Source organism: Coregonus clupeaformis, chromosome 13 (assembly GCF_020615455.1).
Source record: "Coregonus clupeaformis isolate EN_2021a chromosome 13, ASM2061545v1, whole genome shotgun sequence".
In the NCBI taxonomy this organism is placed as follows: Eukaryota; Metazoa; Chordata; class Actinopteri; order Salmoniformes; family Salmonidae; genus Coregonus; species Coregonus clupeaformis.
In genome coordinates this window covers 7,373,266-7,434,213 of record NC_059204.1, presented here as the reverse complement: position 1 = coordinate 7,434,213, position 60,948 = coordinate 7,373,266, and the positions used below count along the sequence as shown (strand labels likewise).

The following is a 60,948-nucleotide window of genomic DNA, read 5'->3' as shown; positions in this document are numbered from 1 at the left end:
ACAGAATGTTCTGCCTCAGCCTGAAAAGCAGACAGAACACAACAAAACGTTCTGCCTCAGCCTGAAACCAGACAGAACACAACAGAATGTTCTGCCTACTGTAGTCATTCATTTATCTGAATATGGAGCTCTGTGTACTCACTACTCAAGATTGGTAGGCTACAAGTTTCCCCAGGATACCTCCCAAACACTAACCATCACAGGGTAAAATTAGAAAATTACCAGACCCAGTGTCTTAGGAGCAACTTCAACAACTCTGATTCTTCACCTTTGACCTTGGCACTCACCGTCACCATAACAGTGGAGGCTCTGAGGCGGGTGGAGGATTGTCTCTGGAAGCTGTCTGGTGATGCCCTGGTGGTGGCACTGTTCTCTCCTCTCAGACGCACAACAAACTCCCCGCTGGGATTCTGTCCATGGTAACCAGGAAGTCCCCGCTTCCGACTGATTCAAGGTTCCATTGACCTCCCCTGACCCCTCAGCCTCGACCAGGGCCACCTCCCTCAGCCTCACAGAGTCACTCCCCGTCACCGACACCAGCAGGGTGGCGTTGCCACCTGTGGCGGAGAAATGTGGAGGTTAGGAGGCAGCCAATGTATAAGTAGCAAATCACATTATACTTAAATGCTGGGCTAGAAAACTGTCAGTAAAGAACCAAAAAAAAGTTACGAATGTTAAATCAATGTCAGTGTTAGGAACCACGATGGAGGAACTGACAGACATAGACAGCATTTTGGTGCCCCCTGTAAATATCCACCCTGTATCACTGTGCTCAAACTGTTTATTTAAATCCTGTCTCACCAGCTTGAGGACGGGACTGTAAAACAGCGAAGCCTGGATGAGGACCCTGGGACACCTCCACAAAGTCAAACAGGAAGTCGATGGCGCTCTGACCTGGAAAGAGTCATCACACTTGTGTTTATTAGCATAATCTCTGAAATTGTGTAAACCGCAAACAGTTGTAAGTACTCTGTAACAATGTGTTACCCACACACTTAACCTGCCAAGCAACCGAAACACCACGTTAACACGCTATTACAAATGATTGCTAACATGCTTAATTTCTATGTAATATACCCTCCAGAAAAGGCAATGTCGTCGCACTCACCTACGACCTTCAGAGAGTAGGGCGCAGTTGATTTCACACTGATTTTCCATAATCCCACTTGGCTGTCCAGCCTCAGCGTGAGGAAGTTCCCCACGGTTCGAATCGTTCCCAGAGACCCATTTACCTCCGCACTACTCTGGGACAAACCTGTGGGAAGACATCTTTATTTTATTTTTTAATTTATTTTACTAGACAAGTCAGTTATGAACAAATTCTTATTTACAATGACGGCCTACACCGGCCAAACTCCAGGACAGAGTTCGGGAAACCCTGATCTAGCGCACCTGAGTAGCTGGTTGATAGGCTGAATCAGGTTTGTTACAACTGGGGTTGGAGTAAAAACCTACAGGAGGGTGTCTCTCCAGGAACAGGGTTGGAGAGACCTGGTTTATATATATCCAGGAAGTCCTATTTGAATTGATGTGGTTCTGAGGGATTGTTACAACACCTGTGGTATATGTGTGGCAGTGGCAGAATAACATTAAAAACGTGTTAACTATGATTGGTGGTGATGGTCGTCTTTGCTCGCTGTAACCCACAAAGTCATACCAGGAAATCGTGTTTTTTCTGTGAATGTTGGAGTTTATGGAAGTGCAATGGATGTTATCAAGCCACCAGAGGCTTTGAGCCTGGATGGGAATGTGGACGCGAATTGGAAAAACATTTAGGCAGCGTTTTTTTTTGCTGTATATGTCTGCCATTGGAGTTACAAAGGAACCGGATGAATGTAAGGTTGCTCTCTTTCTTACTGTAGCGGGACCACAGGCAATCGATATATTCAATACCTTCACATTTGCAAATGAGGAGGGTAAAGACGAGTTGGTGGAGGTACTGGATCAGTTTGATGCATATTGTTCACCAAAGAAGAACGAGACATATGAATGTTATGTGTTTCGCTGTCATATACAACAGCAAGGTGAAAAGTTTGACATGTAATTTTGTAGCTCTAACCTCATCTATGCTTCAAGATCAGATTGTGTTTGGTATAAATAACTCCAGAGTTAGAGAAAGATTGCTGCAGGAAAGTGAGTTACATTTGGACATTGCAGTAAAAATATGTCAGGCGAATGAGCTGGCACAATTGCATATTAAAACCTTTAGCTCCACACCAGCAAACACCGCTATGGAGGAGGAAAAAAGGGGGCATTTTCAGATTCCTAAGAGTGAGGAGATAGTGTGTGAAATGGCTGGCGCACACTATTTCTCCAAATTGGATGCTTCAAATGGATTATGGCAAGTGAGGTTGGATGCAGCCAGCACCAAACGGTGTACAGTCAATACTCCCTTTGGAAGATATTCCTTTAAGAGGTACCTTTTGGCATTAGTTCTGCCCCTGAGCTCTTTCACAAGGCCATGAAAAGTGTCATTGAGGGGTTAGAGGGGGTTAGAGGGGGTTAGAGGGGGTTAGAGGGAGTTAGAGGGGGTTAGAGGGGGGTTAGAAGGGGTTAGAGGGAGTTAGAGGGGGTTAGAGGGGGTTAGAGGGGGTTAGAAGGAGTTAGAGGGGGTTAGAGGGGGGTTAGAGGGAGTTAGAGGGGGTTAGAGGGAGTTAGAGGGGAGTTAGAGGGGGTTAGAGGGGGGTTAGAGGGAGTTAGAGGGGGGTTAGAGGGGGTTAGAGGGGGTTAGAGGGAGTTAGAGGGGGTTAGGGGGGTTAGAGGGGAGTTAGAGGGGGTTAGAGGGGGTTAGAGGGAGTTAGAAGGGGGTTAGAGGGGGTTAGAGGGGGTTAGAGGGAGTTAGAGGGGAGTTAGGGGGGTTAGAGGGGGTTAGAGGGGGTTAGGAGGGAGTTAGAGGGGGTTAGGAGGGAGTTAGAGGGGGTTAGAGGGAGTTAGAGGGGGTTAGAGGGGGTTAGAGGGGTTAGAGGGGAGTTAGAGGGGGTTAGAGGGGGGTTAGAGGGGGTTAGAGGGAGTTAGAGGGGGTTAGGAGGGAGTTAGAGGGAGTTAGAGGGGGTTAGAGGTTAGAGGCGGGAGTTAGAGGGGGTTAGGGAGGGAGTTAGGAGGGGAGTTAGAGGGGGTTAGAGGGGGTTAGAGGGGAGTTAGAGGGGGTTAGAGGGGGTTAGAGGGAGTTAGAGGGGGTTAGAGGGAGTTAGAGGGGGTTAGAGGGGGGTTAGAGGGGGTTAGAGGGAGTTAGAGGGGGGTTAGAGGGGGGTTAGAGGGGTTAGGAGGGAGTTAGAGGGAGTTAGAGGGAGTTAGAGGGGGTTAGAGGGGGTTAGAGGGAGTTAGAGGGAGTTAAGAATGTATGTGGATGATTTTGTGGTCTGGGGTCCACTATTCAGGAACACAATGAGCAGCTGGAAAAGACTCTGCAGAGGGTTCAGAAGCATTGTTTGAAGCTAAATCGAGCTAAATGTCAGTTCTGTGTGAAGGAAATCACATTTCTGGGGGATAAGCTGTCCTCGGAGGATGTGCAGCCTGATCATGCCAAGGTCAAAGCAGTGAGGGGAGATGGAAAATCCCACTGATAGGAAAGGCATTCAGCGTGTTTTGGGTATGGTCAATTATTTGGGGAAGTTTGTACCAAACCTGTCAGCTAAAACACTCCTTCAGTACGAGACAGAGTTCTCATGGAACAGAGAACATGGAATAGAATTTTGTCTGAAGAGCCAGTGCTAACTTGTTTCAACCTGACTGGCCTACTAAGGTGTCCACTGACGCCTCCAAAGATGGCATTGGAGCAGTGCTGCTTCAGCAGTGTCAAGGGATGTGGAAGCCTGTGGCTTATGAGGCCCGTTCTTTGACTGAATAGAAAAGGAGTGCCTAGGGTTGGTCGTTGGCTATGAAAAGTTTCTGTCACACCCTGATCTGTTTCACCTGTCTTTGTGATTGTCTCCACCCCCCTCCATGTGTCGCCCATCTTCCCCAGTGTATTTACACCTGTGTTCTCTGTCTGTCTGTTGCCAGTTTGTTTTGTTTTGTCAAGCCTACCAGCGGTTTCCCCCTTGCTCCTGTCTTTCTCAAGTTCCTGTTTTTTAGTTTTCAAATTTTTGACCATTCTGCCTGCCCTGACCCTGAGCCTGCCTGCCGTTCTGTACCTTGTCACACCACCCTGGATTATTGACCTCTGTCTGCCCTTGACCCGTTGTTTGCCTGCCCCCTGTTTTTGTAATAAACTTTTGTTACTTCGACACTGTCTGCATCTGGGTCTTCTCCTGAAACGTGTAGTACAAACTGGCCATGACTGACCCAGCAGACTCGGACCAGCTCCGCAACGCAATCTCCTCCCAAGGAGCCACCATTGGAAGGCACAAGGAGTTGCTTCGTGGTCTCATGGAAGGGTTCCAGACCTTGGCCGAACGCCATGACCGAGCGTTTAACACATTGCTGGAGCAATACCGCGGATTGTCTGTTAGGCAGCCTACCACGACGTTAACCTCCCAGCCCCTCAGTAACCCAGCTGTTAACAGCCTGGCCTCCCCGGCCACCCCGGTTTCCTGAGAACCCGGCTTACCTCCCCCAGAACGCTTCGTTGGAGAGTCGGGAACCTGTCATGCATTTCTCGTTCAGTGTTCTCTCATCATCGAGCTGCAGCCCTCCTCCTTCCCCTTGGACCTCTCTAAGATAGCGTACCTCATCACGCTGATGTCCGGGAGGGCTTTCGCCTGGGCTACGGCAGTCTGGGAACAACAGTCGGCCGTATGCTTCAGTCTGGAGGAGTTCATGCAGGAGGTAAAGAAGGTTTTCGATGCTCCATTGTCCGAGAGTGAGGCTGCCTGGAAGTTACTCCAGCTTCGGCAAGAATCCCGCAGTGTGGCAGACTATATAGTGGATTTCCGCACGTTGGGCTGAGTGTGCCTGGAACCCGGAGCGCTATTCGACACGTTCCTGCACGGAGTATCGGAGGAAGTAAAGGATGAGCTTGCAGCCCAGAACTACCGACGGATCTCGACTCGCTTATCACCTTAACCATTCGGATCGATGGGTGACTACGGGAATGAAGGAAGGAGAGGAAGTCCGATTCCACTCGCCCGCCCAAGGATTCCACCTCGCCTCCGAGACATCCTGGAAGTCCCCGACGGCTCCGTTGCTGAGAGAACCCGAGGCTACCATAGTTCCTCCGAGAGTCTCCGAAGTCTGCCGATTCACCTCTTCTCGAGCCGATGCAACTAGGCAGAGATAGGCTGTCTTCAGCTGAACGGCAATACAGGCTTCACACGAAGAGTTGCCTGTATGGCGGGACTACTGGTCATTTTGTGTCCACCTGTCCACTAAAAGACCAGGCTCACCGGTAGGAGCGAGTACTCTGGTGGGCCATATGGAGAACTTTTCCTCTCCCCTTACTCGCATCCCCTTTCATGCCATCTTGCTGTGGGGGAACCTGTCGAAATCTCTCCAGGTATTAATTGACTCTGGGGCCGATGAGAGCTTTATGGACGCATCCCCACTCAGCCCCTCTCCATTCCCATGGACGTTAGAGCGCTGGATGGGCGCTCTACAGGCCGGGTCACCCACAATACCACCCCCATCAACCTAAAAGTATCAGGGAACTACAGCGAGACGATCCAATTCCTGCTAATTAAGTCTCCTCAGGTTCCCGTGGTATTTGGTTTCTCTTGGCTCCAGCGACACAATCCCTTTATTGACTGGTCTACTGGTACCATCATGGGCTGGAGCCCGTTCTGCCATGCTCATTGCCTGAAGTCAGCGCAGCCTGCCCCTGGGACGTCTTCCTGGGGGCTCTGAAGTTGCCTCGGACCTCTCTGGTTTCCCGCGAAGTACCAGGACCTCCGGGAGGTGTTCAGTAAGGCCCGGGCCACTTTGCTTCCGCAGCACCGACCCTATGACTACACCACTCCGCCCCGGGGACGACTGTACTCGCTGTCGGGTCCGGAGACCAAGGCTATGGAGTCCTACATTGAGGACTCCCTAGCTGCCGGGTTAATCCGTCCTTCTGCCTCCCCCGCTGGCGCAGGGTTCTTCTTTGTGGAGAAGAAGGACAAAACCCTGCACCCGTGCATCGACTACCGGGGACTCAACAACATCACGGTGAAGAACCGCTACCCGCTACCACTCATCTCCTCGGCCTTCGAGCTGCTCCAGGGGCCAACGTGTTCTCCAAGCTGGACCTACGGAACGCCTACCACCTGGTGCGGATATGGGAGGGGGTCGAGTGGAAGACTGCCTTCAACACGGCCAGCGGTCACTACAGTATCTGGTCATGCCATTTGGCTTTACCAATGCTCCAGATGTGTTCCAGGCCCTGGTTAATAATGTTCTCTGCGACATGTTGAACCGGTACGTCTTCGTCTACCTCGACGACATCCTCGTCTTCTCCCACTCCACCCAAGAATAATAATAATAATAATAATAATAATATGCCATTTAGCAGACGCTTTTATCCAAAGTGACTTACAGTCATGTGTGCATACATTTTTACGTATGGGTGGTCCCGGGGATCGAACCCACTACCCTGGCGTTACAAGCGCCATGCTCTACCAATTGAGCTACAAGAACACGTGCTCCACGTCCGACAGGTCCTCCAACGCCTCCTGGAGAACCAGCTTTTTGTGAAAGCGGAGATATGTGAATTCCATCGCTCCACCATCCCCTTCCTGGGCTACATCATCACTGCAGGGACTGTACAGATGGATCCCGGGAAGGTGAGAGCGGTGGTGGATTGGCCCCAGCCTACGTCCAGAGTGCAGATGCAACGTTTCCTGGGATTCGCCGACTTTTATCTCCACTTTATCCGGGGTTACAGAACCCTGGCTTCCCCCCTGTCTGCACTCACCTCTCCCACGGTTCTGTTCACATGGTCCCCAGCTGCTGACCGGCGTTCCGGGACCTCAAACACCGTTTCACCACTGCTCCCATCTTGGTTCATCCTGACTCGTCTCGCCAGTTCGTGGTGGAGGCCGATGCTTCTAATGTCGGAGTGGGGGCGGTCCTGTCCCAGCGTTTGGCCCTGGACCTCAAGTTACATCCCTGCGCCTTCTCCTCCCATCGCCTCAACCCCACAGAGAGGAATTACGATGTGGGGAATTGTGAGCTTCTCGCGGTGAAGATGGCGTTGGAGGAGTGGAGGCACTGGCTGGAGGGGGCAGAACATCCGTTCATTGTGTGGACAGACCACAAGAACTTGGAATACCTCCGCACCACCAAGCGTCTCAATTCCAGGCAAGCTAGGTGGGCCCTGCTTTTCACCAGGTTCCACTTTTCCCTCTCATTTGGACCAAGATCCAAGAATGTCAAGCCAGAAGCGCTGTCACGGCGCTATAGCCCCGTGGCTACACCCCCGAATCGAGACCATCCTTCCCACCTCATGCTTGGCGACGCCACTCAGTTGGGAAATATGTAAGCAGGTCCGGGAGGCGCAGCGTTCTCAGCAGAACCCGGGGGCCCCAGATAACAGGATGTTTGTTCCTGACGCTTGTCCGCTCCTCAGTCCTGGGTGGGCCCACTCCTCCGGGCTTGCCTGCCACCCGGGCTCCCATCGGACCCTGGCCTTTCTGCGACAACGCTTTTGGTGGCTTACCATGGTTCCTATTGTCTCTGCGTTTGTCACCGCCTGCATGATCTGTGCGCAGAACAAGACTCTTCGGCAAGCTCCGGCTGGTCTCCTCCAACCTCTGCCTGTTCCTCACCATCCCTGGTCTCACATATCTCTGGACTTTGTCACGGGTCTTTCCCGTCTGATGGCAACACCACCATCCTGACAGTTGTGGACCGGTTTTCCAAAGCCGCCCACTTCATTCCTCTCCCCCAAGCTGCCCTCCGCCAAAGAGACAGCCAAGCTCATGGTGCAGCACGTCTTCCCGGATCCATGGACTCCCAGTGGACATGGTCTCAGACCGGGGTCCTCAGTTTCGTCCCGGTTCTGGAGGCGTTCTGCACACTCATTGGGTCGTCGGCCAGCCTGTCCTCCGGTTTCCACCCTGTCCAACGGCCAGTCGGAGTGAGCCAACCAAGACCTGGAGACGACTCTGTGCTTCCTGGTCTTCGCCAATCCCAGCACCTGGAGCCAGCAACTAGTGTGGGTCGAATACGCCAGCAACACCCTTCCCTGCTCGGCCACGGGTCTTTCGCCCTTTGAGTGTTCCCTGGGTTATCAGCCCCCGCTCTGAGAAGAGGTCAGCATACCCTTGGCCCAGATGTTTGTCCGCCGCTGTCGTCGTACCTGGAGGAGAGCCCGGTCAGCTCTTCTCAAGACCACCTCCAGGTATTGAAGACAAGAGGACCGCCAACGGACCCCGGCTCCCGGTATCATCTCGGGCAGAAAGTACAGTGAGGGAAAAAAGTATTTGATCTCCTGCTTGCTGATTTTGTACGTTTGCCCACTGACAAAGAAATGATCAGTCTACAATTTTAATGGTAGGTTTATTTGAACAGTGAGAGACAGAATAACAACAAAAAATCCAGAAAAAACGCTGTATGGCTGTCCACCCGGGATCTGCCCCTCCGGGTGGAGTCCCGCAAACTTTCCCTCTGGTTTATTGGCCCTTTCCCCATCTCCCCTCTGCTGTTCATCTTATGTTGCCCCCGCACCCTCCGTATACACTACCAGTCAAAAGTTTGGACACACCTACTCATTCAAGGGGTTTTTCTTAATTTTTTTAAAAATTTTTACATTGTAGAATAATAGTGAAGACATCAAAACTATGAAATAACACATATGAAATCATGTAGTAACCAAACAAGTGTTAAACAAATGAAAAATATATATTATAATTGTAATTCTTCAAATAGCCACCCTTTGCCACAACAATGACATTTTAAGAAAGAATACAAAAAAATACAAAAAAAACATTACATGAAAAACTAATAAGAAATAAAAGTAACAAATAATTAAAGAGCAGCAGTAAAAATAACAATAGCGAGGCTGTATACAGGGGGTACCGGTACCGAGTCAATGTGCGGGGGCACCAGTCAGTTGAGGTAATTAAGGTCATATGTACATGTAGGTAGAGGTATTAAAGTGAATATGCATAAATAATTAGATAATAAAAAGAGAGTAACAGCAGCGTAAAAGAGGGGGGGCAATGCAAATAGTCTGGGTAGCCATTTGATTAGATGTTCAGGAGTCTTATGGCTTGGGGGTAGAAGCTGTTTAGAAGCCTCCTGGACCTAGACTTGGTGTCCGGTACTGCTTGCCATGTGGTAGCAGAGATAACAGTATGACTAGGGTGGCTGGAGTCTTTGACAATTTTTAGGGCCTTCCTCTGACACCGCCTGGTATAGAGGTCCTGGATGGCAGGGAAGCTTGGCCCCAGTGATGTACTGGGCCATACGCACTACCCTCTGTAGTGCCTTGCGGTCGGAGGCCGAGCAGTTGCCATACCAGGCAGTAATGCAACCAGTCAGGATGCTCTCGATGGTGCAGCTGTAGAACCTTTTGAGGATCTGAGGACCCATGCCAAATCTTTTCAGTCTCCTGAGGGGGAATAGGTTTTGTCGTGCCCTCTTCACTTCTGTCTTGGTGTGCTTGGACCATGTTAGTTTGTTGGTGATGTGGACACCAAGGAACTTGAAGCTCTCAACCTGCTCCACTACAGCCCCGTCGATGAGAATGGGGGCGTGCACGGCCCTCTTCTTTTTCCTGTAGTCCACAGTCATCTCCTTTGTCTTGATCACGTTGAGGGAGAGGTTATTTTCCTGGCACCACACTCCCAGAGTCCTCACCTCCTCCCTGTAGGCGATCTCGTCATTGTTGGTAATCAAGCCTAATACTGTTGTGTCGTCTGCAAACTTGATGATTGAGTTGGAGGCGTGCGTGGCCACGCATTCATGGGTGAACAGGGAGTACAGGAGGGGGCTGAGCACACACCCTTGTGGGGCCCCAGTGTTGAGGATCAGCAAAGTGGAGATGTTGTTTCCTACCTTCACTACCTGGGGGCGGCCCGTCAGGAAATCCAGGACCCAGTTGCACAGGGCGGGGTTCAGACCCAGGGCCTCAAGCTTAATGATGAGCTTGGAGTGTACTAAGGTATTGAATGCTGAGCTATAGTCAATGAACAGCATTCTTACATAGGTATTCCTCTTGTCCAGATGGGATAGGGCAGTGTGCAGTGTGATGGCGATTGCATCGTCTGTGGTTCTATTGGGGTGGTAAGCAAATTGGAGTGGGTCTAGGGTGACAGATAAGGTAGAGGTGATATGATCCTTGACTAGTCTCTCAAAGCACTTCATGATGACAGAGGTGAGTGCTACAGGGCGATAGTCATTTAGTTCAGTTACCTTTGCTTTCTTGGGTACAGGAACAATGGTGGCCATCTTGAAGCATGTGGGAACAGCAGACTGGGAAAGGGAGAGATTGAATATGTCCGTAAACACACCAGCCAGCTGGTCTGCGCATGCTTTGAGGACGCGGCTAGGGATGCCGTCTGGGCCGGCAGCCTTGCCAGGGTTAACGTGCTTAAATGTCTTACTCATGTCGGCCACGGAGAAGGAGAGGCCACAGTCCTTGGTTGTGGGCCTCGTCAGTGGCACTGTGTTATCCTCAAAGCGGGTGAAGAATGTGTTTAGCTTGCCTGGAAGCAAGACTTCGGTGTCGGCGACGTGGCTGGTTTTCCTTTTGTCGTCCGTGATTGTCTGTAGACCCTGCCACATACGTCTCGTGTCTGAGCCGTTGAATTGCGACTCCACTTTGTCTCTATACTGATGTTTTGCCAGTTTAATTGCCTTGCGGAGTGAGTAGCTACACTGTTTGTATTCTGTCATATTCCGGTCACCTTGCCATGGTTGAATGCGGTGGTTCGCGCTTTCAGATTAGGCGAATGCTGCCATCTATCCATGGTTTCTGGTTAGGGAAGGTTTTAATAGTCACAGTGGGCACAACATCACCTGTACACTTCCTGATAAACTCACTCACAGTTTCAGTGTATTCGTTTAAATTATTTCCAGAAGCTACCCGGAACATATCCCAGTCCCCGTGATCAAAACAATCTTGAAGCGTGGATTCCGATTGGTCAGACCAGCGTTGAATAGTCCTCAGCACGGGTACTTCCTGTTTGAGTTTCTGCCTATAGGAAGGGAGAAGCAAAATGGAGTCGTAGTCAGATTTGCCGAAAGGAGGGTGGGGGAGGGCCTTATAACCATCCCGGAAGTTCGAATAGCAATGGTCAAGGATTTTGGCAGCGCGAGTACAACAGTCGAAATATTGATAGAACTTCGGCAGCCTAGTCCTCAAATTTGCTTTGTTAAAATCCCCGGCTACAATAAATGTAGCCTCAGGATATGTGGTTTTCAGTTTGCGTAAGGTCCAGTGAAGTTCTTTGAGGGCCGTCGTGGTATCGGCTTGAGGGGGGATATCCATGGCTGTGACTATAACCAAATAAAATTCTCTTGTGAGATAATACGGTCGGCATTTGATTGTGAGGTATTCTAGGTCGGGTGAACAAAAGGATGTGAGTTCCTGTATGTTACTACAATTACACCATGAGTCGTTAATCATGAAACACACACCTCCTTCTGCTTCCCAGAGAGATATTTATTCCTGTCTGCGCGATGAACTGAGAACCCCTCAGGCTGGACCGATTCCGACAGAATATCCCAAGAGAGCCATGTTTCCGTGAACCAGAGTATGTTACAGGCCTTGATGTCTCTCTGGAAAGAAATCCTTGCCCGGAGTTCATCGAGCTTGTTAACCAAAGATTGAACATTAGCGAGTAATATACTCGGAAGTGGTGGGTGGTGTGCGCACCTCCTAAGTCGAACCAGCAGGCCGCTCAGAGTGCCTCTCCTCCGCCGGCGATGTTTTGGGTCAGCCGCTGGAATCAGTTCAGTTGCCCTGGGGAGAGCAAACAAAGGATCTACTTCGGGAAAGCCGTATTCCTGGTCGTAATGCTGGTGAGTTACCGCCGCTCTGATGTCCAATAGTTTTTCCCGGCTGTATGTAATGATGCAAAACACTTTCTGAGCTAATATTGTAAAAAAGAGTGCATAAAAAACACACAGTTATGCTGCCACTGGACACACAGTCATACTGCCACTGGACACACAGTCATACTGCCACTGGACACACAGTCATACTGCCACTGGACACACAGTCATACTGCCACTGGACACACAGTCATACTGCCACTGGACACATAGTCATACTGCCACTGGACACACAGTCATACTGCCACTGGACACACAGTCATACTGCCACTGGACACACAGTCATACTGCCACTGGACACACAGTCATACTGCCACTGGACACACAGTCATACTGCCACTGGACACATAGTCATACTGCCACTGGACACACAGTCATACTGCCACTGGACACACAGTCATACTGCCACTGGACTAGGGGTGTAACGATTCGTTTTAACAACGATTCGATTTGTATCCACGATTCAGTGGTTGTCGATACGTTTCAAGGACGATATTGGTTCATTTAGAACGATACGATCCGAAACGATTCATTGACTTGAAATCGATTAAGTAACCTTTTAGCCAAAAATTCAACCAGTGTGACTGAAATAAATACCTGGATACTGGACAGTGCAGGTGAAGTTTCCTAGATTCCTGTTTCTTGTAAGGACCGCAATGGTGGCTTGATAATTTCTCGCTCGTCGGCTTCTCCTCTGTCGTCCGCCATGCTATGTTTTGTTGTCTTTGCGCCTTTGCGCTTCTGCTGGCGCGGGGCGATGACGTCACGGATAGGCAGACTGAATCGAGTAATGTTTAAAGCCTTTATCATTAAAAATGCTAAGAAAAAACATCCATATAAAGTCTGACGTGCTTAAATCCAATGGGTTATTTCCTAGTATCGATACAATCGTTTTATTACATTTTAAAACGATGTTAGATTGATATATGTTGTCCAAAAGGCCAACTCGCCGAGCACAGATCGATGTAGTTGGATCATAGGAATATAAATCGATACATCGATGTAGTAGATGGATCGTTACACCCCTACACTGGACACATAGTCATACTGAGTTGTTGGGGTTTGTTTTGATATTTTCACTATTTACTATTTTGAAACAGGGATGAATTGGTATTTGTGAATTGACATTGCTTGTTGATGAAATGTGCATGTTTGTAAAAAAAAAACAACAGGAAGATGTATTGATGTGGTTCTGAGTGATTGTTACAACACTCTTTTTACAACACCTGTGGTATATGTGTGGCAGTGGCAGAATAACATTTAAAAACGTGTTAACTATGATTGGTGGTGATGGTCGTCTTTGCTCGCTGTAACCCACAAAGTCATACACTGTTGAGATCAGAAGACCTCTTTTACAACAGAGACCTGACTTTGTGATGAGAGATTAAATAAAAAGGATACATGAAAATGTATGCACTCACTAACTGTTAGTCGCTCTGGATAGGAGCGTCTGCTAAATTACGTAAATGTAATGTAAATAAAAAGGATTAATGAAAAATCTGTGGAATATCTCTGGAATACCTGAGGGGCTGGTGAGAGTGAAGGAAAGGGAGCTTCCTGTTACATAAGCAGTCAGGTTTCTCACAGACTCATCTACTGTGAAGGAGAAATTATCAGCCCTTCCTGGACTCCTCACAGCCTGTAGAATGGTCACCTGAAAGAATGAAGGGAGAGGAGAGAGAGAGAAAGGGGGTGGGAGAGAAGGGGGGGGTCTTAATAAATGAGTGCAAGCTTTTTGAAAATAAATAAGATAGAGCTGATCCCTTGTATAGAATTCTTCCACATTTATGCAAAGAGTTATGGGATATTAGAATTATCTTCTCCCAAACTTCACATTTTGGACCTAGGGTTACCCTAATGTTTACTATTGGAGTCAAAGGCTACCAAGGAAGAGCTGGAGGATTCCACAAGGATGCTGGTGGCCTTGGGCAGCTCTGTCTTGGTGACCTGTATTGCCTGGCCACCTGAGGACTGGGCCAGGTTCCTGTAGAGCTGGGCGTCTGACACTGCCATCCGACTGTGCTGGACCTGTCCTTGGCCCTGGTCACTACCCCTCCTACGACGGAGACCCAAAGAGCCAGTTAGGAAGAATGTCACCTAGAGAGAGAGAGAGCGAGAGAGAATACATAGTGAATTGAGGGGCAGAGAAAGGAGAGAAAAGTCAAGGAATTTGATGTTTTTCTCTCTACGATTGTGAAGGTCTCTACAATTGTGAAGGTCTCTACGATTGTGAAAGTCTCTGCGATTGTGAAGTTCTCTACGATTGTGAAAATCAATAAATCCAAAGGCAATGAAAAAGCTAGAGGAAGATAGAAACGTTACTGGTTAATGTTGCTCGTCACAGAGCGAAACAAGGCCCAGCTACTCACCACTGACTTAGTGCGTTCTATGAGGGCGTTCACCGTGCCTGTTAGATACAAGTCTTTTGCGGGGGCATCAGTGAAAAGGAAGATCTCTGAAGAGGGGGGTGCACCAGTTAAAGCCAGCTGTAGAAAGCACAGGGGACACGGTCACACTAGCATACCACTAGAATGTATTGGGAATGCATTCTATGTTGAACTGGCAGCTGGAAGGCAAATTCACAATACAAATTCATAACAGTTATATTTGTATTTATTAGGGATCCCCATTAGCTGCTGCCAAGGCAGCAGCTACTCTTCCTGGGGTCCAAACATATTAAAGCACTTACATTACATATTAAACAGAATATAAAACAGTACATCATATAACGTTATTACACCACTACATATCTACAATACAAAATGTTTAATACCACCATACAACAATATCACAATGTGCGAATGAATGTGTAAATACCCTTGTGTGTGTCTCTTCACAGTCCCCGTTGTTCCATAAGGTATACAGTCTTATATTGGTTGTACATGTCTGTCCTACACTACAGGTTCGTCAGCCACTGTCAATGTACCTGAAGTCCTGATAGACTCATCTCCGGGAAATCCCCCTCCTCCATTAGCATTCAGTGCATTGATCTGGGCCTTAAAGACGTCTGGTTCCGTGGTCCGCATCAGGGGCCCAAAGTCTTGTGGCACAAAATAATAGGATTGGACAAGGTCCATCTCATACACATTATCCATCTCATACACGTTATCCATCTCATACACGTTATCCATGTCATACGCATTATCCATGTCATACGCGTTAGGATTGGACAGGGTCCATCTCATACACATTATCCATCTCATACACGTTATCCATGTCATACACATTATCCATCTCATACACATTATCCATCTCATACATGTTATCCATGTCATACACATTATCCATCTCATACACATTATCCATCTCATACACGTTATCCATCTCATACACATTATCCATCTCATACACGTTATCCATCTCATACACGTTATCCATGTCATACGCATTATACATGTCATACACGTTAGGATTGGACAGGGTCCATCTCATACACATTATCCATCTCATACACGTTATCCATGTCATACACATTATCCATCTCATACACATTATCCATCTCATACATGTTATCCATGTCATACACATTATCCATCTCATACACATTATCCATCTCATACACGTTATCCATGTCATACACATTATCCATCTCATACACATTATCCATGTCATACACATTATCCATCTCATACACGTTAGGATTGGACAGGGTCCATCTCATACACATTATCCATCTCATACACGTTATCCATCTCATACACGTTATCCATGTCATTCGCATTATCCATGTCATACACGTTAGGATTGGACAGGGTCCATCTCATACACATTATCCATCTCATACACGTTATCCATCTCATACACATTATCCATCTCATACACATTATCCATCTCATACACGTTATCCATCTCATACACATTATCCATCTCATACACGGTATCCATCTCATACACATTATCCATCTCATACACATTATCCATCTCATACACATTATCCATCTCATACACATTATCCATCTCATACACATTATCCATCTCATACACGGTATCCATCTCATACACATTATCCATCTCATACACGGTATCCATGTCATACACATTATCCATGTCACACACATTATCCATCTCATACACATTATCCATCTCATACACATTATCCATCTCATACTCGGTATCCATCTCATACACATTATCCATCTCATACACATTATCCATCTCATACACATTATCCATCTCATACACATTATCCATCTCATACACATTATCCATCTCATACACATTATCCATCTCATACACGTTATCCATCTCATACGCATTATCCATCTCATACACATTATCCATCTCATACACGTTATCCATCTCATACACATTATCCATCTCATACACATTATCCATCTCATACACGGTATCCATGTCATACACATTATCCATCTCATACACGGTATCCATGTCATACACATTGATCAGATTGTGTGGACTGTCACACTAAGTACAGAGATATTACGGTATAAGATTACATTTCTTTTTCTCTCCCTGAAAATGCTGTTAGCTACACACAGTAGTAGTCTATGCAGAGTTCTTTTAGGAATCCATGTTATGTAGTATGTTAGGTAATTTATCTTAAAAGCTACAATCTGAGATTTGGTGGGTTTGTTTTGTGCAAAATACCAGCCCTGGTGCTTGTTTTGGTATACAGCTGAGAGTATGCTGGTTTGTTTAAAACCAGTTGAGCTGACAGCCGCTTTTGCACTGTTTCGCAATGGTTTAAATCATCAGTCTAGCAAGAGGGCAATATTATATTGATGTAGTAGTGTCCCCTGTCACATTTGTGAACATCTAAATCAACATTTGGGGCCATTTAAACAGCGTGCCTCCCTCCTATAGACAAAGGGAGAAAGGGCTATCTAAAGGGCTCCATTTTGTCCTTCTGAACATATGCAATGTTTCTGCCTCTGATGTAAAACAAATGTTTGACTTCCACACCAAATTACTTCTTTACCTATTTTAGGTTTAAGGAAGTGTGTAGGTCGATTCTTTATCATAGAGGTACGAAAGTCATGTATTTAGATCCACCTGCTTCGAGACAAAATCAGCGATTGCTTTGCCATGTCTGTGCCGTGAAGCAGTCCAGCTGGATAAATGTTTTTCAAAGGACCTTCCCTTTGACGTGACGTTTGCAGTGAAGTGATATAAATGGATGTAAAGATGCAGCCGACCACCAGAGGGAGGCAAATACACGTCAAATTCGACAGGGGACATTTACATGGTCCTAGGAAGGTCTAGATGGCTGTCTTCTGATTTATAAAACGGTGGGAAATCAATAAAATAAGTCATGTAAACATACACATCTTTTTGGGGATTATTCGAGTGCCCGATTCCGGGTCTGTCAGACAGGTTGCATCACGGCTGCGTCCCAAATGACACCCTATTCTCTGCATAGAGCACTACTTTGGACCAGGGCCCGTAGGGGTGAGGATGCCATCTCTCACCTGGGTCGTTGAAGGGGACCAAGATGTAGGCTGAGGGCTCGTTTGGCGTTCCTCTCTTGCTGTCGATGATGAACGCTGTGGTCTTCTTTACCGTTGCGATGTCGTCCGACATGCTGCCGGTGGTGTCGATCACAAAACACAGAACTCTAGATCCATTCTTAGAGATCCCCATCATCCTGAGAGAGTAAGAGGGAGAGGGAGAGCGAGAAAGAGAGAGAGTGAGAGAGATAGAAAGATAGTGAGAGAGAGAGTGAGAGAGCGAGAGAGAGATGGAGAGAGAGAAAGAGAAGGCATCTCATGTGTTATGCAGTGCAAAAGTTGTTGCACATGTGCAGCAGGGTCAGAGGCAGATAAATGTGCTTGAAGAAAAGGACTAGGGCTTCGATGGACTGTAAGTTAGGTTCAGGACTTGTTGGTCGATTGGCCCTGGCTGTCTCATGGCGGAAGGCGGCACGCTCCAAAGGCCACAGAAGGAGGAAGGCAAAGCTCATCATACCTCTGGACAGTTGGAGGGTTTGGGTTTGTCTTGCCAGCCGGAAGGCCTGGGGTTGGAATTCTGTCCACCAGGGGGTGTCTTGGAGGTTGCACACTTGCCACAGGAGAGGTACCCGAAGGCGTGGCATGCTGGTCACTGGAGAGGAAAGGCCTGGAGGTGGCACGCTAACCACTGGTGAGGGAAGGCCCTGGGGTGGAAGCTGACCTGTATTGTCTGGTTGGTTGTTGATGTCTGTTAACATCGTCTAGGAGGAGCTGTATTGAAAAGGGGCTGAAGAGTTCTTTGTGTGTTCTGTGTGTGTTTTGAAGGCGTTTGGGGATGACCCCTGCGCCTCCTTCAGGTAGGTTGTCTGGTTCCATGGCAGCAGTCTTATCCGGCTCGAAGGGCCATGAAGAAACGCTCTAGCCCAGGGTGGACTGTGAAGTTCGGTTCAGGACTGTTGCTACCGCTATGGTACATCGATCATGTTAGAGGAATGAGCAGGAATCCAATTCTTGATTTTATTTCACAGAGCACAATGGGTTGTTTATGGAATCATTGTGTATTATGTTGCCTTTAACCCTTAGTCATATTTATCCTGGCAGTGTCCTTAGTTTATACATGTTATATGTTAAGCCTATTCCCCATAGTCACCTGGCACTACTTTGTCATGTCTGCACTGTGTTTTAATGTTTTCCTTAATGTTTTCCTTTTGTATCTTCATGACCACCATATCCTAAACCCTTGTTATCCACATCAATCCTACACTACATGGCAAAAGCATGTGGACACCCCTTCAAGTTGGTGGATTCGGCTATTTCAACCACACCCGTTGCTGACAGTTGTATAGAATCGAGCACACAGCCATGCAATCTCCATAGACAAACATTTGGAAGTAGAATGGCCCGTACTGAAGAGCTCAGTGACTTTCAACGTGGCACTGTCATAGGATTCCACCTTTCCAACAAGTCAATTAGTCACATTTCTGCCCTGCTAGAGCTGCCCTGGTCAACTGTAAGTGCTGTTATTGTGAAGTGGAAACATCTATAAGCAACACTCACTAGTTCCAAACTGCCTCTGGAAGCAACAAGAACTGTTCATCGGGAGCTTCATGAAATGTGTTTCCATGGTCGAGCAGCCACACACAAGCCTAAGATGCGCAATGCCAAGCGTCTGCTAGTGGTGTAAAGCTCGCCGCCAATGGACTCTGGAGCAGTGGAAATGCGTTCTCTGGAGTTATGAATCACTCTTCACCATCTGGCAGTCCGACGGACGAATCTGGGTTTGGCAGATGCCAGGAGAACCCTACCTGCCCGAATGCATAGTGCCAACTGTAAAGTTTGGTGGAGGAGGAATAATGGTCTGGGGCTGTTTTTTATGGTTCGGGCCCCTTAGTTCCAGTGAATGAAAATCATAACGCTACAGCATACAATGACATTCCGAAATGGATTGTCGAGATCAGTGTGGAAGAACTTTACTGGCCTGCACAGAGCCCTGACCTCAACCCCATCGAACACCTTTGGGATGAATTGGAACGCAGACTGCGAGCCAGGCCTAATCGCCCAACATCAGTGCCCAACCTCACTAATGCTCTCGTGGCTGAATGGAAGCAAGTCCCAGCAGCAATGTTCCAACATCTAGAGGAAAGCCTTCCCAGAGGAGGGAGGCTGTTATAGCAGCAAAGGGGGACCAACTCCATATTAATGCCCATGATTTTGGAATCAGATGTTTGACGAGGAAGTGTCCACATACACTACATGGCCAAAAGTATCTCCAAGGCCTTACAAGCCACAACTCAACACATCCATCCTACAAGTGCATTCGGAAAGTATTCCAGACCCCTTCCCTTTTTCCACATTTTGTTACGTTACAGCCTTAATCTAAAATTGATGAAATTAATTTTTTCCCTCATCAATCTACACACAATACCCCATAATGACATAGTGAAAACAGGTTTTTAGATTTTTTTGCAAACGTATAACAAATAAAACATAAATACCTTATTTACGTAAGTATTCAGACCCTTTGCTATGAGCCTCGAAATTGAGCTCAGGTGCATCCGGTTTCCATTGATCATCCATTAGATGTTTCTACATCTTGATTGGAGTCCACCTGTGGTAAATTCAATTGATTGAACATGATTTGGAAAGGCACAAAACTGTCTACAACCATCTCTGCAGCAGTCCACCTAACAGGCCTTTAAGGTAGAGTGGCCAGACGGAAGCCACTCCTCAGTAAAAGGCACATGACAGCCCGCTTGAGTTTGCCAAAAGAGACCTAAAGGACTCTCAGACCATGAGAAAAGATTCTCTGGTCTGATGAAACCAAGATTGAACTCTTTGGCCTGAATGCCAAGTGTCACGTCTGGAGGAAACCTGGCACAATCCCTATGGTGAAGCATGGTGGTGGCAGCATCATGCTGTGGGGATGTTTTTCAGCGGCAGGGGACTGGGAGACTAGTCAGGATTGAGGAAAGATGAACGGAGCAAAGTTTTCTTTGATGAAAACCTGTCCCAGAGCGCTCAGGACCTCAGACTGGGCGAAGGTTCACCTTCCAACAGGACAATGACACTAAGCACACAGCCAAGACAATGCAGGAGTGGCTTCGGGACAAGTCTCTGAATGTCCTTGAGTGGCCCAACCAGAGCCCGGATTTGAACCCGATCTAACATCTCTGGAGAGACCTGAAAATAGCTGTGCAGCGACGCTCCCCATCCAACCTGACAGAGATTGAGAGGATCTGCAGAGAAGAATGGGAGAAACTCCCCAAATGCAGGTGTGCCAAGCTTGTAGCGTCATACCCAAGAAGACTCAAGGCTGTAATCGCTGCCAAGGGTGCCTCAACAAAGTACTGAGTAAAGGGTCTGAATATTTCAGTTTTAAATTTTTAATACATTTGCAAAAGTTTCTAAAAACCTGTTTTTGCTTTGTATTGTGGGGTATTGTGTGTATATTGATGAGGGGAAAAACGATTTAATCAATTTCAGAATAAAGCTGTAACGTAACAAAATGTGGAAAAAGTAAATGGGTCTGAATACTTTCCGAATGCACTGTAGAGACCTTAAAAGCCTCCTTCCAACCCTAGTCCTTTTCTTTGTGGTCCTTCGAGCCGGTTGCCATTACCCTTCACAACAGTGCTTATATGATTAAGTACAATTCCCCACCGTAGGAAGCCTGTGTCCCCGGCAGCCCCTCTGATGTCCTCCAGCAGCTGCCTGGTTGCAACCACGGCCACCTCTGCAGCTGCAGTGTGCAAGTTGCCATGGTTGGACTCAAGCGAGTCTTTGTTGATCCCACCCGTAGGCTCCCGCCCGCTTGTCTGGTCCAATGAGCCCCCATGGCTGCACTTCCCTGCCAACAGATAGAGATTATCAGGACAATACGATGGTCACTTACAACTGCCGTCAGGATCTTGTTATTACATCGATATTTCTTCTCTGCCAGTCAGCTACTAGCCTGGTCCTACAGATGCAGTATCTTAATTTGATCATCTTGTTGTTGCAGGAATTTTCCTGCATAGCAGCAAATGCAAACATGTAGAGTTTTCAAGATAAAAAAAGCTTCTAAAGTTTGTAATTTTGAATTTAAAATGTCAGATTGATTTACCCTAACATAACCCATACAAAAAAATGTCAATTAATTATAATACACATAATAATTTAGCTAACTTCTCCCTTTGCTTTTGAGGAGCTGTATAAAGCACATACGACCAAAGTGTAAGGGTTGGTGTGAGGTGTGACCCAGGTGCGGTGCAGGATAGACAGTAGGCAGTAGGATCTCCTGTAACAACAAGGATATCCTGTAACAGTGCCAGGGGTACCAGAGGACGAGGGGACACTCCGGAGAGTCCACAATGAAAAACTGGATATACTCCCATAGCCTCCCCCGCCACCCGGACACACACGATAACAGCCGGCCGTCCAGGCCCATGATTGGAACCGGCTCAGAGAGAGAGTAATGGAACGCTCCACCCTGGGGCCATCAGGTTTCCCGCGGCCCCGAGAATCCACCAGTGCATGCACCCGACGCCGGCAGCGCTGGCCCACTGAACCCTGACGGGAGAAAAGTCTGGTCATCTCTGGAGTTGGGGTTTACGGTTCCGGCTCACTAGCACCCCTCCCGATACCAGCGAGCCCACCCGTTTTCCCGGCTTCTCCGGGCATGAGTCGCCGTGGTGACCTGCGTGGCCATAGTACCGGCAAAGTACCTGGGGCAGACGCCTCTGCCTCTCCATCCGGGACAAGCGCGCCGCACCCAAGCACTCCTCCTGAAGCGTCTCCTCCCTGAATCGGCGGAAGGCCTCCGGGCTGATAGGGAGACGCGGAGGCGAGCCTTGCGTCATGCCTCTCTCATAAGCCCTCTCACAACGCCAATCGTCCACGCGCACCGAGAGGTCGACGAGGCCGTCCAGTTGCTCAGGCAGCTCCCTGAAGGAGAGTTCGTCCTTCATCCCCTCCGATAGCCCCTGCGCGTACAGGACAACCAGGGCGGTCTCCTTCCATCCTGCCTCTCAAGCCCGGGTCCGGAACTCCACGGAGTAGTCCGCCACCGAGCGGACACCCTGCCGACAAGCCGTGAGCCGCCTCCCGGTCGTATGCCCCGACACCACCCGAGAGGTGTCGAACAACTTGCGTAACTCCCGGGTGAATTGGTAGGAGTCGGAGCACGCCGGAGTTTGGCTCTCCCACTCCGCGGTAGCCAAAGAAAGGGCCCGATCTGTCAACAGAGTGATAATGTAGGCCACCCGGCCCTGCTCCATCGGAAAGGAGGAGGGTTGTAGGCTGAACATCAGGGAACACTGGGTGAGGAATTCCCTGCAGCCCTCTGGATGTCCATCGTACCTCTCCGGAGGTGGTAGGCGGGGTTCCCACGATGTCTCAGGCGGCTGCCGGGACCGGTCGGGTGTCCACTCGGCTCTGCACGGCGATCGTCAGCTGGCAGAGATTCTCAATGATCTGCTGCAGGCTGCGGTCGTGCTGATCCAGCATGGCTCCCTGCGCTGCCAATGCGCTATGATACTGTGCTGCCTCCGCTGGGTCCATATTGGCTCAGTTTTCTGGGGTTGGTGTGAGGTGTGACCCAGGTGCGGTGCAGGATAGACAGTAGGCAGTAGGCAGAGATGGTGAAACAAGGATCTTTACTGGTGGTCCAAAAGCCAGGATACAAAACAACGGACTATACATGATAACAAATGAGGAGCACAAAGGTCTCCAAAAAACAGGCTGACAGCAAACAATACGAAATACTAACTCTGACTGGAAAAACACAATGACCGAGGGAGAACACTTCTCGAGTACCTGTAACTCCGTCACGTGATCCGACACTGATACGTACTGCTTGACATCAAGGAACTAGCACAGAAAACTGAGCAAGGGAACACAGGGAAGTGAGGGCATAAATAGACACAGGTGAGCCCAATAGGCAGATAATTAGTCCCGACTGTGAGTGAGGAGGTGCCTATGGTTGTCGGAGGATGACACCTAGTGGGTCGCTCCGGAACTGCGACCCCACTCCTTTAACACCAAAGCACATAGAGACATGCAACTAGTTTGGTATGCTATTGTTATGCTACCTCCGGTCATTTCACGGTGTAAATCAGATTAAAATCAGATTAGAGGCTGACTCTACCTTTTGGTTTGGTGGAAAAAAAAGGTACAAGGCCAAAATATCCAGAGGTCAGCTTCTTGTCTCTGATGATGTTTTCTAGGATGTTGTTCTGGCAGTCTTTCCCGACACAGCTCCGACATGTGGGCGTGTTCTTATCTGGTGGATAGAGGTTTCACAATATAAACTACATCATGGTACTACAACACTACGTGCTCTAAAAGACTATTGATGTAAAACACCATTACATGACCTTTACTAAGGCAGCATGTTGTGACTGCATAAGCCAATATTTGACCCACATCCTGTTGTCTCTGTATAATGAGCAATAGACATGTCAATTTTCCTTACAGCATCACAAGACCTCTATTTTGGCAACCACCAATTCAGGACAAAGAAACTATGACAATTGGCATGTGGCTGCACTTTCAGCTGCATCGTGCACTGGTCCGTATCAGTTTGTTGTTGTGAGTCGAAGTAAACACTTTTTCTGCATCTATCTTGTCATCCTCTTGGCATCTCTTTGGCAATCACCAATTGACAAAAACCCCCATTGTGTTGAATGTGTAAGGAATGTTGTCAAACATGAATGTTACACCCCCTGGTCTCTTCAGAGGAACATCAAACTGCCTGTTTCAGATGGCAATTAGCCATCTCCAAACTCTTTCACTTTCAATATTACTCCCCCTCTTTAACACACACCCAGACGCACGCCCTCGCAATACCTGCAACTGGGCGATGTCCGACACGTCTGATCTGATGAGATTGGGATGGGGGAAATCTGTTGCCCAGTTCTATCCAGTTACTGTGACTGTAGAAGTCCTGAAAATATAAGAATGATAAGTTGTTTAAAATAGTGCTATGCCAAATGCCATGTGATTTAAATGCTTTTAGCGAAACTAATATTTCAGCAAAAGCAATGTCTCTCTCTTGTCTTGTGGAGATCATGTAAATCATGTAAATGACCTGTAAGGTGTGTAAAATGTCTCCCAGCGTCTGTCTTGCTGCCTCAAAGTTCCCTCGCTTGACGCTGGCTTTGACAGAGGTCAAGCCATCTGTGATGAGTTTCCGCCCCTCCACGAACCTCTCCCCATCAAAGTGGTACTCTTCATTGAACAGGTGACGGAAGTCAACTCTGGCATTTCTCCGGGTGACGTCTGATATGGCACTCTGGAAACTCTTAGCAGACCCCGATGAGGAGCAGGCTAGAGCCAGAGCATCTGCAGTCAGGGTCCGGGCTACACACACACACACACACACACTCACACAAACACACACTCACACACACAAACAAACAAACACGCACACAAACACACACTCAAACACACACACAAACACACACACAAACAAACACACACATTTTAATACACATTGGTGTAAATAAAATGTATTCTACTATATACTGTACTGCATTAGAAAACATAACACCAATACTTTATTTACTATGAATAAACAGTGACTGATGAGTCTGATGTAGTCCATAATTTTGTGGCTTTAGTTTACTTACCGGCAGAGTGAAGTCTCTTCCCTCAACAGAGGCCAGTTGGTTGCACACCTGTGCCGTGGTCTGTAAGATGGCTTCCCTAGTGATCTTCTGGTGGTCCATGGATCTGCCTGCGAAGAGAACCATGAACCCTTGGACCCCAGTCTGCAGGAGGAGGAGAGAGACTACGGCCAGGACTGATGACATCATCAACCTGTCTGTGGGAGGGAGAGGCCAGTCAACGTGACTTATCATAATTTTATAGTTTGATCATACTTCAGAAAGTATTCACACCCCTTAACTTTTTTCCACATTTTGCTGTGTCACAGCCTGAACTTAAAAGGGATTAAATAGAGATTTTGTGTCACTGGCCTACACACAATAACCCATAATGTCAAAGTGGAATTATGTTTTTCCAAATTGTTACTAATTAATTAAAAATGAACATCTAAAATGTCTTAAGTCAATAAGTATTCAACCCCTTTGTTATGGCAAGCCTAAATAAGTTCAGGAGTAAAAATGTGCTTAACAAGTCACATAATAAGTTGCATGGAGTCTGTGCAATAATAGTGTTTAACATTATTTTTCATGACTACCTCATCTCTGTACGTACAATTATCTGTAAGGTCCCTCAAGCAGTGAATTTCAAACACAGATTCAAACACATCCACAAAGAACCAGGGAGGTTTTCCAATGCCTCGCAGAGAAGGTCATCTATTGGTAGATGGGTATAAATAAAAAAGAAGACATTGAATATCCCTTTGAGCATGGTGAAGTTATTAATTACACATTAGATGGTGTATCAATACACCCAGTCACTACAAAGATACAGACGTCCTTCCTAACTCAGTTGCCGGAGAGGAAGGAAACTGCTCAGGGATTTCACCATGAGGCCAATGGTGTCTTTAAAACAGTTACAGTGTTTAATGGCTGAGATGGAAAATGGAGGATGGATAAACAACATTGTAGTTACTTTAGTTACTTGCTCAAGGGCACATCGAACGATTTTTCACCTAGTCGGCTTGGGGATTAGAACCAGCGACCTTTCGGTTACTGGCACAACACTCTTAACATTTTTTACATTTTTACATTTTAGTAAACGCTCTTATCCAGAGCGACTTACAGTTAGTGAATACATATTTTTTTATACTGGCCCCCGTGGGAAACGAACTCCACAACCCTGGCATTGCAAACGCCATGCTCTATCAACTGATCTACATCCCTGCCGGCCATTCCTTCCCCTACCCTGGGACGACGCTGGGCCAATTGTGCGCCGCCCATGAGTCTCCCGGTCGCGGCCCGGCTGCAACAGAGCCTGGATTCGAACCAGGATCTCTAGTGGCACAGTTAGCACTGCGATGCAGTGCCTTAGACCACTGCGCCACTAGCTACCTGCCGCAACATTGTAGTTACTCCACAATACTAACCTAATTGGCAGAGTGAAAAGAAGGAAGCCTGTGCAGAATAAAATGTTATGGGGATGCTTGTAATCATGAAGGACTGGGGAGTTTTTCAGGATAAAAAAGAAACAGAATGGAGCTAAGCACAGGCAAAATCCTAGAGGAAAACCTGGTTCAGTCTGCTTTCCACCAGATACTGGGAGATGAATTCACCTTTCAGCAAGACAATAACTTTAAACACAAGGCCAAATCTACACTGGAGTTTCTTACCAAGAAGAAGGTGAATGTTCCTGATTGGTCAAGTTACAGTTTTGACTTAAATCTGCTTGGAAATCTATTGCAAGACCTGAAAACGGTTGTCTAGCAATGATCAACAACCAATTTGACAGAACTTGAAGAATTTTTTTAAGGAAATGGGCAAATGTTGCACAATCCAGGTGTGGAAAGCTCTTAGACACTTACCCAGAAAGACTCTCAGCTGTAGTCACTGCCAAAAGGTGATTCTAACACGTATTGACTCAGGGGGTTGAATACTTATCTAATCAATATATATATTAGTGTTTTATTTACCATTCATTTAAAACAAATGTTAGAATTTTTCTTCCACTCTGACATTGCAGAGTATTTTGTGTAGATTGTTGACCAAAAATGACACAAATCCATTTTAATGCCCCTTTGTAACACAACAAAATGTGGAAAAAGTCAAGGGGTGTAAATACTTTCTGAAGGCACTGTATGTATAATATGAATATTATAATAGAAAGTTCTGTACATTCATCCAAAAAAAGAACAATGTCAGACTTATCCAGAAAGCATAAAACATATTTCTGCAAATAAGGTCTTTGGTTTTAGATCACTAAATTGCAAAACAAATAATATGTTATGCCTTGTTAGGTAACTGTCACGCTCGTCATACATAGAGGAGGACCAAGGCGCAGCGTTGAAGGCGAACATATTTATTAATAGAATGATCACACGATCAAAACAACAAAACGATGACGTGACAGTCAATGGTAATACACAAACCAAATACGAACAAGAAACCACAATGAATGAGTGCCAAACGGCTACCTAAGTATGAGTCCCAATCAGAGACAACGAGCTACAGCCGTCTCTGATTGGGAGCCACCTGGCCAACATAGATCTACAAAACCAGAAAGTGAAACCTAGAACACACATAGACTATACACACCCTGGCTCAACATATTAGAGTCCCCAGAGCCAGGGCGTGACAGTAACCCTTCACCATCACATCTTCAGCGGTTTTTGTGTAGTGATTTAGAAGAAAAAAACATTTGTGATATCAACTGCATCAAGATAGAACTTTCACAACAAATAACTGTCTGACAACTTCTAATGATTTTCTACATTTCTTTCCATAACTACTACCTACGCCCTTATCAACCAATAGCACATTTGAAAGATTAACAAACAGACCAGTGCCTACCTTGTAATGCCACAGGATCAGAAGCGTGTCTCCAATGAAGTGATCTGTATCACACAGATGATGGGTCTCTTTATACAATACAACCAGGAAGTGCCATGCCACCGTCATTTACATTAAACCTTTCATTGTTGTCACCTTTTGCTTTGGCAACTGTTTATAGTGGAACTATTTTTGGTTTCAATGTTCTGGTTAATCAGAAGAGTGACTTACATCTGCCATCAGGATCTTGTATGCTATTACATAGATTTTTTAAAAGTATTATTATTATTATTATTATATATTTTTTAGGGGGTAGATCAGCTTTAATATTGCAGATAGATTGTGGCTTCCATCAATGTAATTGTCTGCATCATTTCCAATCCCCCATATTATTTTAGTAAATATATAAAATACATGTATATATATTTTTAAATATATTTTCCTTTATTATTTTCCCCTAATGCTACCATCCCTCCCCTAATTGGAGTAAACTAATGGACAACAACACTTAAGTTTCTACTTCCAGCTTATACAAACTATATACATTTTACGGACACAGTATATTCTACATTAGTTATCTTTTGTTTGTTTTTAGTCCCATCCTTCAGCTCCACTCAAACCCTCCCATCTATCTCTGAACACCATCCAGTTTTGATTTCTATTTGCCATATTTTTTTTACAGTGCTGTGATGTTTCACAAAAGTTTTGAACATTTCTATTCTCATAGATTCTACATATTGTAAATTAAAGATACCATTTTTTTGCTTAGAGTATTATTATATTATTGATCGATTGACTATGACTTTTAAATCACCCAGCAGTGCGATTTGCAGAGTTAGATGCAGGAAAATGTTGCAATTCTTCAGCCAATGTATACATTGTAATGTATTCCTGTACGTCCTGTGCTAGCACCACGCACGTGTCGTGCTAAGGTGGGCATGCAGCCAGGACGGAGTGTGCCGGCTCAACGCTCGTGGCCTCCAGTACCCCTCCTCGGTCCCGGATATCCTGCGCCAGTGCCACGTGCTGTAGTGTCAGTATGAGTGCACAGCCCTGTACGTCCTGTGCTGATGCCTCACACAGAGTGTGTGAAAATAGGCATTCAGCCAGGGCGGGTTGTGTCAGCTCTCCGTTCCAGACCTCCAGTCCGTCTCCACAGTCCAGCCCGGCCTGTTCCTGTCCCTCGCACCAAGCCTGTGGTGCGCGTCGTCAACCGGTCCGGCCTGTTCCTGCTCCCCGCTCCAAGCCAGTGGTGCACGTCGCCAGCCCGGTCCGGCCTGTTCCTGTCCCTCGCACCAAGCCTGTGGTGCGCGTCGCCAGCCCGGTCCGGCCTGTTCCTGTCCCTCGCACCAAGCCAGTGGTGCGCGTCGTCAGCCCGGTCTTGTTCGGAAGGTTTGTGTTCAACCCAGGACTGCACGTATCGTTTGTTTTGTTGTTTTGTTTCGTGTTGTGTACTGCAATAAAAGAATGTACGCATATCACGCTGCGCCTTGGTCCGCTTCATCTAACGACGATCGTGACATGTTCTGATATAACAATACTTGCACTAAAAGACTATTAATGTAAAACACCATTACATCACCTTTACTAAGGCAGCATGTTGTGACTGCATAAGGCAATATTTGACCCACATCCTGTTGTCTCTGTATAATGAGCAACAGACATGTTAATTTTCCTTACAGCATCACATGACCTCTATTTTGGCAACCACCAATTCAGGACAAAGGAACTATAACAATTGGCATGTGGCTGCACTTTCAGCAGCATCGTGCACTGGTCCATTGTGTTGAATGTGTAAGGAATGTTGCCAAACATGAATGTTACACCCCTGGTCTCTTCAGAGGAACATCAACCTGCATGTTACAGATGGCAATTAGCCAACTCCAAACTCTTTCACTTTCAATATTACTCCCCCTCTTTAACACACACCCAGACGCACGCCCTCGCAATACCTGCAACTGGGCCGATGTCCAACACGTCTGATCTGATGAGATCGGGGATGGGGAAATCTGTTGCCCAGTTCTATCCAGCTACTGTGACTGTAGAAAGTCCTGAAAATATAAGAATGATAAGTTGTTAAAAATAGTGCTATGCCAAATGCCATGTGATTTAAATGCTTTTAGCTAATCTAATATTTCAGCAAAAGCAATGTCTCTCTCTTGTCTTGTGGAGTAAGGAGATAATGTAAATCATGTAAATGACCTGTAAGGTGTGTAAAATGTCTCCCAGCGTCTGTCTTGCTGCCTCAAAGTTCCCTCGCTTGACGCTGGCTTTGACAGAGGTCAAGCCATCTGTGATGAGTTTCCGCCCCTCCACGAACCTCTCCCCATCAAAGTGGTACTCTTCATTGAACAGGTGACGGTAGTCAACTCCGGCATTTCTCCAGGTGACGTCTGATATGGCACTCTGGAAACTCTTAGCAGACCCCGATGAGGAGCAGGCTAGAGCCAGAGCATCTGCAGTCAGGGGTCCGGGCTACACACACACACACACACACACACACACACACACACACACACACACACACACACACACACACACACACACACACACACACACACACACACACACACACACACACACACACACACACACACACACACACACACACACACACACACACACACACACACACACACACACACACACACAACACACAAACAAACAAACACGCACACAAACACACACTCAAACAAACACACAAACAAACACACAAACACAAACACGCACACGCACACAAACACACACACAAACACAAACACGCACACAAACACAAACACACACACACACACACACACACATACACACACACACACACACAAACACGCACACAAACACACACACACATTTTAATACACATTGGTGTAAATAAAATGTATTCTACTATATTCTGTACTACATTAGAAAACACAACACCAATACTTTCTTTACTATGACAAAAGTATAAATAAAATACAGTGACTGATGAGTCTGATGTAGTACTTTGTTTCGTGGCTTTAGTTTACTTACCGGCAGAGTGAAGTCTCTTCCCTCAACAGAGGCCAGTTGGTTGCACACCTGTGCCGTGGTCTGTAAGATGGCTTCCCTAGTGATCTCCAGGTGGTCCATGGAGCTGCCTGCGAAGAGAACCAGGAACCCTTGGACCCCAGTCTGCAGGAGGAGGAGAGAGACTACGGCCAGGACTGATGACATCATCAACCTGTCTGTGGGAGGGGGAGAGGTCAGTCAACGTGACTTATCATAATATTATAGTTTGATCATACAGTGCCTTCAGAAAGTATTCACGCCCCTTAACTTATTCCACATTTTGCTGTGTCACAGCCTGAATTTAAAATGGATTAAATAGAGATTTTGTGTCACTGGCCTACACACAATAACCCATAATGTCAAAGTGGAATTATGTTTTTCAAAATTGTTACTAAGTAATTAAAAATGAACATCTAAAATGTCTTAAGTCAATAAGTATTCAACCCCTTTGTTATGGCAAGCCTAAATAAGTTCAGGAGTAAACATGTGCTTAACAAGTCACATAATAAGTTGCATGGAGTCTGTGCAATAATAGTGTTTAACATTATTTTTTCATGACTACCTCATCTCTGTACGTACAATTATCTGTAAGGTCCCTCAAGCAGTGAATTTCAAACACAGATTCAAACACATCCACAAAGAACCAGGGAGGTTTTCCAATGCCTCGCAGAGAAGGGCATCTATTGGTAGAAGAAAGCAGACATTGAATATCCCTTTGAGCATGGTGAAGTTATTAATTACACATTAGATGGTGTATCAATACACCCAGTCACTACAAAGATACAGACGTCCTTCCTAACTCAGTTGCCGGAGAGGAAGGAAACCGCTCAAGGATTTCACCATGAGGCCAATGGTGTCTTTAAAACAGTTACAGTGTTTAATGGCTGAGATGGAAAATGGAGGATGGATAAACAACATTGTAGTTACTTCACAATACTAACCTAATTGGCAGAATGAAAAGAAGGAAGCCTGTGCATAATAACATGTTATGGGGATGCTTGTAATCATGTATCTTCCATGTAAAAAACCTGTCTGATTAGAATGAATAATATCCGACAATACCTTTTTAATTCTATGCGCTATACATTTTGCTAGGATTTTTGCATCACAACACTGAAGTGTAAGGGGCCTCCAATTTTGTAAATGGACTGGATCTTTATATTTTCCACTTGTATCCTGTTTCAGTAATAATGAGATCAGACCTTCTTCTTGAGTGTCTGATAATCTACCATTTACATAGGAGTGGTTAAAACATGCTAATAACGGTCCGCTTAGTATATCAAAAAAGGTTTGGTATACCTCGACTGGTATGCCATCCAACCCTGGAGTTTTCCCGGACTTAAAGTCTTTAATTGCATCCAGAAGTTCCTCCTCTGTAATTTCACCTTCACATGAGTATTTCTGTGTGGCTGTTAATTTGACATTATCAATAGAAAAAAATATCTACAATTAGCTTCAGTTAGAGGAGATGGAGGCGACTGAAAAGAAAACATATGCTTAAAGTACTTTGTTTCTTCCTTCAAAATATCATTTGGTGAATTATGGGTGACTCCGTCCAATTGTAACCAGTTTCATTAAGTTATTTTTGGTAGCATTCCTATGTTGAAGATTAAAAAATAATTTTGTGCATTTTTTTCCCATATTCCATCCAGTTTGCTTTATTTATATAATATATTACACTTGATCTTTCTTGAATAAGTTTCTCCATTTCTTTTGTTTTTCCTCTAATTTATTCTGAGCCTCTATGTTACAGTTTTTATTGCCATCTATCTGTTCTGTTAGATTTTCTATTTCCTTTCTTAGTATAAACTCTTTTGACCTAAATTGCTTTTGTTTTCGAGATGAGTACTGAATTGCATGGCCTCTAAAGGCACATTTAAAGGTGTCCCATAAAATAAGGGGATTCGCTGTACCTATGTTATGTTGGAAAAAGTCAGTTATAAATTCCTTTGTTCTAATTATGAATAAATTATCATCAATGGGCTTTGATTAAATTTCCAATATCCTCGCCCACGTGGAAATTCAGTAAGAGTATTGTATATGCCTATTATATGATGGTCTGACCGCATTCTGTCCCCTATCAACACTTTTTTTTACTTTTGGTGCCAACGAGAATGAGATAAGAAAGAAGTCAAGACGACTAGCTTGATTCAGTCTCCGCCATGTATATCTCACTAGATCAGTATATTTAAGCCTCCATACATCTACTAGTTCTAATGTATCCATGACATTCACAATTTCCTTAAGAGCATGTGGGTGATTGTTTGTGGTGTGATTTCCTTTACGGTCCATTGAGCTATTTAAAACAGTATTATAATCCCCCACTATAATAATATTGTCTTGAGTTGCTTGCAGGCTTGATAATTTATTATATATATTGTCAAAGAATTGTGGATCATCATTATTTGGTCCGTAAAGGTTAATGAGCCATATGTGTTTATGGTCCAATAACATATTTAAAATAATCCATCTGCCTTGCGTATCTATTTGGACAATTTGCACATTCGGATCGAAATTACTATTAATTAATATCATCACCCCTTTTGAATTTCTTTTGCCCAATGGGAGAAGTATATTCCCCCCATTCTTTTTTCCACGCTACTTCATCTCGAATTGTTGAATGAGTTTCCTGTATACAATAGATATTATATTCCTTCTCTTTGAGCCATGTAAATATTGTTCTTCTTTTGTTATTATCAGCTAAGCCATTACAATTATAACTGGCTATACTTATTTCACCATACACCATAATGAGATACAAGTTTCAAGTCTATTTATCATTATATATGTTTGTAAATTTACCAATAAAAATAGCGTAATGATTGAGTGTCCATATAGCTGTACCGTGATATTTGCATTGCTACGGAGTAACCCTTCAATTGTTCTCCACTAATTCCCCCGCTAAAGCCCCTCCCCATCCCAAGTTGAGCCGTCATCCCCAGTGATCAGCATCCCACCCACGTCCCTCCGTATCCCTAAGGCCCCGAGAGGCCAGGACCCATCCATCGAAAAACAGCACACAGTGGCACCCACAAAACAGAAGCAGATTAACCCCAAAAGCATTTCCAATATTATAATAGAGTATATATATATATATTTTTTATTATGCATATCCTATTTTCCATCATTATCAATTAATATGCGTAATAATGTACGGCAGTTCACGCGTAGGATTCCAACATATAACCCGGATTGCCATTTGTATTACACTTAATTCATTGACAAGCAATTATTATCCTAGCAAATAATCCCCGCGGTCCATCTCATACCCTCCCTCCCAGAGCCCAACTCGAGAAATAACTTGATTTACGAGTGCACATACAGTTAAAGCTGATTGAGAATGCATGCAGATTGAGCGAAATTGATAACAATGTGAGATTTGATTAATATACTTAATCTATGTCAAGTCCTAGGTGATGGAGATCAGATCCACCCTCTTCACCTGAGACACAAACACTCTGATCCCCTGTTGTAACCATTTTCCCAAGCATCTCCATGCGGTCAGACCTTTGATTATTTTGTGCCACCTGGGCCACAATGATAAACCCCCTCTCTGATTGTCCGAGTGTGACCCCCTCCCCCATGGGTTACTGCAGCCAGTGTTGCCAGCACTGCCACTACCTGGGTGGGTGTACCCACCGGAATCCCCACCGGCTAGGTAAAAGGTCGTAAAGGTTCTCATTAGCAGCTTTGAGAATTTCCTTGTATATTATGCTCTCCCATCAGGGGCTCATCAAACACACCCTGTTACAAACACACCCTGTTACAAACGCAGCCTGTTACAAACGCACCCTGTTACAAACGCACCCTGTTACAAACGCAGCCTGTTACAAACGCAGCCTGTTACAAACACACCCTGTTACAAACACACCCTGTTACAAACACACCCTGTTACAAACGCAGCCTTTTACAAACACACCCTGTTACAAACACACCCTGTTACAAACACACCCTGTTACAAACGCAGCCTGTTACAAACACACCCCTGTTACAAACGCAGCCTGTTACAAACACACCCTGTTACAAATGCACCCTGTTACAAACACACCCTGTTACAAACACACCCTGTTACAAAGAAAAAAGCCTGTTACAATCGCACCCTGTTACAAACACACCCTGTTACAAACGCAGACTATTACAAATGCAGCCTGTTACAAACGCAGCCTGTTACAAACACACCCTGTTACAAACGCACCCTGTTACAAACACACCCTGTTACAAACGCAGCCTATTACAAACACACCCTGTTACAAACGCAGCCTATTACAAACGCACCCCTGTTACAAACGCACCCTGTTACAAACGCACCCTGTTACAAAACGCAGCCTGTTACAAACACACCCTGTTACAAACGCAGCCCTGTTGCAAACGCAGACTATTACAAATGCAGCCTGTTACAAACGCAGCCTGTTAAAAACACACCCTGTTACAAACGCACCCTGTTACAAACGCAGCCTGTTACAAACACACCCTGTTACAAACGCACCCTGTTACAAACGCGCCTGTTACAAACGCACCCTGTTACAAACGCAGCCTGTTACAAACGCACCCTGTTACAAACGCACCCTGTTACAAATGCCAGCATGGAAAGAAAAAAGACGGTAGTGACGTTCTATTGCTTTGATGCAATACATTTATTATTTAGCGTTTCTGCTTATATTTAGCAGCTTTATTGAGGAAGAATTTTACTTACTATGACGGTGACATGTGGATTTCCTACCTAGCTACCTTGAGATGAATGCACCAACTGTAAGTCGCTCTGGATAAGAGCGTCTACTAAATGACAAAAAAATGTTTTCACAGCAAGATGGCCTTCATCAATGTTTTGCGATAAAGCTAAAGCTAAAATAAACGGCTAATTACGCCTCGAATGAATGGCAGCTCTTATCTCGCCAGTCTAGAACTAAATCCTCCGAGAATCTGATCTCTAAGGAAATGTCTTGGCAGGTTTTACTAAACAGGTGGTTAGTTAGTCTGAGCCTTGCGTTGGTTGTAGGAACAATCCTCTCCAGTCAGTGAGTGTAACCGGAGAGAGAGAGAGCAGTTTACGTAAGATCAGACTAAGCGTTCGGTTTCGCACCAGGTGCAAAGTTACCAGCTGTTATGTTTTAGAGGGGATATCTATACTTATCTATCTATACTTATTAAGCTATACTAATCTATCTATACTTATCTATCTATACTTATTAAGCTATACTAATCTATCTATACTTATCTATCTATACTTATCTATCTATACTTATCTATCTATACTTATTAAGCTATACTAATCTATCTATACTTATCTATCTATACTTATCTATCTATACTTATCTATCTATACTTATCTATCTATACTTGTCCTCCCGAGTGGCGCAGTGGTCTAAGGTAGCTCAGTTGGTAGAGCATGGCATTTGCAACGCCATGGGGTTGTGGGTTCGATTCCAGTATATAAAAATGTATGCACTCACTAACTGTATGTCGCTCTGGATAAGAGCGTCTGCTAAATGACTAAAATGTAATGTAAAATCTATCTGTACTTATCTATATATTCTTATCTAGCTATACATATTTCCTGTTAACATATTTGTTCTTCCGGTAGTTCTATTGTTTCTGTGTTCCCTGTGGAAAGAAACAGGTGCAGTTCTATTGTTTCTGTGTTCCCTTTGGAAAGAAACAGGTGCAGTTCTATTGTTTCTGTGTTCCCTGTGGAAAGAAACAGGTGCAGTTCTATTGTTTCTGTGTTCCCTGTGGAAAGAAACAGGTGCAGTTCTATTGTTTATGTGTTCTCTGTGGAAAGAAACAGGTGCAGTTCTATTGTTTCTGTGTCCTTGTGGGAAGAAACAGGTGCAGTTCTATTGTTTCTGTGTTCCCTGTGGAAAGAAACAGGTGCAGTTCTATTGTTTCTGTTTTCCCTGTGGGAAGAAACAGGTGCAGTTCTATTGTTTCTGTGTTCCCTGTGGGAAAGAAACAGGCGCAGTTCTATTGTTTCTGTGTTCCCTGTGGAAAGAAACAGGTGCAGTTCTATTGTTTCCGTGTCCCTGTGGAAAGAAACAGGTGCAGTTATATTGTTTCTGTGTTCCCTGTGGGAAGAAACAGGTGCAGTTATATTGTTTCTGTGTTCCCTGTGGAAAGAAACAGGTGCAATTATGTTGTTTCTGTGTTCCCTGTGGAAAGAAACAGGTGCAGTTCTATTGTTTCTGTGTTCCCTGTGGAAAGAAACAGGTGCAGTTCTATTGTTTCTGTGTTCCCTGTGGGAAGAAACAGGTGCAGTTCTATTGTTTCTGTGTCCCTGTGGAAAGAAACAGGTGAGTTCTATTGTTTCTGTGTTCCCTGTGGAAAGAAACAGGTGCAGTTCTATTGTTTTTGTGTCCCTGTGGGAAGAAACAGGTGCAGTTCTATTGTTTTTGTGTCCCTGTGGGAAGAAACAGGTGCAGTTCTATTGTTTCTGTGTTCCCTGTGGAAAGAAACAGGTGCAGTTCTATTGTTTCTGTGTTCCTGTGGAAAGAAACAGGTGCAGTTCTATTGTTTCTGTGTTCCCTGTGGAAAGAAACAGGTGCAGTTCTATTGTTTATGTGTTCCCTGTGGAAAGCAACAGGTGCAGTTCTATTGTTTCTGTGTTCCTGTGGGAAGAAACAGGTGCAGTTCTATTGTTTCTGTATTCCCTGTGGAAAGAAACAGGTGCAGTTCTATTGTTTCTGTGTTCCCTGTGGGAAGAAACAGGTGCAGTTCTATTGTTTCTGTGTCCCTGTGGAAAGAAACAGGTGCAGTTATATTGTTTCTGTGTTCCCTGTGGGAAGAAACAGAGTGCAGTTCTATTGTTTCTGTATTCCCTGTGGAAGGTGTGCAGTTCTATTGTTTCTGTGTCCCTGTGGAAGGTGCAGAACTTTGCTCTGGTGCACGAAGCAAACACTTCTGGCCCAAGAGAGAAGACCCTATAGGGGTGAAAGGTGAGGCTCAGGGGGTAGAGCTTACTGTACACACTCACACACACAGACATTAGAGTGGGTGTACTCTCACACATAATCACAACATTGACTGAATATATCTTTTGAATTGACCTAAATCGTGTCCACAGTATCAACTCTGTTTCCTTCAGGCAGATCAGCTGGACCAGGGAAAGGTAACACACCACTCTGACATTCTCAACATAAACCCACTGAGGCCTCAGACCCAGCTAGGACCATAGAAGTCCACTGTAGATCAGCTACCTAAAGTATGTATAGTTTTTACCTGTCAACTGTCAAACTCAACTGTCCAACCCTTAACACAGAAAGCTTATCATGTTCAAAATATTGGGTTAAATCATCTCTAAGTAACTTCAAACCAAGGCTGGGATTCAAACAAACCTACATACGGTGCATCGCACTGCACTTGACCACTACAGGCAATTTCCATGACTTTAGCAGAGATCACATTCGCTGTAAATGACACGGATATCGGTTAAAACATCGATTACCTTTAAAAGTCAAGTGCAGTGCGATGTTACGAACATTCTGTTCTGGTTGAATCATGACCCCTGTCATTGAGTTGATTTCAATGGGTCACACATTTTTTGAATATTGTGAGTTTGCCCTATCACTCCCATTTGGTTAGCAGTGGCAATAGAGGTAAGATAGTATTAGTAGTGGCTTTTGAAACAAATCGAACCATGGATGACTGTCTTTCAGCCAATAGAATGCTTTCAGGATAAGTTAAGAAAATACAGGTAAAGGTCAAAAACAGATACCCCCGACCTCCAGACCCATCCCTCAGCTGTTTACCAAAAGAAGTGGCAGGGTTACTGCTTTGTTATTGTTTCAACTGCCGGATTGCTCCTTTTAAGGGCTGACCGACCTTAGAGAGGGGCAGGACGAGCAAGGCTCCGCCCCCACTGGACTCCACGATGACGGCCAGGAACTTTGGGTTGACGGCACAGAACGAGCTGTCCCACGTCACCTTGGAAACGCGTATGTCATCGTAGCCCTGCTCCGTCTTCACCGCCTGGCCGAAGACGTGCCGGAACTTACTCTGTCAGTACGATGCTGCGACTCATCGCTATAGAAACAAGGGAGGGAGGGGTCGGGGGGGAGAGATAAAGTTGAGTGAGAGAGGGTAAGAGAGAAAGAGGAATGAGAGAGAGAGAAAGAGGGAGTGAGAGATTGACAATCTCAGATATATACAATTTCCATCAATCAATCATTTAATCAATCATTCAATAATTTTTGGAAATACTTATTGACCAAGAGAAGTGGTATGAATCCATACAAAATACAAATACAACTTGAATCATGTGACTGATCTCACCTCCTCCATTGAGAAGCTACACTCTAAAAAGACATGATGGGTTGTTTGGTTGACCCAACTGCTGGGTTGCAGGCGTTGGGTCACTTAGTTGGATTGTTCTTTAAAAACTGCTGGGTTATTGATGCTGGGTGCTGGGTTATTGATGCCGGGTTATTGAGATATGACCCAGCGGGTCAGATCAGAAGACTAGTTGCGTGGCTTTCAGATAGTTATTTTTGGTCACCTGTGAGAGGAAATGTCATCATCTGTTCTGTTGTATTGTCATCACATGTTAAGGTTGAACAGCGTTAATGAGGCTTACACAAGTGTATGAGTTCCTAAAGTGCTTATGCATATCCCAATGTTGGGATAGGTAAATAATAATGTTGTGAAATGTATATTAGAATATGTCATGTGCAAAAAATATTCAAGGAGAAATGAAATGTATAGTGTATAAACTTAACATGATGAACAGGAATGACATTTACAAAGCAGCACATCTTATCTAACTTTGCTGTTTAGTATAGTATAGACACCGGAGTTGCCTAACCCGTTCACAGGATTGGGTAGCCCTTTCCTGTAGTCGAATGACCTAGTGGCCTCATGGGTGGAATGTTATTCATATTTTTCATAATTTCATAATTAATAAACATTATTTCAAAAATACCCACTGAAAATCTGGTGTTTCTATGTCAAACGGTTTTGTTATATTTCAGTCTTCTGTAATGTATACCTAACAAAAATATGAACATGTAAAATGTTGGTCCAATGTTTCATGAGCTGAAATAAAACATTTTCCATACGTACTGAAAAGCTTATTTTGCTCAGATTTTGTGCACATTTTTTTGCATCCCTGTTAGTGAGCATTTCTCATTTGCCAAGATAATCCATCCACCTGACAGGTGTGGCATATCAGGAAGCTGATTAAACAGCATGATCATTACACAGGTGCACCTTGTGCTGGGGACAATAAAGGCCACTCTGAAATGTGAATTTTTGTCACAACACAATGCCACAGATTTCTCAAGTTTTGAGGGAGCGTGCAATTGGCATGCTGACTGCAGGAATGTCCACCAGAGCTGTTGTTAGAACATTTAATGTTCATTTCTCTACTATAAGCCCCCTCCAACGTCGTTTTAGAGAATTTGGCAGTACGTGCAACCTGCCTCACAACCGCAGACCACGTGTATGGCGTTGTGTGGGTGAGCGGTTTGCTGATGTCAACGTTGTGAACAGAGTGCCCCATGGTGGGGGTAGGGTTATGGTATGGGCAGACATAAGCTACGGACAACAAACTAAGTTGAATAACCACGCCAGCCCAGGACCTCCACATCCGACTTCTTCACCTACTGGATCGCCTGAGACCAGCCACCTGGACAGCTGATGAAACTGTGGTTCTGCACAACTGAAGAATTTCTGCAAAAACTGTCAGAAACCATCTCAGGGAAGCTCATCTGCGTGCTCGTCATCCTCACCAAGGTCTTGACCTGACTGCAGTTCAGTGTCGTAACCAAATTCAGTTGGCAAATGCTCACCTTCGATGGGCACTCGCACGCTGGAGAAGTGTGCTCTTCTCAGATGAATCCCGGTTTCAACTGTACCGGGCAGTTGGCAAACAGTGTGTATGGCGTCGTGTGGCCGAGCGGTTTGCTGATGTCAACGTTGTGAGCAGAGTGCCCCATGCTGGGGTTATGGTATGGGCAGGCATAAGCTACGGACAATGAACAAAATTGCATTTTATCGATGGCAATTTTAATGCACAGAGATACTTTGACGAGATCCTGAGGCCCATTGTCGTGCCATTCATCCGCCACCATCACCTCATGTTTCAGCATTATAATATACGGCCCCATGTCGCATGGATCTGTACACAATTCCAGGAAGCTGAAAATGTCCCAGTTCTTCTATGGCCTTCATACTCACCACACGTCACTACCCATTGAGCATGTTTGGGATGCTCTGGATTGACCAATATCCAGCAACTTCGTACAGCCATTGAAGAGGAGTGGGGTAACATTCCACAGGCCACAATCAACGGCCTGATCAACTCTATGCGAAGGCGATGTGTCGCGTTGCATGAGGCAAATTGTGGTCACAGCAGATACTGATCCACGCCCCTACCTATCTTTTAAGGTATCTGTGACCAACAGATGCATATCGGTTTTCCCAGTCATGTGAAATCCATAGATTAGGGTAAAATTAATTTATTTCAATTGACTGATTTCCTTATATGAACTGTAACTCAGTAAAATCCTTAATTGTTGTGTTTATATTTTTCTTCAGTGTATATGAGAAAAAAGAAGAAACCCACACACTGCTCTTGATAGTATCACTGCTCTTGATAGTATCACTGCTCTTGATAGTATCACTGCTCTTTATTAAAGGGGGAATGGAAACACTTTAGGGAGTAAATCTAAGCAAAGAGACGCCTTACGCATTCAATCCACTAATCTTAAACATGTGCATTTAACACTAACACCTCTATATTTAGTATTTTGATCGTCAACAAGGTTTATTTGAGCTATGGTCAGCGCCCGACCGACCATCATCAATATCGCTGACTTGAGTCAAGCAAAAGCCAGACTGAGGCGACACGAGTCAATGGAGCCTGAGGTAAGCGTTAACCGGTCATGAGTCATGACTGTTGTTGGACGAGGCTAGCGTTAGACACTGGACTACTTTGTTGCAACACTAGTTGAAGGTAACTAGCTAATTGCGTCTGAAGTGTTTTGTGTAACACCCCCAGCAACTAACGTTAGGAAGCAACTCAACTGCAACTAATATTGCAACACAGTTTCTCTGTGTAGGTCTGTTATTAGGTAGTTACTCCAGCTATCTTCCACCTAAGATAAAGTACTGTAATACATTTTGTTAACAGATTTGTCTTTGGAATGTTTTGTGAGCTCCACCTCATTTAGCTAGACTGAAGTTGACATAGCTAATGTTTGCTGAAAAATAAATGTCCCTGTGTGTGTGTGTGTGTGTGTGTGTGTGTGTGTGTGTGTGTGTGTGTGTGTGTGTGTGTGTGACATAGCATACAAGACAGATAGCTTGTTAACGCCAACCAATATATTTGGGTTCAGTTGTCTTAACAAAACGTTTGTTTGTGTTCAGGAGGACATCTTCATCCCTGAGAAGGTTTTCATCCTGGAGGAGACTGTGCAGGAGGAGGCAGAGGAGGTTTTCACCCTGGAGGAGACTGTGCAGGAGGAGGCAGGAGGTTTTCATCCTGGAGGAGACTGTGCAGGAGGAGGCAGAGGAGGTGCATGCAAATCCATGTTAGTTCTATCCGCCACAGACGGAGCTGACGGAGAGTGAGTTGAGTGAAGACCAGGACTCGCTGTATGAACCTGAGAGCTCAGAATCACAATCATCACAGTGCCAAGAGATAATATGGAAGAGTGTGTGCAAGATCCGAAATACAGTTGAAGTCGGAAGTTTACATACACTTAGGTTGGAGTCATTAAAACTTGTTTTTCAACCACTCCACACATTTCTTGTTAACAAACTATAGTTTTGGCAATTCGGTTAGGACATCTACTTTGTGCATGACACAAGTAATTTTTCCCACAATTGTTTACAGACAGATTATTTCACTTATAATTCACTGTTTCACAATTCCAGTTGGTCAGAAGTTTACATACACTAATTTGACTGTGCCTTTAAACAGCTTGGAAAATTCCAGAAAATGATGTCATGGCTTTAGAAGCTTTGGATAGGCTAATTGACATCATTTGAGTCAATTGAAGGTGTACCTGTGGATGTATTTCAAGGCCTACCTTCAAACTCAGTGCCTCTTTGCTTGACATCATGGGAAAATCAAAAGAAATCAGCCTCCACAAGTCTGGTTCATCCTTGGGAGCAATTTCCAAATGCCTGAAGGTACCACGTTCATCTGTACAAACAATAGTACGCAAGTATAAACACCATGGGACCACTCAGGAAGGAGACGCGTTCTGTCTCCTAGAGATGAACGTACTTTGGTGCGAAAAGTGCAAATCAATCCCAGAACAACAGCAAAGGACCCTGTGAAGATGCTGGAGGAAACAGGTACAAAAGTATCTATATCCACAGTAAAACGAGTCCTATATCGACATAACCTGAAAGGCCGCTCAGCAAGGAAGAAGCAACTGCTACAAAAACCGCCATAAAAAGCCAGACTACGGTTTGCAACTGCACATGGGGACAGAGATCGTACTTTTTGGAGAAATGTCCTCTGGTCTGATGAAACAAAAATAGAACTGTTTGGCCATAATGACCATCGTTATGTTTGGAGGAAAAAGGGGAATGCTTGCAAACCGAAGAACACCATCCCAACCGTGAAGCACGGGGGTGGCAGCATCATGCTGTGGGGGTGCTTTGCTGCAGGAGGGACTGGTGCACTTCACAAAATAGATGGCATCATGAGGAAGGAAAATTAGGTGGAGATATTGAAACAATATCTCAAGACATCAGTCAGGAAGTTAAAGCTTGGTCGCAAATGGTTCTTCCAAATGGACAATGACCCCAAGTATATTTCCAAAGTTGTGGCAAAATGGCTTAAGGACAACAAAGTCAAGGTATTGGAGTGGCCATCACAAAGCCCTGACCTCAAACCTATAGAAAATGTGGGCAGAACTGAAAAAGCGTGTGTGAGCAAGGAGGCCTACAAACCTGACTCAGTTACACCAGCTCTGTCAGGAGGAATGGGCCAAAATTCACGCAACTCATTGTGGGAAGCTTGTGGAAGGCTACCCGAAACGTTTGACCCAAGTTAATCAATTTAAAGGCAATGCTACCAAATACTAATTGAGTGTATGTAAACTTCTGACCCACTGGGAATATGATGAAATAAATAAAAGCTTAAATAAATCATTCTCTCTACTATTATTCTGACATTTCACATTCTTAAAATAAAGTGGTGATCCTAAAACAGGGAATTTTTACTAGGATTAAATGTCAGGAATTGTGAAAAACTGAGTTTAAATGTATTTTGTCTAAGGTAAACTTCCGACTTCAACTGTATATAGTGTTTGTTTACATTTTCTTTGTTTACAAATGTTGGAGTAAAACAAGCTTATATTTGGGGTTCTGATCAGGTACGACAATTGAACTAAGCTCATGAGGCATTTATAAATTAGATTATTCAAGAATCAATGGTTACATATCATTAATTTATAAGTGCAGAAATGGATGTAGTAACTGCTGATTGCACCTTTAAGGTATGCTGCTGTTGTTTGTCTATTGATCTTGTGCATGAGGCAAAGGCTTTTACAAACACCTTAATTACCCTGTAATTGACTATGTATTTTTGTAATCCTGTTTCTTTTATCTGTTTCCACTACCATGTAAATGACATATATTTTTAAAGTCTCCTTTGATTCAACTAGCTGCCCAGTGTAGTTACCATTCCTTTCCAATAGGTGGCAGACAAAGCTAGTTGAAGTCACTACTCTAGCAACAGGGACCGGGATTAGGAGCAGGGTTGGGAAACACTGTTGGGGGTACTGGAGGAGCAGGGTTGGGAAACACTGTTGGGGGTACTGGAGGAGCAGGGTTGTGAAACACTGGAGGAGCAGGGTTGGGAAACACTGTTGGGGGTACTGGAGGAGCAGGGTGGGGAAACACTGTTGGAGGTACTGGAGGAGCAGGGTTGGGAAACACTGTTGGAGGTACTGGAGGACCAGGGTGAGGAAACACTGTTGGGGGTACTGGAGGACCAGGGTGGGGAAACACTGTTGGAGGTACTGGAGGAGCAGGGTGGGGAAACACTGTTGGGGGTACTGGAGGAGCAGGGTTGGGAAACACTGTTGGAGGTACTGGAGGAGCAGGGTTGGGAAACACTGTTGGAGGTACTGGAGGACCAGGGTGAGGAAACACTGTTGGGGGTACTGGAGGACCAGGGTGGGGAAACACTGTTGGAGGTACTGGAGGAGCAGGGTGGGGGAAACACTGTTGGGGGTACTGGAGGAGCAGGGTTGGGAAACACTGTTGGAGGTACTGGAGGAGCAGGGTTGGGAAACACTGTTGGGGGTACTGGAGGAGCAGGGTTGGGAAACACTGTTGGGGGGTACTGGAGGAGCAGGGTTGGGAAACACTGTTGGGGGTACTGGAGGAGCAGGGTTGGGAAACACTGTTGGGGGTACTGGAGGAGCAGGGTTGGGAAACACTGTTGGAGGTACTGGAGGAGCAGGGTTGGGAAACACTGTTGGAGGTACTGGAGGAGCAGGGTTGGGAAACACTGTTGGAGGTACTGGAGGAGCAGGGTTGGGAAACACTGTTGGGGGTACTGGAGGAGCAGGGTTGGGAAACACTGTTGGAGGTACTGGAGGAGCAGGGTTGGGAAACACTGGAGGAGGTACTGGAGGAGCAGGGTGGGGAAACACTGGAGGAGGTACTGGAGGAGCACGGTTGGGAAACACTGATGGGGTACTGGAGGAGCAGGGTTGGGAAACACTGTTGGGGGGTACTGGAGGAGCAGGGTTGGGAAACACTGTTGGTGGTACTGGAGGAGCAGGGTTGGGAAACACTGTTGGGGGTACTGGAGGAGCAGGGTTGGGAAACACTGTTGGGGGTACTGGAGGAGCAGGGTTGGGAAACACTGTTGGGGGTACTGGAGGAGCAGGGTTGGGAAACACTGTTGGGGGGTACTGGAGGAGCAGGGTTGGGAAACACTGTTGGAGGTACTGGAGGAGCAGGGGTTGGGAAACACTGTTGGAGGTACTGGAGGAGCAGGGTTGGGAAACACTGTTGGGGTACTGGAGGAGCAGGGTTGGGAAACACTGTTGGGGGTACTGGAGGAGCAGGGTTGGGAAACACTGATAGAATAAGTTGAGATAAGATATGATATTAAAGTACTTTATTAACTGTTCTGATACTGATATTACTGATTTGTTCTTGGACAAACTTTTGAATGAATAGAAACTAGGGTTGAATATTTTCCCGGTATTTTACAAATGTTCCATCCCGAGAATAAATCACTTTTCTCCCGGGTAACTCTGTATTTCTCACCAAAACCAGAAGTGTCATTCGAAAGCATTATAAAGCATATAAATATGTCTAGATTTGATTAGCGCTTTGATCTGCCTTAAAATTCAAACCTGAGCCTGATGACCCATATATTAAATACATTTCATGAGCCCTACAATAACAACATTTAATGAGCCCAAGCCCAAAAAAAGCCAAATGATTGTACTGTTATCCAATACATATATAATATAGTCTACTGCACATTATGCACAACATAAAAACATAAAAGCCCATAGATGTAGCTAGCTATATAAAAGCCCATAGATGTAGCTAGCTATATAAAAGCCCATAGATGTAGCTAGCTATATAAAAGCCCATAGATGTAGCTAGCTATATAAAAGCCCATAGATGTAGCTAGCTATATAAAAGCCCATAGATGTAGCTAGCTATATAAAAGCCCATAGATGTAGCTAGCAATATAAAAGCCCATAGATGTAGCTAGCTATATAAAAGCCCATAGATGTAGCTAGCTATATAAAAGCCCATAGATGTAGTTAGCTATATGCTCTCTTGGGTAAATAAATGAAACTAGCTCCAGTAGGCTAATCTTTTTGAGTGTGAACTGTATTACTGTACTGTGTTGTATTATACTATATTACTGTACTGTGTTGTATTATACGGTATTACTGTACTGTGTTGTATTATACTGTATTACTGTACTGTGTTGTATTATACGGTATTACTGTACTGTGTTGTATTATACTATATTATATTCAAACCATGATAAAGCATAAGAGAACATGTGATTCTGGTGCAGCACATGTGGCCTACAAAGTTACAAGTATAGGCTAGCGAATTAGATTTTAATTTTGAAATATAATAGGGCCTATTTGTATAATTAGTAGGCTGATGCATATACACCTTTCATAATATTTCCCCTGATGTTATTAGCCTACCTCCTCTCTCTCTATTGTTGCTTCATTCCTTCCTCGCTCTCAACAGTTAAATTAAATCACTTTTGTTGTCCTTATCTTCATTCTAAATGACATCCTTGAGTAATATTGGACTAGAATTAGATGCAGAAGGCTTTCGCTTCTCTTCACGAAGATTGAATGGTTATGGGTCTGAATAAATAACTGCTATGGTGTACCGCCGTCGCACGTTCGCTCATCTTTCAAACTACACTCATCCTTCAAACTACCACTGTTTTCTATTGGCTGCTGTATTTAATATTCGGCAAAAAAGAGCTTGCCTCCCTCTTCGAATAGTCTTTTGGTATAAGAAATGCAACAAAACAAAAAAATTGAGCTAAGGAGCGTTTTTTAAGGAGGCCAGCGGAGCACAGGTGCTTGCTTATAGTGCAAGGCTATAAGTTAGAAGCTTATTATGCATAACGCATAATTAATTCGCTAAATATAAGGCTAATGCTGCATTGAATTTATTACCTGAAAGAGGTAGGCTAGGACATCAATATATAGGGCTATATATCAATCTAGAACAGGATGATCTATTTTGGATGCAATTTGAATGGAGTTGATGGAGAGAGAGAAAGACTGCCAGAGTGCTAGTGCGTGCACTGATTTAAAGCAACGATATTCGAGTGATATGCAGTTTTAAAACTCTGCAGTTTAAAACTCTGCAGCTGCAATTAAAAAACTATAATCTTTACAATTAAAAAACAAGGTGACCCCCGAAAGCCAGATGGAGATGGTTAAATTTGACACGCATTAGATCTTTATATTACTGTAGCATAGGCTACGCTGCAGCAAATGTAGACCTACCTGTCACAAGAAAAAAAGCTACCATGATGAGATGATAGGTCTACATGCATTGGTACCATGATGAGATGATCGGTCTACATGCATTGGTACCATGATGAGATGAAAGGTCTACATGCATTGGTACCATGATGAGATGAAAGGTCTACATGCATTGGTACCATGATGAGATGAAAGTTCTACATGCATTGGTACCATGATGAGATGAAAGGTCTACATGCATTGTGAACTGCACTCCATACCGAGATGGGCTGTCTGTCCCCACCGTGGGCATTGAATCATCATGCAGAGGCCATAGAGAAGCCAGATTTAGACATTGCATATCATTTAACAATTCCATTTCACGCCATGCTGTTCATATATATAATTTACCGCTTCCTCACAGTTATTTATCCCGCGAAAAGGGAGTGGTTTTGGGCAGTAAATCTCGGTAACCGGGTTCCAGCCATTCAACCCTAATAGAAACTATGCTGGTGAACACTATGGTTACAGAACATGTCTACTCTACAAAGGCATGATAATAATATGCCACTTAGCAGACGCAAAGCGACTTACAGTCATGCGTGCATACATTTTTACGTAGGGTATGGGTGGTCCCGGGGATCGAACCCACTACCCTGGCGTTACAAGCGCCATGCTCTACCAGCTGAGCTACAGAGGACCACACTCTTAGTTACCCAACTCCATCACAAGAAGTTCTCTTTAAACAAGAATAGTTTTTTACTGCTATCTTTAGGGACATTTGTCTTCTTATTAAACAGTTTGTAACACTGTAATAAGGTAGGCCTACTCTTTATAAACAAACCGTTCAAAGTTAAAATATAGTAATGCACAGCTTTCTTGTTTGTTAATATCCCAGAAATAAAAGTTGAATTTACATTACATTCAAAATGTAGTCACCTAGCAAACGCTCGTATCCAGAGCGACTTACAATCAGTGCATTAAACTAGTTCCATTACAGTACAGACAAGTTCTGTTTGTCTGTAATGTTCCAGTCAGTCTGTCTGTCTGCCTGCCTGCCTGCCTGCCTGCCTGTCTGTCTGTCTGTCTGTCTGTCTGTCTGTCTGTCTGTCTGTCTGTCTGTCTGTCTGTCTGTCTGTCTGTGTGTTCCGATAGGAATTAGATTAGAACTCTTATTTTCAGTGCTCTGCCCTGGCGCATGGCATGGCTCTCGAGACAGAGTGAAAGAATGACATGGTCACTTTCCTAATATAGACATGCCAAACTGTCCCTTCCCACCCCACCCCCCCAGCCCTACCCCCTTACCCCTCTGGGGAGAGGGCCTAACCATCCCAAATAGTACAATGAAACCGATCTCCATGATCGCGTATGGACACACACACCTGGAAACCTGACACAGTAGACTAATAATTTCACCCCTATAGGGAGAGAAGTGGGTGGGGGGTGGGGGGGTCCTGTCTATTTTCGAAAGAGCCCTGTCGGTGTCGGGCTATCTCTCGCGTGAGGGTGAAAGAGCTATAGATTGCGCTGGGACCGCGCGCCGGGGGTCAGGTGGTCGCGCGCCAGGCTGTTCTATACAAGCGCCTAAAGAGGGACAGTGGGATAGTGGATTACATTAAAACGTAGACGACCTGCCGTGACTGTGAACTATAGTCTTCTATTAACCGTCAGATATGCCTAATATATATATATATATATTAAACGGATAACCCATATGGGCCAATACAATTGGCTTTCCTACAAGACTGCGGTCACAATTTGGCAGCCATTTCCTAAACTATCCTGGGCGAGGGTATCAGGCCGACAAAATCCATGTGCAACTCGGTCAGTCAGTCGGTGACACAACGGAAACTGCCACTCGGTCACAAACTATCATCTGTCCTCCTTCGCCTCGACAGCTGCGTGCGTCTCCAGACCAAGTGTTGTGCTGAGATGTACTGCATGCACCCACACGTAGTGCCGGTAGAGGGCGACAAACGCAGCACCGGCCACTTGCTGCAATTAGCCTGTAGGGATAGTTCACACAAATAATTAGAAGATCTATGAAGTATATGGGCCAATTAAAACGACTTGTTTACTTCTTCAGTTCACTTTATTGGCCTTTGTAGGAATTTGTCTCACATTATCGAGGACTGACGTCACAAAAGAGAATCAACATTTACAGATAACAGGTCACACAAGAGGTCATACAAGTGACAAGAACAACTAAGCGGAGAACATTAGGAAGTAGAGCGTCTTATTGATACCTAATAATGCCAGTCTTTATGGCTATAGACCAATAAGAAATGACAGTGGTATCAACATACGTTATGATTACGTATGATTACTTATCAATACCATATGCATATTAATCTAAACCAGCACATGCGCTTCAATCTCTGTTCACGCACAGGGTTCCTGTGCCCTATAGATAGTCCAAACTACACCCACAACATCAGGAAGTAGAGACTGCCTTGGCACTTTGCTATGATACACTCAGCACAGGTGATAGGAGCTCCATCGAAAAGACACGAAGCTGTATCAAATCAAATCAAATTGTATTTGTCACATGCGCCGGATGCAACAGGTGTGTAGACCTTACAGTGAAATGCTTACTTACAAGCCCTTAACCAACAATGCAGCTTTAAGAAAATAAGTGTTAAGTAAAAAATAGGAATAACAAATCATTAAAGAGCAGCAGTAAAATAACAGCAGCGATTCTATATACCAGTACAGGGGGTACCAGTACAGAGTCAATGTGTCGGGGCACAGGTTAGTCAAGCTGATCTCTGTAGCTCAGTTGGTAAAGGACGGCCCTTGCAATACCAGAGTAGTGGGTTCAATTCCCGGGACCACCCGTACATGAAATGTATGCACGCATTGCTGTAAGTCACTTTGGTTAAACACGTCTGCTAAATGGCATCTATTAGAATCTACACAATTATGGAAAGTTACCAGGCAGTATTATAACAGAGAAACTATTGAATATGATTAAACATCTTTCAAGACCAGTAGTGACACCGTGACACTAACTACCTAGCGGCTCAAAACGACTGTGACAGAGACCAACATGATGAAACAGAGATGGGAAGAGACGGATAGAAGATGGCCCCTGCTCGCGGTGGTGCCAACCTTAGCTGTAGTCATGGTGATGCTGTTCTGAGTGATAGCACTGGTGACACTGGTGACACTGGTGACATTGGTGACACTGGTGACATTGGTGACTGGTGGCTGGACAGTGGTATCCACTGTCACTCTGATGGACCTGAAACAGGTTCCCACGTTCCCCGCGCCGTCCACCGCCACCAGTTCTACCTCCGGGGAACAGCAGGAAGCGCTGTAGGCTGCCAGAGTCACGGTCCAATTCCCCGCGCCCGCCACCGTGCTGGTGTTGAGTGTTCCGTTGCCCTGGCGCAGAGTGACGCGCTCGATGCCCGTCCCGTTGCCATCCGTCAGGTTGGCAGAGAGCTTCCACATGGACAGGCTGCAGTCGTCAGAACAATTAGCCGTTACGCTGACCACCTTGCACACCGGACGGGTGAAATCTGTCACCTGCAGGGGAGGGGAAAGAATTACAATTTTTTATTAGGATCCCCATTAGCTGATGCCATGTCACCAGCTAGTCTAACTGGATTCCGACACAGATCTAAAAAGACATTACAAACATTTACAACGTTAACCCTGGAGGAAAGACATGAGTGCGGTGACAATGACTTTTCCTATTAATCCCTGCTGTAATTCTAGCCTGGGTACCAATCTGTTTGCGCTATCATTCCACTCCTTGCTACTCCTTGTCATGACAAGGGAGTGGAATGTTGGCACAAACAGATCTGCGACCAGGCTACTTTAATTTCTACCACTACACCAAGAACAGAGAAAAGACCAACACATAAACGAAACACCCTGTGTTCCTCAGAGTTACCGGTGAAACGACGGACAGGCGCAGGACAGCGTAGTTGGTGTCGGTGGCCCCGGGAGACTCAGCCTCGATGGTCAGGGTGACGTCCGTGCCCGACGCGGTGTTGGCGGGCGCCGTGAGGGTCACTGTGCCGTTGGCACTGACCCCGGTCACTAGCTTCAGGTTTGTAGGGGAAGAGGATTTGAACCCCCGGTCGTTTGTGGCCCGGATGGTGAAGGATCCGCCTGTCCCGTTGGTTGTCACGGTGAACAGCAGTGAAAAGGGTATTCCAGGCTCCAGGTCACGTTCTGCCTCAGCCTGAAACCAGACAGAACACAACAGAATATTCTGCCTCAGCCTGAAACCAGACAGAACACAACAGAATGTTCTGCCTCAGCCTGAAACCAGACAAAACACAACAGAATGTTCTGCCTCAGCCTGAAACCAGACAAAACACAACAGAATATTCTGCCTCAGCCTGAAACCAGACAGAACACAACAGAATATTCTGCCTCAGCCTGAAACCAGACAGAACACAACAGAATGTTCTGCCTCAGCCTGAAACCAGACAGAACACAACAGAACATTCTGCCTCAGCCTGAAACCAGACAGAACACAGCAGAACGTTCTGCCTCAGCCTGAAACCAGACAGAACACAACAGAATATTCTGCCTCAGCCTGAAACCAGACAGAAAACAACAGAATGTTCTGCCTCAGCCTGAAACCAGACAGAACACAACAGAATGTTCTGCCTCAGCCTGAAACCAGACAGAACACAACAGAATATTCTGCCTCAGCCTGAACCAGACAGAACACAACAGAATGTTCTGCCTCAGCCTGAAACCAGACAGAACACAACAGAATGTTCTGCCTCAGCCTGAAACCAGACAGAACACAACATAATGTTCTGCCTCAGCCTGAACCAGACAGAACACAACAGAATGTTCTGCCTCAGCCTGAACCAGACAGAACACAACAGAATATTCTGCCTCAGCCTGAAACCAGACAGAACACAACAGAATGTTCTGCCTCAGCCTGAAACCAGACAGAACACAACAGAATGTTCTGCCTCAGCCTGAAACCAGACAGAACACAACATAATGTTCTGCCTCAGCCTGAAACCAGACAGAACACAACAAAACGTTCTGCCTCAGCCTGAAACCAGACAGAACACAACAGAACATTCTGCCTCAGCCTGAAACCAGACAGAACACAACAGAATGTTCTGCCTACTGCAGTCATTCATTTATCTGAATATGGAGCTCTGTGTACTCACTACTCAAGATTGGTAGGCTACAAGTTTCCCCAGGATACCTCCCAAACACTAACCATCACAGGGTAAAATTAGAAAATTACCAGACCCAGTGTCTTAGGGGCAACTTCAACAACTCTGATTCTTCACCTTTGACCTTGGCACTCACCGTCACCATAACAGTGGAGGCTCTGAGGTGGGTGGAGGATTGTCTCTGGAAGCTGTCTGGTGTTGCCCTGGTGGTGGCACTGTTCTCTCCTCTCAGACGCACAACAAACTCCCCCGCTGGGATTCTGTCCATGGTAACCAGGAAGTCCCCGCTGCCGACTGATTCCAAGGTTCCATTGACCTCCCCTGACCCCGAGGCCTCGACCAGGGCCACCTCCCTCAGCCTCACAGAGTCACTCCCCGTCACCGACACCAGCAGGGTGGCGTTGCCACCTGGGGCGGAGAAATGTGGAGGTTAGGAGGTAGCCAATGTATAAGTAGCAAATCACATTATACTTAAATGCTGGGCTAGAAACCTGTCAGTAAAGAACCAAAAAAAAGTTACGAATGTTAAATCAATGTCAGTGTTAGGAACCACGATGGAGGAACTGACAGACATAGACAGCATTTTGGTGCCCCCTGTAAATATCCACCCTGTATCACTGTGCTCAAACTGTTTCTTTAAATCCTGTCTCACCAGCTTGAGGACGGGACTCTAAAACAGCGAAGCCTGGATGAGGACCCTGGGACACCTCCACAAAGTCAAACAGGAAGTCGATGGCGCTCTGACCTGGAAAGAGTCATCACACTTGTGTTTATTAGCATAATCTCTGAAATTGTGTAAACCGCAAACAGTTGTAAGTACTCTGTAACAATGTGTTACCCACACACTTAACCTGCCAACCGAAACACCACGTTAACACGCTATTACAAATGATTGCTAACATGCTTAATTTCTATGTAATATACCCTCCAGAAAAGGCAATGTCGTCGCACTCACCTACGACCTTCAGAGAGTAGGGCGCAGTTGATTTCACACTGATTTCCCATAATCCCGCTTGGCTGTCCAGCCTCAGCGTGAGGAAGTTCCCCACGGTTTGAATCGTTCCCAGAGACCCATTTACCTCCGCACTACTCTGGGACAAACCTGTGGGATGAATATTTAAAAAAAAAAAATTAATTTAACCTTTATTTTACTAGACAAGTCAGTTATGAACAAAGTCTTATTTACAATGACGGCCTACACCGGCCAAACTCCAGGACAGAGTTCGGGAAACCCTGATCTAGCGCCCCCGAGTAGCTGGTTGATAGGCTGAATCAGGTTTGTTACAACTGGGGTTGGAGTAAAAACCTACAGGAGGATGTCTCTCCAGGAACAGGGTTGGAGAGACCTGGTTTATATATATCCAGGAAGTCCTATTTGAATTGATGTGGTTCTGAGTGATTGTTACAACACTCTTTTTACAACACCTGTGGTATATGTGTGGCAGTGGCAGAATAACATTTAAAAACGTGTTAACTATGATTGGTGGTGATGGTCGTCTTTGCTCGCTGTAACCCACAAAGTCATGCATGGTACCAGGAAATCGTGTTTTTTTTCTGTGAATGTTGGAGTTTATGGAAGTGCAATGGATGTTAATCAAGCCACCAGAGGCTTTGAGCCTGGATGGGAATGTGGACGCGAATTGGAAAAACATTTAGGAAGCGTTTTTTTTTGCTGTATATGTCTGCCATTGGAGTTACAAAGGAGCCGGATGAATGTAAGGTTGCTCTCTTTCTTACTGTAGCGGGACCACAGGCAATCGATATATTCAATACCTTCACATTTGCAAATGAGGAGGGTAAAGACGAGTTGGTGGAGGTACTGGATCAGTTTGATGCATATTGTTCACCAAAGAAGAACGAGACATATGAACGTTATGTGTTTCGCTGTCATATACAACAGCAAGGTGAAAAGTTTGACGTCTTTCTTACAGATTTGAAATTAAAAGCACAGACATGTCATTTTGTAGCTCTAACCTCATCTATACTTCAAGATCAGATTGTGTTTGGTATAAATGACTCCAGAGTTAGAGAAAGATTGCTGCAGGAAAGTGAGTTACATTTGGACACTGCAGTAAAAATATGTCAGGCGAATGAGCTGGCACAATTGCATATTAAAACCTTTAGCTCCACACCAGCAAACACCGCTATGGAGGAGGAAAAAAGGGGGCATTTTCAGATTCCTAAGAGGGAGGAGATAGTGTGTGAAATGGCTGGCGCACACTATTTCTCCAAATTGGATGCTTCAAATGGATTATGGCAGGTGAGGTTGGATGTAGCCAGCACCAAATGGTGTACAGTCAATACTCCCTTTGGAAGATATTCCTTTAAGAGGTACTCTGTAGCTCAGCTGGTAGAGCACGGCGCTTGGAACGCTAAGGTAGTGGGTTCAATCCCCGGGACCACCCATACACAAAAAAAGAGAAATGTATGCACGCATGACTGTAAGTCGCTTTGGATAAAAGCGTCTGCTAAATGGCATATTATAAATATTATAGGTTACCTTTTGGCATTAGTTCTGCCCCTGAGCTCTTTCACAAGGCCATGAAAAGTGTCATTGAGGGGTTAGAGGGGGTTAGAGGGAGTTAGAGGGGGTTAGAGGGGGTTAGAGGGGGTTAGAGGGAGTTAGAGGGAGTTAGAGGGGGTTAGAGGAGTTAGAGGGGAGTTAGAGGGGGGTTAGAGGGAGTTAGAGGGGTTAGAGGGGGGTTAGAGGGAGTTAGAGGGGGTTAGAGGGAGTTAGAGGGAGTTAGAGGGGGTTAGAGGGAGTTAGAGGGAGTTAGAGGGGGGTTAGAGGGGGGTTAGAGGGGGTTAGAGGAGTTAGAGGGAGTTAGGAGGAGTTAGAGGGGGTTAGAGGGAGTTAGAGGGAGTTAGAGGGGGTTAGAGGGGGTTAGAGGGGGTTAGGGGGGAGTTAGAGGGGGTTAGAGGGGGGTTAGAGGGGGTTAGAGGGGGGTTAGAGGGAGTTAGAGGGGAGTTAGAGGGGGTTAGAGGGGGTTAGAGGGAGTTAGAGGGAGTTAGAGGGGGGTTAGAGGGGGTTAGAGGGGAGTTAGAGGGGGTTAGAGGGGAGTTAGAGGGGGTTAGAGGGAGTTAGAGGGGGTTAGAGGGAGTTAGAGGGAGTTAGAGGGGGTTAGAGGGAGTTAGAGGGGGTTAGGGGGAGTTAGAGGGAGTTAGAGGGGAGTTAGAGGGGGTTAGAGGGAGTTAGAGGGGGTTAGGAGGGAGTTAGAGGGAGTTAGAGGGGGTTAGAGGGAGTTAGAGGGGGGTTAGAGGGGGTTAGAGGGGGGTTAGAGGGGGTTAGAGGGAGTTAGGAGGAGTTAGAGGGGGTTAGAGGGGGTTAGAGGGAGTTAGAGGGGAGTTAGAGGGGGTTAGAGGGAGTTAGAGGGGGTTAGAGGGGTTAGAGTGAGTTAGAGGGGGGTTAGAGGGGGTTAGAGGGGAGTTAGAGGGGGTTAGAGGGAGTTAGAGGGAGTTAGAGGGGGTTAGAGGGAGTTAGAGGGGGGTTAGAGGGGAGTTAGAGGGGGTTAGAGGGAGTTAGGAGGGAGTTAGAGGGGGTTAGAGGGAGTTAGAGGGAGTTAGAGGGAGTTAGAGGGGGTTAGAGGGAGTTAGAGGGGGTTAGAGGGGAGTTAGGAGGGGAGTTAGAGGGGGTTAGAGGGAGTTAGAGGGGGTTAGAGGGGGGTTAGAGGGGGGTTAGAGGGGGTTAGAGGGAGTTAGAGGGAGTTAGAGGGGGTTAGAGGGAGTTAGAGGGGGTTAGAGGGGGTTAGAGGGAGTTAGAGTGTATGTGGATGATTTTGTGGTCTGGGGGTCCACTATTCAGGAACACAATGAGCAGCTGGAAAAGACTCTGCAGAGGGTTCAGAAGCATTGTTTGAAGCTAAATCGAGCTAAATGTCAGTTCTGTGTGAAGGAAATCACATTTCTGGGGGATAAGCTGTCCTCGGAGGATGTGCAGCCTGATCATGCCAAGGTCAAAGCAGTGAGGGAGATGGAAAATCCCACTGATAGGAAAGGCATTCAGCGTGTTTTGGGTATGGTCAATTATTTGGGGAAGTTTGTACCAAACCTGTCAGCTAAAACACTCCTTCAGTACGAGACAGAGTTCTCATGGAACAGAGAACATGGAATAGAATTTTGTCTGAAGAGCCAGTGCTAACTTGTTTCAACCTGACTGGCCTACTAAGGTGTCCACGGACGCCTCCAAAGATGGCATTGGAGCAGTGCTGCTTCAGCAGCGTCAAGGGATGTGGAAGCCTGTGGCTTATGAGGCCTGTTCTTTGACTGAATAGAAAAGGAGTGCCTAGGGTTGGTCGTTGGCTGTGAGAAGTTTCTGTCACACCCTGATCTGTTTCACCTGTCTTTGTGATTGTCTCCACCCCCCTCCATGTGTCGCCCATCTTCCCCATTTGCCCCAGTGTATTTATACCTGTGTTCTCTGTTTGTCTGTTGCCAGTTTGTTTTGTTTTGTCAAGCCTACCAGCGGTTTCCCCCTTGCTCCTGTCTTTCTCAAGTTCCTGTTTTTTAGTTTTCAAATTTTTGACCATTCTGCCTGCCCTGACGCTGAGCCTGCCTGCCGTTCTGTACCTTGTCGCACCACCCTGGATTATTGACCTCTGTCTGCCCTTGACCCGTTGTTTGCCTGCCCCCTGTTTTTGTAATAAAATGTTGTTACTTCGACACCTCCCACTTGGCCGACTGATCAAAGATCCAAGGAGGGCACAGTCTCTTGAGTCTCTCAGTGAGAATTTCAAACTAAAGGCATTTACAAACAAATATGTATTAACTAAGGAGGTAGGCTCCACCACCTTTCCTCCTACTGAGTGTAGGTTTGCCCTTGAAGCACTCAGTTGCCTCCCAGGGTTACCCGCTAGCTAAGCAAAGAACACAGAGTCACAGTCTTTGGGTACCCATGGCGAGGACTTATCTTACCTCCTCTTGGTCTTCAGCAGGAATTAAGATCACCAACCTCCGCACATCCCTCGCGAATGACGATTGTCGTGTGCATGTTAGAGTCCTTTCTCCGGGCCCTGGGAACCATGGGAGCAGGAAGACCCATGCAGGTTGTTATGTCCGCATCCCGGACAACCCCCTTCTCGTCTGGATATGTTGTAGCAACCCGGCCGAGCCGGAACTGCCCCCTTAGGGCGTTCTGGTCCGCAATCCAGACTACGTCTCCAACCTTGATACTTCTCTGCTCGGTGCCACTTGTGTCGTATGAACAAGTTTGGTCCTGCCAATTCACTCCATTTCTTCCAGAACCTGTCGACTCCAGCCTGGACAGCTCTCAGTCTGCGCCAAGAGCGGGTTTCCATGTCGATTCCGTGTATGTCTCCTCCCTGTCCGGTGCACCCCAGGATAAGTGAGTTGGGGGTCAAGTACTCCACTGAGTCCTCTTGTTCCTGTGCCCTGGCGTCGATGGGTCGCTCATTTGTCAAGTTGGCTGCAGAGTAGAGAAGGGTCTGGAACTCCCCCCAGGTATAGCAGCCAGTTGTTCCGCCAAGACTGTTAAGAGCTCTTTTAAGGAGCTTGACAGCTGCCTCTGCTGCTCCATTCCTGTGTGGCGAGTCTGCAGGATGAAAGTCCCATTGCCACTCTGTGCTATTTTTGGCAGCCTTGTCTTCGATGGATGCCTTCTGCAAACAGGCCAGGTGCTTGTGTTGCTCCCTCAGAGCAGGCCTGGCGCCCACGAAGTTTGTGCCTCTGTCTGACCATAGCTTTTTGGGATGCCCCCTCAGAGCAGTGAACCGGGAGTAGGCCTGAAGAAAGCTCTCAGAAGACTGGTCGTCGACGAGATCAGCATGGACGGCTCTGGAAGTCATGCAACAATACACAACTCCCCAGACCTTTTTCTTGGTTCTTTTCTTAACAGCGTCCATCACTTCAAAGGGTCCAAAGAGGTCTAGTGTAGTATACTCGAATGGGTTTGCTCTACTGGTACGTTCCTGAGGAAGAGCGCTCATCACTTGCTGGCACAGCCGGGCTCTTTGCTTCTTGCAAGTGATGCACCTGTTAACCACCTTCTTCACTGTCCTCCGACCTTGCACAACCCAGGCCTTTCTTTTAGTGTGCAGCAGTGTGGCAGCCACCCCTTCATGATTCGCTTCGTGAGCTTCCCTCGCAAGCAAGGCCCCCAGCCACGACCGGAACGGGATTAAAGGTACAGCGGTTCCGTCTTCATTCCAAGACTGGACTCTACCACCACAAAGTAAGAGTCCATTGTTGTCATCTTTAATCACAACAAGGCGGTTTAAGGTCGTATCCTGAAAGTTCACGCCGTCTTGGGCCGCAAGGGCTAGGTCTTGGAAAGCCGCCGTTCTCTCTCCCACAGACAGCCTGGGGCCCTTCACCTCCCACTTTGCTGAGCTCGAGGCTTGGTAGCTTGTCCTCAGCCAGGATTCTGCAGCTCTTCGAACCCAGGCGATTGTTCCACACAATTTAGACAAGCTACTGAATCGTTCGGGCCCAACAAGGTGCACTAGAGCTACACCCCAGGGCTTCCTCTTTGGCCTCTCCACTGCTGGAGTTGGACCTTTGTCTTTCATCTGCGGTTGCGGTGCGGAGTCTTGCAAGTTTGCCCCAACATCAGTATTGCTGGGGCCTGAGAATTTCTCTGCCTGAGACCTGGTGACTACAGCTGAGAACGCTCTTCTCTGCAACCTTTTAACGTCATCAGCCACGCTGGTTACTATCTCACTGGCCGTTTTCACAGGCCACTCAGCCTCAGGCCACCTCAGGAACTCTGGGCCTTGTTGCCACTCTGACCCTTCATCGAGTTCCTCAGGAGTTGCTCCCCTTGTGATGATGTCTGCTATGTTCAGGTTGCCCTCAATCCACCTCCAGTCTTCCACTGGTCCAGCCTTCTGGATTTCTCCGATGCGGTTAGCAAAGAAAGTTTGGTAGCCATAGCTATCCTTGTGAATTGCTCCCAGGATTGTTTGGCTATCCACGAAGTGGACCCAGCGTGCGACCTTGATGCGGCAGTGCTTTACAAGGTATTTTCTCAGGCGGATCGAAAAGACAGCACCACATACCTCTGCTTTAATCACGTCTCCTTTCTGGTTGAGAGGGGTAAGCTTTGCTTTTGACTCAACCAGCCTCACTACGACCCCATTCTGCGTCTCCCAACGGAGATAGAGCACCACGCCGTAGGAAGCCTCACTCCCATCTGAAAACGTGACTCCCATTGGATGGCCTATGGTTCCGGTTGGTGTGAGGCTTCTTTCGAACCTGATCTGGGCAAGTCTCACATATTCTTCGAGGAGTCTTATGGAAGCCTCCCGTAGTTTTGGTGAGAGTGGGTAATCCCAGGTGTCCTTAACTTGCCTGCGTCTACTCACTTCTTGGTAAGCATCTCTCACAAGCATCACCCCTTTCTGCTTTGCGGGTGTGGCAAGACCAATGGGGTCGTAGAATCCAGCGATCTGGCTTAGCAGCATCCGACGGGTCAATGGGTTTGGAGTTTTACCTCTGACCTCCTCTTCGCGCAAATCGACTCCTGTCCTCATCTTTCCTCTCTTCTTTGAGAAATTTACGGAGATCATCACCCGAAGTTTGTCAGTCTCTGGTTCATAGCCGACTCCAAGTGCTTTGCTTTCTTCGTCCCGCATCTGGTTGGGTAACACCAGTGTTTTGGGCACACTCACAGTTGTCTTACCGATACTGGCATCAGTTGTGGTTGCGGACCTCCCACTTTGGCCTGATAAGACCCATGGCTTAAGGGAGAAACCTCCAGCCTTTAAGATATTTTCCACTCCTTTGGTGATTTTCTCCAGTATCCGCAAGTCATTGTGGGACGTCAAGATGTCATCCACATAACTATCTTCTACCACAACTCTGCGCTCCTCAACCATGGCTGCAAACTGGGGCAGGTTGGCTGTTTCTCTCATTGCCATCTGGGCGATACAACCAGCAGGTTTATCGTCAATGTTGACCCTGACGACAGCAAAGACTTCGATCACCTCCTCAGGATTGTCTCTCCAGAGGAATCGATGGAGGTGTACTTCTTTGTCTTCTAGCCAGACAGAGTTGTACATTTTTTTCACATCGCCCAGGGCAGCGTACAACCCAGTCCTGAATCTCAGAAGCACGCCCCTTATCTGATTTAGGACGTCAG

The 60,948-nt window shown here is 45.8% G+C and overlaps 1 protein-coding gene, 1 long non-coding RNA gene and 1 other non-coding gene across 3 annotated transcripts; all 3 read right to left on the bottom strand.

Annotated features, from left to right (window-relative positions):
• Window positions 1–456: 456 nt before the first annotated feature.
• On the bottom strand, window positions 457–13,559 carry LOC121579108. Its single transcript, XR_006661649.1, has 4 exons — window positions 13,438–13,559; window positions 1,109–1,255; window positions 802–894; window positions 457–557 (listed from the first exon to the last, which is right to left on the bottom strand). It is a non-coding gene; the product is annotated as an uncharacterized LOC121579108 (transcript).
• Window positions 13,560–13,770: 211 nt separating this feature from the next.
• On the bottom strand, window positions 13,771–14,887 carry LOC123492239 (von Willebrand factor A domain-containing protein 7-like). The gene is made up of 3 exons (XM_045224607.1): window positions 14,843–14,887; window positions 14,286–14,402; window positions 13,771–14,013 (listed from the first exon to the last, which is right to left on the bottom strand). Exons 1-3 carry the CDS (start codon window positions 14,885–14,887, stop codon window positions 13,771–13,773), a joined length of 405 nt encoding a protein of 134 aa, XP_045080542.1.
• A 6,114-nt stretch (window positions 14,888–21,001) lies between these two features.
• On the bottom strand, window positions 21,002–29,727 carry LOC123492172. Its single transcript, XR_006661651.1, has 3 exons — window positions 29,686–29,727; window positions 23,449–23,583; window positions 21,002–21,171 (listed from the first exon to the last, which is right to left on the bottom strand). It is a non-coding gene; the product is annotated as an uncharacterized LOC123492172 (long non-coding RNA).
• Window positions 29,728–60,948: the final 31,221 nt, after the last annotated feature.

Coding starts and splice junctions, on each gene's coding strand:
- LOC123492239 (XM_045224607.1), bottom strand. CDS start 14,887: ATGGAGGAGGGGGATTTCCCGGAGATGAGTCTATCAGGACTTCAG. Junction 14,403..14,842: donor TGAGTCTATCAGGACTTCAG/GTACATTGACAG, acceptor TGCTTTCTACAG/CTGGCTTTAACTGGTGCACC. Junction 14,014..14,285: donor TAGAACGCACTAAGTCAGTG/GTGAGTAGCTGG, acceptor CTCTCTCTCTAG/GTGACATTCTTCCTAACTGG.